The sequence below is a fragment of the Myotis nattereri genome (genome assembly GCF_964212035.1).
Source record: "Myotis nattereri genome assembly, chromosome: 1".
NCBI classification, from domain to species: Eukaryota; Metazoa; Chordata; class Mammalia; order Chiroptera; family Vespertilionidae; genus Myotis; species Myotis nattereri.
Window position 1 is genome coordinate 8,781,852 of NC_138075.1, and position 70,795 is coordinate 8,852,646.

The 70,795-nt window shown below is 50.6% G+C and overlaps 2 protein-coding genes across 2 annotated transcripts in view; both read left to right on the top strand.

Moving 5' to 3' along the window:
- LOC308533539 (uncharacterized protein) overlaps nucleotides 1-6,556 on the top strand; it is a gene marked incomplete at its 3' end in the record, with an annotated part of 16,561 nt that extends 10,005 nt beyond the window's left edge. Inside the window, exons 7-9 of the mRNA XM_081111572.1 lie at nucleotides 1,331-1,402; nucleotides 1,707-1,882; nucleotides 6,519-6,556. Coding sequence (XP_080967698.1) covers nucleotides 1,331-1,402; nucleotides 1,707-1,882; nucleotides 6,519-6,556 — 286 coding nt within the window. The remainder of the gene's footprint in view (nucleotides 1-1,330; nucleotides 1,403-1,706; nucleotides 1,883-6,518) is intronic.
- Nucleotides 6,557-35,477: 28,921 nt separating this feature from the next.
- LOC308533549 (uncharacterized protein) lies at nucleotides 35,478-52,370 on the top strand (the record flags this gene model as incomplete). Its single annotated transcript, XM_081111583.1, has 10 exons — nucleotides 35,478-35,721; nucleotides 38,901-39,007; nucleotides 39,456-39,593; nucleotides 40,229-40,363; nucleotides 40,997-41,131; nucleotides 41,788-42,035; nucleotides 45,371-45,514; nucleotides 47,112-47,183; nucleotides 47,487-47,662; nucleotides 52,333-52,370. The coding sequence occupies exons 1-10, from the start codon at nucleotides 35,643-35,645 to the stop codon at nucleotides 52,368-52,370; spliced, it is 1,272 nt and encodes a 423-aa protein (XP_080967709.1). The 5' UTR covers nucleotides 35,478-35,642.
- Between the last annotated feature and the right edge of the window lie 18,425 nt (nucleotides 52,371-70,795).

A 70,795-nucleotide genomic window follows, 5' to 3' on the forward strand; every position in this document is an offset into this window, starting at 1 on the left:
GGCCCCTTCATCCTCCACCACCAGCCACCCCGCGAGGGAGAGGCGCTTGGTCCCCGGCATTCACGCATTCCCTCTTGGTGAATTCACCTCCTCCCTGAAATGCACGTGAACCCCCAAATCAGCAGCCGTAGCCTTTCATGGGCCTGTCCAGAGTGGGAGATACTGGAGTCGCCGATGGGCACATTGCAGGGGAAGCTGAACAAGACCTTTGGCTCCTGCCTTGTTTCAACTCTCACACTGCAAACCAGTGTCCCTTCTGTGGCCCACTGAGTGCCATGGAGTTCTGTTTTCGTGCTTTTTGGTGGCGATGTCGCTGTTTGAAATGGCCCCTAATGGAGTGCTGCAGGGCTGTCCAGTGTCCCCAAGTGCAAGTCTGCGCTGAGCCTCATGGGGAGTAAAGGAGCGGCATTTGAGACTCACAGGAACCGGCGGGGACAGTTTCAGTGTCCACTAAATGAGTGTTCTCGGTGGTTTGATAGGACATTATACTGTGAACCATGAGAATTAACTGCGTTATTGTTATTCCTCTTTAAAAAAAAAAACACATGAGGAAAGAGGCTCAGCGAGATTCAATAACTTGCTCAAGTTCATGCTCCTTGTCAGTGGCCCAGTCAGGATTCAAATCCAGGTCTTGTCTCAACCCAGAGGCACGGCCACATGAAGCCTTCCTTCCCACAGCCTTGTCTAATATGTATTGGGGGCTACAGACTTAGGTGCCTCCAGGGCCAGGCGGGTCCAGCCGGTGGGGAAGGAGTGTCAGCGTCAGAGCAGACCCTGGTGGGGAACACACACCCTCTGAGGGCTGTCAGCTGGGAGGCAGGCCCGGGCTACCAGGTCATTCCTTTATTAATCTTTTTTTTTAAATCCTTACCCCAGGACAATGTTTCCATCTACCTCGGTAGCTTCATGACTGACGGTCTGAGTAGCTTCATGACTGACGGTCTTAGTAGCTTCATGACTGACGGAGTCTGAGCAGCTGCCTCGACCCAGGGGACTCATTTTCCAGCAAGGAAACCAGGGTCTGAGCTGTCATCGCCCACGGGTTTCCGACCCCGAGTCCCACATGGCTTGGGGCTTGCTCTCTGGAGACGACGTTCAGCCTGATCCTCGGTGCTTCAGCAGGCCGCCTCCACGTGTTAGGGTTCCCGGACCCACATCATGTGTTTTCATCCCCATTTTCCTGACTCAGCAATCACAAGGCCATGAGCATCGTGATGTCTGATTCCCAAGAAAATGCCGGCCCTTCCCGGCCAGGTCCCAGGCTGGGCTGAGTCAATTTACGTCTTTTCTTTTAAAAACCAGATTGCTTCTCTTTCTCCTCTATTTACAGAGAAGAAGGAAAACAAGAGGAGGAGGACACAGTCCTGGACGCCTATGAACCTAAGGATCTTCCTCCCAGGAAGTGAGTTGATTTAATGGCAGTAACTGTAGCACAGAACAGAACGCTTGCTCTTTCACGAGTGGGGAAAACTGTAGCATCTAGAGCAGTGACCAGTTTGTTGGGCCTGCATCTTCCCCTCTATGGCAGGTCCAGAGTGGGGTCTGTGTGAATTCACTGCAAATTATGTTCTACCCCCTGAGCCCCACATACAAAGATCATGGTGCTGGCGAAGAGCTCCGTCCTTCTGAACCCCAGATTTACAGCCACTGGCCCGGATGGAGGGACAGTGAGGGTTGGCGGAGTCCTAAGCCTCTACTTCTAATAGGAAAAAGCGCTGGATCGGAGCCAGAGCCGTTATCAAACTCTTCAAACACAAAAGCAACGGTTCTAGAGAACCAGCGGAGCCGACCCCAGACCGCCCTCCCGGGCCCCTGGAGGCCACGCCATCATGCTCATACCGGATGGAAGAGCGAGACACCCACAGTGTGCCTGTGGGCAAAGGTAGGAGGAGTGCCTTGGCTCCAGGTGGGAAATGAAGGGGAGGACCTCAGGTCTCCCTCGTGGACAGGGCAGCACCAACGAGATGGCGTGCTTGGTGTGCACACGTGTGTAGGCGCCTGAAGGGGGTGTGCTCCCCCCTTAGGTATGTGAACAGCCAAATAGAAAATATAAACCCACGTCAGTGATGTGGGAGTTTCGTCCCAGAACAATTTAGTTCCTTTAGCACGAGAAGCCTCGCCCATCACATACAGGTGGTGGGTCCTGGAATGTCCAGAGAGGATCTCCATACAGTTACTGCAGAGAGAGCTCAAGAGGGTAAGTTTTGGGGTTTCGTTGTATCTGCCAGGCCTGGGATAAGCCATTTCTGGAGGGAGATCCCAGTGCATTTAACACGTAATGGACACGTGCAAGGTCTTCAGCACGGCCTCGGGGGTGAGCTCTCTGTCCCTCTGAAAAGCAGGTGCGGTTCTCTTCTCCCACCTTCCTGGCCTTGAGTCCTCCCACCAGGGGGCGCTGTACCTGGACATTTAGGGCTGGGGTGGGAGTGAGCCAGAGGTTCCGAAATGGGTTTCTAGTTGATGTCCTGCATATGTTTCATTGGATCTAAGAGGCTGGCAGTTGTAAGCTGTATGACTATGTGATCATAAAAAGGAAATGAATGGGTGGTGGCAGTGATGATTTTATCAGAATTGCCACCTCGCCGACCGAGATGGGAGAGATGCTCGAAGCTGCATCCTGATTTCAGAGATGTAAGGTTTGGGGGTGAAAATGTGCATCTTACAATCGATTAAACAAAGCCATTGTCTTAAATGTGGTTTTGTCTTCAAATTCAAGTTTAAATATCATTGTGTACATTATTTCCCTACAAACCTGCCCAACAAGCCTCCTGAGAAAGTAAATTTTATGAAGGATACTAGGGCTTTCTGAGGACCAGGGCCGTGCCTGAGACTCGTGTGCTCTCAGCGGCTGGCGTTACAGTAGCTGACAGGGCCCAGGGCGTGTGCCAAGCCGCCTTCTGAGTGTGACGTGTGCACAAGCCTCTCCAGGTGGCAGTCACCACTTCCAGTCCCGGTGTGTCACTGGAGATGCTAAGATGAGGTGTGCACATGCATGCCCACTGTTTGGGGACTAGTGCTTGCATGCCCAGTCTTTACAGCAGGTGAATTAGGTCAAAAGCTCACGTGCAGGGAAATGATCATGAAGCTTTCATACTGGCTCCTTAAATGTTGTGACATTTCTCACCTCAACTTGTGTTATTGTCTAAGTTGGCTTAATGACTATAATCAGCCTAATGGAGTTGGCAAACCTTTCAGAGAAAAAAATGCTTGACTGATCCAGACTGTCATTGGGGTCCATGAATGAGCAGGTCAGTGGTAAATGTAACAGCAGCCGTGCAATGGTGCTTCCTGGGCTCAGCACCCTTTAGGCAGTTGACCCGCTCTATCTATCGCCTTTGGTTCTAACTGCCGGGTGAGGTCGGCACATTTCCTGTCCCCTGTTCAGAGCTGGGAAAGTGAGGTTTGCCAGGGTTAAGCACTGGCCCTGAGAGTAAGTGTTGGAACTGGGATCCGAACCCGGGTCTGACGGATACGGGGCCTGAACTTTAACTCCTGTGAGCACTGCCTGCACTTCAAGCTGCTTTGGTCCCTGAAGATGCTGAGCCCACCTGGGGCCCCTGCATTGAGTAGTGGGTCCTTATCCTGTGGTGGGAGCTGTGGTCAGCAGGTGGTGCTGTGGGGAAAAGAAGTAACCGAGGTTCCTCTATGGCTGTGGTTCTCAGCCTTCCTAATGCCGCGACCCTTTCATACAGTTCCTCATGTTGTGGTGACCCCCAACCATAAAATTATTTTCGTTGCTACTTCATAACTGTAATTTTGCTACTGTTATGAATCGTGATGTAAATATCTGATATGCACGATGTATTTTCATTGTTACAAATGGAACATAATTAAAGCATAGTGATTAATCACAAAAACAATATGTAACTATGCATGTGTTTTCGGATGGTCTTAGGCGACCCCTGTGAGAGGGTCGTTCAACCCCCAAAGGGGTCGCGACCCACAGGATGAGAACCGCTGCTCTATAGACTTGAATCCTTCATCAGAAATCGGGTGAATCAGTTATGTTCATGTATATGACATGCTCAGAAAGTTAGACCAATTGTCTGCTCTGGTCAGACTGTAATTTAAAGGCCATGAGGGTAGGTTTAGAGTCGAGGATATGTAGGAATCTAAACAGGAATATTTTTTCAAAATATAGTTTTTATTGATTTCAGAGAGGAAGGATAAGGTATATAGAAACATCAATAATGAGAATCATTGATTGGCTGCCTCCTGCATGCCCCCTTCTGGGGATTGAGCTGCATCCTGGGCATGTGCCCTTGGCCGAAATCAAACCTGAGACCCTTGAGTCCGCAGGCCTATGCTCTATCCAGGGAGCGAAACCAGCTAGGACTAAACAGGAATAATTCTTGATGTTGAGGGTGTTTTGGCATGAAAAAGAGGTAGAGCTCTAGCTATTTTGGCAGAGGTAGGTACTCTCATTATTTTCACACTTATTCTCTCTCTCTCTCTCTCTCTCTCTCTCTCTCTCTCTGTCTGTTTCCTCCCCCATTTCCACATTCTCTCTAAATATCAATGGAAAAAATATCCTTCAGTGAGGATTTAAGAAAAAAAGTATTAGTGAAGAGTTGAGGTCGACAGTTTTCTACAGAAACATACCGTTACGTGTTCCAAGTCTTTGAACAGGAGCAGGAGGTAGTGTGTCACCAAGGTGTCAGGAAGCCTGTCATGAAAAGGGATGAGTAAGGCCAGCTGGTGCAGCTCAGTTGGTTGAGCATCGTCCCATGAACCTGGAGGTCACAGTTTGATTCCTGGTCAGGGCACGTGCCTGGGTTGCGGGCTTGATTCCCAGGAGGGGACCTTCGGGAGGCAGCCAATCCATGATAGAGACATCATTGATCTTTCTATTTCTCTCTCCCTTCCTCTCTCTGAAATCAATAAAAACATTTTTAAAAAGGATGAGTACGAAAAGGCAGGTCCTAAATTAATAAACTACTTTTTAAATAATTTAACACATTGAAACTGAAAAATGGTTTAGCACATCAGCTCCTAGAGCAATATAGACTTCTCACGTGCTAAGTAAAGCATTGGCACAAGTGTGCCACTGAATTAACTAAATGGAGTCGGAGCCTAAATGATTCACCGAGTCCTGATTCTGGTTGTGCCGTGGGTATTGTTTCCATCTCTCCTGGGCTGGACAGGATTCTGGTTTGCGGAGTATAGTTAGCGAATGAATGTAGCATCATTTGTTATTATTCAGGTCATTTATTTGCTGTTTTGTGTTGTTTTCTTTTTCCTTCTTCTCTTGGGTTATCTGCGGATAACAATGTAGCCGCTCGGCACAAAAAGGACAAAAGGAAGAAGACAGACAAGTCACCAGCGGCCCGCCCGGCTTGGTGGAAGCGCCTTCAGTGCTGGTCATCCTCGGACATCCCACCCCCTTCTAAATAGGCTCTCCCTTTCCCAGACACTCGAGATTCCTTTCCCTTTACCATCTCCTCACCAAATACCCTCCCTCATTTATGGAGAAAAAAAAAAGGAAAACCACCAATGCCCCTTTCCGAAAGGCCAGCATCCCCTCCTCCTGACCCCACAGCAGCTCCCGAGCCTTCAAACTACCAACGTGCCTCTGAGGACAACGGCCTCCTCTCCCGTCCTCCTGCGGTGCCCGGAGCGGCTGTAGAACGCGGAAAGGGGTTCCCGTGCTGCTTCCATTTGCCCCGTTAGTGACGACGCTGCGCCAGCCCTAAGGGTCACCCCATGTGGAACTCCTGTCTGACGCTCCGGCCACTGGAATGTTGTGAACAAATGCACTTTGGCCTGGGGATGCTCACACTGCAATGACAGACCGACATCCCCGAGGCTGCCACTCTGTGAGGGTGCCCGTTAGGACACGTGTTAGCTACCTCACCTCCATTTAAGCGTGCGTGTGCGTGTGCGTGTGCGGGTGAACAGATACACGCACGCACGCACTCTCTCAGGCTGGGCCTCGTGGTCCGGACTCCCGACTCCCTCTCCCAGAAGCTTGCTGGTCCCAGGAGAAGCCCAGACCAGCCAAACGACAAGACCTTGAGGGCCTGGTGGACCCTGGTGTCAGGCTCACTGTTAAGCCAGAGCGTTGCCAAGTCAGGCCTGGGCCCCACGTCCTTCAGGCCAGGGCGGTCTTCCAGGCAGGTGGCCTCAGGCTTTGCCTCTCTCCAGCTGGCTCCTGGGCCACCTGCTCACTTTCTGTAAACACTGGGTCTGCCCGGCCTGGGCGATGGGGCAAGAAAGCCCTGCCCGCCCCCTCCCAGCAAGTGTCCACAGTGTGCAGAGGGGAGCGTGTGCGAGAGGCACGTGCAGCCTGATGTGAAAGTGGCTGCAGCGCCCCAGTGTCCCCCATCGAGCATGAGACTTTATTATTCCTTGAGTGACTTCCTGGGGTGGAAACCAAATTTAATCTATTACATACATGTGTTCACCCTCGTGAAGTAGATGTGCTTTGAGGTGTCCCCCCAAATATATGTACTACAGGGTGTCCCCCCAAATGTAAATACACTTTCACAGCTGATAACTCCGTTTTCACTCCATTTCAGGGCTCACGGATTTGACGGAATGGGTGAAGCCAGACTAAGCTTTGAACAAAGGAGATGTATCCTCTGGACTTGCTTCTGGGGACACACAAAGGATGAGGTGTCTGCTCCCGAACGGGCCACAGTGCAGGCCTCGAGGCCGCTGCGGACAGAGGATGCGCACACACAGAGCAGCGGCTCTCGGTGTTTGCGATTCCATTGCTTCCTCAGCAGCAGCGCCAGAACTGAGGCGAGCGATGGAGGCGCCGACACCAAGAACCGTTCCTGCGGTGGGTGTGTGTGCGGATCTCTCTTCACAGCTGCCCTGGACTCCTCCCCGTCGTCTGTTGTCTGCCGTCGACTTTTATCTTTTATGTGTCCCCATAAAAAGCCTAGTGCAGAAATTTTCTTTATTCAAAGCTCAGTCTGGCTTCACCCATTTCTTCAAGTGAGTTAAACTTAAAAAGGTGAAAATTCAGTGAATTGTCAGCTGTTAAAGTGTGTGCACATTTTTTTGGAACTCCACCATCCATTCCATTGGGGGTCATTCTCTTCCACCAGAGTCGCACCTGTGTGTACATTTTGGGGGGGACGCCCTATATGTTCAAAAGGCAGCCATTCTATTCCTTCGGGAGTTGATTTATTATTTCTTTTCACTGTGTGCACATTTTTTGGACCACCCTACATTTACATTCCATAGGGAGTCATTCATGTTTATCAGGAGTCTGACCTCTGTGTACCATTCTTGGGGGACACTCCATGTTTATATTCCATAGGGAGTCATTCATGTTTATCGGGAGTCCGACCTGTGTACCATTCTTAGGGTACACTCCATGTTTATATTCCATAAGGAGTCAGTTGTTTGCGTCGGGAGTCTCACCTGCTGCTGTGTGTTTGGCCGGATTCCTGACACATTTTGTTTCCTCTTGCTACTGAAGGTGCTCATCGTGGTTGGTCCTAAACCTGGTGATTGGGGTTTTATAAAGATTTTCTCCGTTAGAGCTAAATTACTGAGAACTATTAACATGGTCAATTGTCTGAGTGCTTTGGGTTGTATATTAAATAGGCATTGCTACTGGAATACAAGGACGGGTTTGTAATAAAATGAGATGTTGTAGAATTGAGTTCTAGTTTTTCTCACCACTTCGTCACTGGCAGCGTTTTGGGGTGTAGGGTCTCTGCGCTCCCTGCTCATCCCCCAGTCTTTCCAGCCCCTGGAATCCACCAGCTCTCTTTGCCACAAGGTCAGAGCATGGGACAGCGATGTTTCCTGTTTACCATGCAAGTGTTTATTTTACGCTATTAGTTGAATCCCATTTTGATATGGGATTTGTATCACAACAGGAGCTCAGCTTAAAGTGATCCATTGGATTTTTCCAAGGCCACTCAACCAGGAAGTGTCAGAAGGAGGAGGGAGGGAGGGAGGCATGTAGCCATCCCCTCCCCTGATCTAATGGTGTTCTGTCCAGCTGCCGCCTGCGTGTCCCCTTCCTTCCTCACCAAACCTCTCCTGGAAGGTGCCTCCTCTCTCCTCCTTCCCATTCTTTCCCGAGGTCCTGCAGCTGTGGGAGCCGCCCAATCAGGGAGCTGCCCTCCCCAGTGCCTGGAGCCAAACTGAGCAGCTGCACCTGCAGGCGTCCCCTGCGCCTTTGGCTTTTGCAGGGCCTGACACTGGCCAGCCACCCCTCAGAGCTCTCAGCCTCTGTCCCCTGATTCTCCCCGTTCTGGGACAGCTCTTCAGGGCTCACACTTGCCAGTCGCTCTGTCACTCACTCATTCCTTCCACAACCACTCATTGAACGCTCCTGTGTGCTCACTCCCGGCTTCCACCGTGGAGGCAGCTCCCTCCAGGCCCCTCTGCAGGGCTGACCCACGCGCTCCCCCAGCACTGACCACTGCTGAGCCTCAGGCCTGAGGTCGGCCGCCTTAGACCTTCTGCCCGGGCTGCAGGCTTCCTCCACTCTCCCTGGCTCCTCTGGGCTCCCTACTTACCCAAGGACACCAGCTGTCAGTCACAGAAGCCAGAAGCCTGTGGTGCAGGCTGGACCCCTCCTCTCTCCACTTCCCACAGGCGATAGCTCCCCTGAACCTGGGATGTGTCTGGAATCTGCCCGCCCATCTTAGCTGACTGTTCTCATCCCAGGTCCCCCCGACACCCCTGTCCCTGGGTCTTGGCAGGGGCTTGCCAACTGGTCTGCCTGCTTCCCACAACTCGGCCCCCTGGCACCTCTCGGCATCCACCCTGGGTGGCCTTCCTTTCTGACCCTCCCCTCCCTCAGCCTCCACACCAGCTACAGCATTTCTTTGCGGTCTAGCCTCTCCATGGGCCACTTCAGGGCGCACCCAGCCGTCTATCACCCCCACCCCTCCAGCCGGAGACAAGCTCGTACACATCCACAGCTTTCATTGCAATCTTCCCGAAGGTTCCAAACACCTCCAGCCCCAGCCTCTCCTGGGAACCTCCAGGTCTGTTCCCAGCTTGGATGTCCCCAGACACCTCCAACTCAAAATGCTCAGCACACGGTTCACCATCCTCCCCCACCAAAGCCTCTGTGCACCTCCTCTCATCACCTCTGTCCCCTTCCCCCAGACCATGCTGGGCATCCCCCTCTCTCTTCCCCGTGTCCTATCCATCACTCCCTCAGCTGCTTCCAACTCTGATGTCTCGCTCACATACCCAGCCAACCCAGGTGGTGGGCCCCCCTGGGCAGTACCATGTGGTCCCGTTGCTGAGGGGGCACCCAAACCATGCCCCGGGGGGCTCCAGGGCCCCACCTCTACCCTGGCCTGGGAGCTGTGTGATATGGGGGGTGGGAAACATCCAAGTGACAGCTCAGGGCCGAGGTCTGCCTGCAGAGAGGGTGGGATCGCCTGTGGCACCAGAGGGGCTCTCTCTGGGAGAACAGCAAAGTGAGAAAATTAGAAAACATCAGACAAACCTTGGGAAGGAAGCATCCAGCCAAATGTTTATCAACCAACCAGAGGGAGAGGAGGGAATATGTTTATCTGTATGCACAACACACATACATACACATGTATATACACATGTATGCACACAGCCCATCGATTCCCTTAGAAAGCTCTCCTTGATTTTGCCAAGCAGGTGTATTGATAGCCCACCAATGCTTGCCCTCAACTGACAGATGAGTGTGGCTCCAACGTTAATGTTGGATGATTTTTTCTTTTATGTTGGCAAGTAAAGCGAGCTGACGGTGTCTGTGAGAACCTCACTCAGTCAGGTAGTCCTTCTCTGAATGGCAGCCCAAGTCCCTCACATTCTTATACTGTATTTGTATTGTAATGCCTACAGACATTTTTTTAAAAACCAGAGATACAATGTACATTTCACAATATTCACCCCAGACATACTTTTAAGTTTAATCTTGACTTTTAACATTTTCTCCATCACTCTTATGTCTAGACACTGAAGAAAACAAATCAAGCCCTGATTAGGTAACATTTGCCAATTTCCTCGGTGTCAATATTTTCACTACAGCTGATTTCAAGCTGCCAACGTGGAGTCCCTACGCACCAAGATGGGACTAGATGTGCGGTGCCGCCTGTTCTATCATATCACCTCCACGCAGGTACAATAGGTATGAATAACCCGAGAGCATAGGTAACAGGAAAACAATTACAAGGGGCAAGTTTGGAGTATTTATTAGCTTTGTTTGTTTAAAATGTTTTCACTTATTTTAAAAAGGGGAATGGGGAGAGAAGGGGAGAGAGACATTGATCACTGGTGACCCACACACAGCCCCACCAGGGATCAAACACGCAGCCCGGGCCTCTGCCTCACTGGGAATGGAACCGGTGACCTTTCAGTGCACAGGACAATCCATGCCCCACCCACTGAGCACACCGGCCGGGGTATTACCTTTGTTTTTTACATACATTATTTAATCCCAAGTTCACATAAGTTAATTTATAGCCATGGCTGAGTCTAACACCTGGCTTGTCAAGTCCCTGGAAACACCACAGGCTCTCATAAGCCAGCACAGGCTGCCTCCAGCACAGCAAGGGGCACTGCCTGGTAGGGTGGGCTGAACGGAAGGAGCCAGCGAGGGTGAGAGTGTGGCCTCTGCCAGCAAATGCACTGGACCCACGGGAGGGGCTGCACAGGACCACGGTCAGAAGCATGGATGGAGGAAGAGACTGGGCGGCTCCCAGGGTCTGCCCGAATGTTCTCCCCCAGGGTCAGTGGGGTGGATGCGAGGGAAGACAGCTGGGTTGTGGCTCGGTGGCCGGCTGGTGAAGGGAGCTGAAGAAGGGGGTTGGGATGCCCTTGCAGCCTAGGGGTCCCCCACACTCCATCCCCTCTCACAGGGCATCTCCATGGTGACCTTTCACCTGCGAGATGGGCAAGGATGAACACCCATAAAGGAGTCAATGAAGGAGGGGTGTGGGGAACAGGCGCTCAATCTCAATTTGAGTGTGATCTGGCACAGAGGAGGGTTGGAAATTTGGCGTTATCTGTTAATTAAAAAATACATTTATACATTTTCCCTAAGCTATTTCTAGGATGATAACCTGTGAAACACTGGCACGTCTTCAAAATACACAGGCACACAAACACACACACACATACTCATGCACCCTCATGCACACATGCGCGCACACCAGCACCCTAGTTCTACCACTTGCCCTGTTGCCCACCCGTCAGCCCCTGTGTCATTCATGGAATCTTTTATGTTTGCAACCAGCCCTTTCACCAGGTCCAGAGAAAGAGGAGTTCCTGTCCCCCAACTGCCCTGAATGCCCGGGGCGGGCGCTGACATTCATTCACTGAGCAGCTACTGTGGGCCAGACCCCTACCAAGCACTCCGTGGGAATAAAGGGATTCACTTCATTTGTTAGATGTGCTGACAAAAAGGGAGACTGACTCCCTCTTCCCAATTAGCACCAGAGAAATCACTGGATGAGAGACAGGCATGGGGTCCAGGGTATAAGACAGAAGGGAGACCCTGTAGAGACCTGGGTGGGGGCAGTGAGGGTGCTGAGTATACGCAGCACTGGAGGAGGGGGGACAGACGGAGATGAACTTTATCACGCCTGCTCTTGGGTCTCCCTTGCACAGCCCTGAACACGGGTCCTCCAGGCCTCTGGGTAGGTATCAGCCCTGGGTCACCTGTCAGGGCACAGGAGGGGAGGTGCCCAGGGAGGCAGGGATGGGCCAGTGCCCCAGGCACCCCCTTCTCCTGCTCCTCACCCCTAGGCTGGGGGCTGCAGCTGGGAGTCCCTTCCTCTCCTGTGGCTTCTCTCCAGGAGCTCAGGAGACAGTGACCCGGTAGGTGGGCAGGGACCGGAGCTCTCCACGCTGCCTGTGAGACACTCACTCCCGGAATCAGGGTGAGGGCAAGGCTGGCCCTTCTGGGGCTGCAAGTCACATGCCCTTCTCTGCGAGTGAGTCTTATTTCCCTCTCACAAGGACACCTGTCATTGCAGCGAGGGCCCACCCATCCAAGACCCAAGGCCTCCTCTGAACTTGATTGCATCTGCAAAGGCCCTATTCCCACAAGACCATGGTCACAATGTCCCATCCGCATGGATTTGGGGACACAGAACACACCTCAGAAGAGGTATCACACGGCACACGGAGCCCCGGGGTGGAGTGGAAACACCAGTCTCAGAAGAGCAAGCTGAGCAGAAATTTCCCATAAATACTGGTAAATGCACAACCAGGCACCAGGACACATTTCCCTGTGGGCATGTTCTCTCCCCCGTGCACGTGTCTCAAGATGCACGCCTGCGACAAGCAGGGCCCCTTCCAAGCAGGGCGTGCAGAGGCCTCTGCACCAGGCTTTCCAGGAAGAAGTGGGGGCGCACTTCTGCATGCACCACCCACCCCTTTACAACTTGGCTGGAGAGGGGATACTTGGCAGCTGCGCGGTTCCCTGCGCTGCCGCCTCCCGCCAGCAGGGGACACCCTGCCCATCAAGGAGCGCCGCGCGCCGCCCGGAAGTCCCGCCCCTGCAGGAAGTCAGCGAGGCGCCTGGGGAAGATGGCGAGGTTCCGGGGCACCGGAGTGTCTGGCCAGAGTAGCTGCTGGCAGCACGGGACCCTGGGGACCTCGAGGCGGACCTGGGCCTGGGGCGGCGGGCGGGGCCCTGGGGCGGCTGACCCTGCGGGGAGGAGCCCGGCAGGCGGCCTCGGAGGGCAGCCCCGCGAGGGACGTGCTCCTGCGGGGAGTCGGTCAGCTCCTGCGGGGAAGATGGGACGTGGGGGCCGCGGGCGCGGGGAGCGGGCTGGGGGCCGGCCCCCTCAGGCCCCGGGTCCTCCGGGCGTCGGCCTCCCCGCTCTGCCTGCACCAGCGGCTCAGGGCGGCGCCTTCCGAGTCGGGGTTTGTTTCTGAGAAAGACGCCCCCTCCCAGGCCGCCCGCCCGCCCTGCAGAGGGCGCTGGAGCCCCCGCCTCCTCTGCCCTGTGTGGCCCCCGCTCAGGGCGCTGCCCCAGGGCTTTCCGGGCCAAGTCCTCCGGTGTCGGACGGGACCCTCCTCAGCCACAGGGTTCAGCTCAGACAGAATGTCCCCGACCCCCGGCAGCAGGTCAGGCGTCCGCTGGACGGGGCACCGGAGGTCATTGTCCGCTTCCCCCGTCAGCCTTCCCCGGGGCGGGAAGGAAGCCAGGAAGGACCCGCTGCAGGGCCTCATCACGGAGCCTCGGGCTCAGAGCGAGGAGCTCTCCGCACGCGGGTCCTGAGGCTCCAGGTCTGGGGTTTCAGCAGCGTCCCCGTGGGGCCCACAGTGGATCACACCCCTGGGGTGCGTCCCTGAGCTGCTCTCGAGTCATTTATCCATCAGACACCTGCAGATCTGCGTGCAAGTCCCATCGGAACCAGTGCGCGAGCTTAACAACTTCAGCAACATGAACGGCATTGCTCGTTTTAAATGCTCCACTGATGATAGTTTATATTGAAGACATCAAATATATTCAAAATTTCAGGTATTTGATGTAGTTAAGTAATTCCCATCGTGTGTTGAAAACATTCAACCTGAGTGTCTATAATAATAAACTAAGAGTAATATGCTAATTAGACCAAGAGACCTTCCGGACAAAGCCAGAGGCTTGGCTGATCTGCACACTGACCCCAAACAGCCCTCAGACCCTCGCCCAGGCTGGCCCTGCCCCCCAAGGGGGCCACCACCCTGATCTGTGACCCACTTCGTGGCAGGCTAGCCAGCCCCCACCTGTGCACCAGGCATCTATACTATCTATACTAATAAAAGGGTAATATGCTAATTAGACCGGAAGATCTTCCAGCTGTCCTTCCGGACAAAGCCATTGTGGTGGGTCTGAGGCAGAGGTGGTTAGGGGTGATCAGGCTGGCGAGGGGTGCAGGCCGGCAGAGGGGGTAGTTGGGAGTGATCAGGCTGGCAAGAGGGGGCAGTTGGGGACGAGAAGGCCAGCAAGGGTTGGGAGGGAGGAGAGGACAGTTGGGGGCAAACAGGCCAGCAGGAAAAGTGGTTAGGGGCGATAAGGCAGGCAGGCAGGTGAGTGATTAGGAGCCAGCGGTCCCAGATTGGAGAGGGTGCAGGACAGGCTGAGGGACCACCTGCCCCCCCCCCCCCCACACACACACACACGCACACACAAGAATTTCATGCACTGGGCAACTAGGTTTATATATAAATAATGTTTATGTCTGCAGAATTCTAATTTTTAAAATATCTTTCTATTGATTTCAGAGAGGAAGGAAGAGGGAGAGAGAAAGAAACACCAATGATGAGAGAGAATCATTGATCGGTTGCCTCCTGCAGGACCCACATTGGGGATTGAGCCCGCAACATGGGCATATGCCCTGACCAGGAATCAAACCTCGAGTCCCTGGTTCGAAGGTCACCTTTCAACCACTGAGTCATGCCGGCTGAGCTAATGTCTCTTTTTTAAGTTATATTTGAGCATAATGTGTGGTCATAGGATGCTCTTCAGGTTGATTTTCGTGAAGGGGCTCCAGGAGGGAGTTTACAGGTTACATTTATTATTTGTTACCCACAGAATATCCCTTGTCTATGGGCGCTGGCCTCTGTGAAGTTGTTCCCTCCTGCCCAACTGCGCCTTTCTCTGGAGTCTTCTAGCATTTAGTGTTTGCCCTTCAGCAATGACGCGTGTATATCACACTCTAACCTGTGTGGTTGAGCTCACCTGCACCCACAGTTGAAGCAGTCCCCCATAACCTGCTTTTCCCCTCCAGATTTGCTCTTCTAGCTCCTGTACCTCAGAATTTAATCTTTTACTTCTAGTGGCCAAGTGGCTGCCCACACCTGCTAGTTCTGTCTTGGGGTCTTCCTTCCCAGGTCCCACAGGAATGCGTTTGGCAGGTCTCCCTTCCCAGCTGCACCTTCCACACGGTTCCATGCCCCCACCTCGTCCTGCTCCTGCCTCCTTCTCCACAATGCGTGTTGTTAGATGTGCAGCGTTGCTGACAGAGATGTATGGTGGTCTTTTTCCAAGGAATCAGAAGGCTGCTGGCCGAGGCAGTCCACCTTGACCTAGAAGGTGAGTGGGTATGCTTACAGGCAGGTCTCAGTGCTGTGGCGGATTGCTCTGTGCTGTATCCACCAGTTTCCGTGGCCCTGTATCATACTCTACACTCAGACTGGATTTTAAAGGGTATGCCCTGTGGGCATGTGTATCCTACCATGTGTATATTGACATGTTGATTTTAAAAGTACTGACTATTTCAACATAAACACTTCAGCTTGTTGAAAAGAAGGATCCCTGAGAGTAACTTGCTGCCACGATTGTCAGGTGTTGCGATGACATTTAGTCTGTTTCATTCGTGCAGGTAGGAGCTCCCTTTCTGGAGGTCGTGGTGAGGAAGTTTGATGACGTCTATAAAAAGGGAAGCGAGGAAAACCAAGATGGCGGCATAGGTAAACACCGGAGATTGCTGCCTCGCACAACCACTTCAAGAATACAACTAAAAGACGGAACGGACATCATCCAGAACCACAGGAAGGCTGGCTGAGTGGAAATTCTACAACTAGAAGGAAAGGGAAAAGCATACCGAGACTCAGAGGAGGTGTGGTGTGGAAGTAAAGTACAGAGGTACAGAGGCACAAGTGGAGAGGGCTGGCCGCTGAGGACATGGTTGTCTTTTTCAATCAGGAGGGAGTCTCAACCTCTGAGCTCCATTTCCGGGCGAGTCTCTGGGGACCCAGACTCATACCGGAGAAACTGGACTGTCTGGCATTAGTCAGAACTCGAGGGCAGCTTTCTCTTGGAGGTGCTTGCAACAATTTCCCGGACACTGAGAAGCGGGGCCTCTGAGGGCAGCCATAGCTGCTTGCTCCGCACTGTTGATCCCCTGGGACCCCGCCCCGCCCAAGCCGTGCCAGGAGGCTTTTGCTTATGAAAGGCGTGGCCCTTTGCAATCTGAAAATTACGTAACAAACTGCAGCTGGCACAAGGCCCCAGGCAACTCGCATTGCTTCACAGCTGGCTCCTGCTAGGTAGCCTCAGGCAGAGGCTAGATTAGCACCTCCTTAGAGATCCAGGATCCAGTGTGCCTGGTGGTCAGAGTGGGACCATCCAGATTGCAGCTCCTCAGATCCATAAAGGACACACTCAGGGGCCAGACTCAGTGAGCACCAAAGCCCCACTGAAGCAAGTCTTGCCCTGGAGGGGTGTCTCCAGCATAGAAGTTCTCCCACTGCAGACACAGCTGATTCTCAACCAATTGGCCTGGAGGTCAATCCCTCCCAGTATTACCTACAACAATCAAGGTTTAACTACAACAAGACTGCGCACAAAGCCCACAAAGGGGTGCACCAAAAGTGTCCACCTCAGGTAATTGGGGAGGCTGAGCCACTGGGCACTATAGAACACCTAGCACAGAAAGCCACTCTATCAACACAGGGAAGCAGCCAAAATGCAGAGACAAAGAAACAGGTCACAAATGACAGAAATGGAGGAAATCAAACTACTAGATATAGAGTTCAAAACCACGCTCTTAAAGTTTTTCAAGAACTTTCTAGAAACTGCCGATAAATTTAGTAAGACCCTCAAACAGTCTGGTGAGACCGCCGATAAATGTAGTGAGACCCTCAAGAAAACTAGTGAGACCCTCGAGGTTATGAAAAAGGACCAACTAGAAATTAAGCATACACTGACTGAAGTAAAGGATATTATGCAGAGTTCCCACAGCAGACCAGAGGCTCACAAGAATCAAGTCAAAAATTTGAAATACGAAGAAGCAAAAAACACCAAACCGGAGAAGCAAAATGAAAAAAAATCCAAAAATACGAAGACAGTGTAAGGAGCCTCTGGGACAGCTTCAAGCGTACCAACATCAGAATTATAGGGGTGCCAGAACAAGAGAGAGAGCAAGATATTGCAAACCTATTTGAAGAAAGAATGACAGAAAACTTCCCCTACCTGGTGAAAGAAATAGACTTACAAGTCCAGGAAGTGCAGAGAACCCCAAACAAAAGGAATCCAAAGAGGACTGACTACACAAAGACATATCATAATTAAAATGCCAAGAGCAAAAGACAAAGAGAGAATCTTAAAAGCAGCAAGAGAAAGAAAATCAGTTACCTACAAGGGAATACCAGTACGACTGTCAGCTGATTTCTCAACAGAAACTTTGCAGGCCAGAAGAGAGTGGAAAGAAGTATTCAAAGTGATGAATGCCAAAAACATACAACCAAGATTACTTTATCCAGCAAAGCTACCATTCAGAATTGAAGGTCAAATAAAAAGCTTCACAGATAAGGAAAAGCTAAAGGAGTTAATCACCACCAAACCAGTAGTATATGAAATGCTGGAAGGTATCCTTTAAGAAGAAGAAGGAGAAGGAGAAGGAGGAGGAGGAGGAGGAGGAGGAGGGGGAGGGGGAGGGGGAGGAGGAGGAGGGGGAGGAGGAGGGGAAGGAGGAGAAGGAGAAGGAGAAAGAAGGAGAAGGTACAAATTATGAACAGCAAATACACATCTATCAACAAGTGAATCTAAAAATCAAGTGAATAAATAATCTGATGAACAGAATAAACTGGTGATTGTAATAGAATCAGGGCCACAGAAAGGGAGTCGACTGACTATCCTTGGGGGGAAGCGGGAAGAGACTGGACAAAAATCATGCATCTATGAATGAGGACAGTGGTGGTTGGGGAGGGCGGAGGGCGGGAGGGGAACCAGGTGGAGGGAAGCTATGGGGGGGGGGGAAGAGGAACATCTGTAATCTGAACAATAAAGATTTAATTTTTTTTAACAAAAAAGGGAAGCAAGGGCAAAGAATATGACAACCTTGTTCACCGTCATTGTCCATTTGTATGACTTTCATGTGGCTCAGTCTCTCCTCGTATTCAACATTTTGGAAAAACTTACTGGGAATTTCACTGAGAAAGATATGGAACTGATCCTATTAATGCTGAGAAATTTGGGCTTTTCATTGAGAAAAGATGATGTTTTGTCCCTAGAAATGATCAAAGAGACCCAGGCCAAAGCCATCGGGGCAGGCGGCAAGTTCCAGGGCAAGACCAGGTACGATTGGTCACTCAGTCTGCCTCCTAAGTGCCTATATCCGCAGAAGCTGACCAGCACAGAGAAATAAGTGATGTAAGTGCTATGTTTCATTTGCTAGTAATCTGTTATCTTCTGCTTCTGTGATTTGATTTTTTAATCTTTAAAACTATAGGCCTGGTGCACGGATTCGGCTCTCCGAAATACCCCAAGGGGTCCCAGATTGTGAGAGGGACCCCACTGGTGCACGATCAAGGCCATGGAGCGTCCATGGGAGGGCTCCAGGGCATTTCGGGCTGTCTGGCCCAGTCGGGATCACCTGGACCCGCGAAGCAAGCTAACCTACCAGTCAGTGCTGCTGCCCTCTGGTGGTCAGTGCGCGTCATAGCGACTGGTCGAACAATTAGGGACAATTAGCATGTTAGGCTTTTATATGTATTGACTAGAGGCCTCATACATGGGATTCGTGTATTGGTGGGGTGGCATGGCCTGCAGGGACCTGCCCAGTGTGGAAGCGCCACTCATCTTGGTCAGTCTAGCGGCACTCCCACTGTGGTAGCACACTGACCACCAGGCAGCAACTCCTACATTGAGCGTCTGCCCCCTGGTGGTCAGTGAGCATCATAGCAACTGGTCAACTGGTCATCGTTCTGGTCATTCTGCCATTCGGTCGCTGGGCTTTTATTATATAGGATGTGAACAAGCCTTGTTTCATTACTAAGAATTAGGATATTTTGTGACTTCAAGAACTGATTTATTTAACACTCATCTATTCAAAACATGTTCACTGAGGAAGGCCATGTGGTTCGGGGCTCAGGTGTCAGCGTACCTGGACTTCTGCTCAGCCCCTGGACAGCAATGTGACCTGAGTCTTCCAAACCTCAGTTTCCCCTTCTAGGAAGCAGGGCTTGGCATGTCTCCTGCCTCGTTTCCTTTTCTGCAGGTCAGAGATAGGGGAGGGCAGGGGAGCCCCTAGGGCTGTGTGAGAAACAGGAAAAGGGTTCATGTGGGACCCACAGGGGAGCAGGGCAGGGGCCGTTGCAAGGACTTGGGCTTTTATCCTGGAGGCACCTGAAGGGTTCTGAGTGGGAAAATGGCACGGGAAGTCTTCTTGCTAAGGGTCCCTTTCGCTACAATGTAGAAGATGGAGGTAGTCAGGCAGGTATACCCCCCTTCAGGGTTTGGAGATGGCGGTGGGAGGATTAGCTCAGTTGCAGTGGGTGTGGGTGTGGGAGTGAGGACTGACCAGGTGGGGTATGGGTGGGACGGGAGGCCAGGGTCAGCCCATGTCCTCAGCTTGGGCCTTCAGGGGACAGGAGGACATGCAGGAGACCCAGGCTCAAAGGGAAGCTGGGCTCTTTTCTGAATCCCGTGATATTCACTGGTAGGAGTTATGATCTGAGCCCCTGAGGAGGTCCTGAGGCCCTGAGGTGGGAAGCCTCAGGGTTAGAAACACGAACATTCAGACATTTGAAAGGAAGAGCGGGAGGAAGGTCACTGGAGACAGGCCACAGTGGTCCAGAGAAGCTTCCTTGTATTGAATGCCCAGAGGTCCGGTTTAAAACACAGAAGTCGGCCTGGCCAACATGGGTCAGTGGTTGAGCCTGGATCTATGAACCAGGAGGTTGTGGTTTGATTCCCGGTCAGGGTACATGCCCGGTTGCAGGCTCCATCCCCAGTGTGGGGCGTGCAAGAGACAGTGAGCAATTATTCTCTCCCATCATTGATGTTTCTCTCCTTCCTCTTTCCTCTTTGAAATCAATAATGTGTGTGTGTGTGTGTGTGTGTGTGTGTGTGTATTTTTGGTTTGTTTTAATCCTCACCCAAGTATATTTTTCTATTGACTTTTTAGAGAGAGTGGAAGAGAAAGGGAAAGACAGAGAGAAACATCAGTGTGAGAGACACACATCAATTGGTTGCCTGTTGCACATGCCCCGACCAGGGCCTGGGCCAGGGAGGAGCCTGCAGCCTAGGTACCCCCTTGACTGGAATTGGACCCAGGACCTTTCAGTCCACAGGCTGACATTCTGTCCACCGAGCCAAACCGACTAGGGCAATAAAAATATGTTTTTTAAAATAAATAAATTTTAAAAAAAAAACAAACAGAAGTCAGCAGAGACTGGAAGTACTCTCCTGGTTGCCTAGGGCTGGCAGGTTGTGGGAATCAGGGCATGGCTTTTAATATGTGTTTGGAGCTTCTTTTTGGTGAGCTATGAAAACGTTCTAAAATTGTGGCGATGGATGCACAACCTTAAATATACTCAGTGTACACTTTGAATGGGTGTTTGGTGGTTCATGAATTATATCATTTAAAAGTCAACATTTGGAGGAATCTCAGAAAGGGGTATGTGGGAAGTCTCTGTACTATTCTTGCAACTTTTCTCTCAGTATGACATTATTTTAGATTAAAAGTTAAAGAAATGAAAAGGCCAGGAGTGGGGGGAAGGAATGGCAACTGTCGTGGAGAGGAGGGGTGACTCAGAGCACAGGGTCAGGAGGGAGGAGCACATGTGGAGGGATCAGTGGGAGGAGTTGCGGGGGGTGGGGGGGAGCAGGAGAGGCAACCAGAGATCTGTGGGTAGTGGTCAAGGCCCTGGTGGAGGTCCGATGCCAGATTTATGTTAAATTACTGCAGAGGCTGGAGTGGGGATGGTCTGCCTGAGACCATGAGGTTTACCAGCAGTGATGGCCACGGGCAGAGTTGGTTTATTTCTTCCCACATTGAAGGTCGGTTATCTAGACAATTTGAAATGATGGCTTTCTCTTTCTTTTGTTTATATTTTTAGGATTCGCTCTATGCTGGAAACGATGTTGGTCCTGAAGAGCGATGACATGCGGAGGACTCTGGGCTTTGACCCTGAGCCTGTAGAGAAACTGAGGAAATTGCAAAGAGCTTTGGGGAGTCACTTTTACTCCCAGTGCTTTGAGTTCCCTGGGGACGTGGACCCACCGTGGACGTCTGGGAGGTAGTTGGGGCTGTGAGTCAGGGGCCCAGCCTGGTCAGCAAGAGTTCCGAGGGATCGAATGGCGACTGCGTTTCTGTGGTGAGACCCTGTGAGTGGCCCGTGTGCAGGGGCGTCCCTGTGAGTTAGGCATCCCCCACACTTAGCCTGTGGTGCTGGACTCGGCTGTGCAGCAGAATCATCAGAGAACTCTTTGATCACTTTGGAAGAGGGCCCACCAGGACCAGAGGCGTTAGCCTAGGAGGAGAGGGGACTTGTCTCTTTAACCTCCACAGGTTTTTACGTGGGGCCACAGCTGAGACCCACTGCCTCTCCAGTCAGGGCGAGGACTCTGTAACTTCCTTTTTATTTTTTAAGAGAATCATTTCATATATATATATAAAAATTTAATTATTATATATAAATTTATAAATTATAATATATAAATTTAATTATTTATCTGTTTGTTTTTCAACATCATTTTTTTAAAATTCTCATTCGAGGGTATTTTCCATTGAATTTTAGAGAGAGTGGAAGAGAGAGGGAAAGATAGAGAGACATATCGATGTGGCAGAAACACACTGCACTCGCCCTGGAGCCTGCCACCGAGGTATGTGCCCTTGCCCGGAATCGAACACAGAACCCTTCAGTCTACAGCAGCGGTTCTCAACCTGTGGGTCTCGACCCCTTGGGAGGTCAAAAGACCTTTTTACAGGGGTCGCCTAAGACCATCCTGCATATCAGATATTTACATTACGATTCGTAAAAGTAGCAACATTACAGTTGTGAAAATAATTTTTTTTTTTTGCTAGCATTTTTTTTTTATTATTATTCGTTAAGGTATTAGAAATGTGTCCTCATCCCCCCCTTTAACCCCCAACCTCCCCCCCACACACAAACTCATGCTCCCATCCCCACGTTGTCCATGTCCATTGGTTTGGCTTATATACATGTATACAAGTCCTTCTGTTGATCTCTTCCCCTTACCCCCGCCCTCCCCTACTTTCCTTCTGGAGATTGATAGCCTGATCGCTGTTTCTCAGTCTTTGGGTCTGTCCTTTTTCATCAGTCTATGTTGTTCTCTATAATCCACAAATGAGTGAGATCATGTGGTATTTATCTTTCTCTGACTGGCTTATTTCACTTAGCATAATGCTCTCCAGTTCCATCCATGCTGTTGCAAAAGGCAAGAGTTCCTTTTTTTTACCGCAGCATAGTATTCCAATGTGTATATGTACCACAGTTTTCTAATCCACTCATCTGCTGATGGGCACTTAGGCTGTTTCCAAATCTTAGCTATGGTGAATTGTGCTGCTATGAACATAGGGGTGCATATATCCTTTCTAATTGGCGTTTCTGGTTTCTTGGGATATATTCCTAGGAGTGGGATCACAGGGTCAAATGGGAGTTCCATTTTTAGTCTTCTGAGGTAGCTCCATACTGTTCTCCACAGTGGCTGCACCAGTCTGCATTCCCACCAGCAGTGCAGAAGGGTTCCTTTTTCTCCACATCCTCTCCAACACTTGTTGTTTGTTGGTTTGTTGATGATAGCCATTCTGACAGGTGTGAGATGATAACGCATTGTCGTTTTGATTTGCATCTCTCGTATAATTAGTGACTTTGAGCAGGTTTTCATATGTCTTTCTGCCTTCTGTATGTCCTCTTTCGAAAAGTGTCTATCTAGGTCCGTTGCCCATTTTTTTATTGGATTGTTTATCTTCCTTTTGTTAAGTTTCATGAGATCCCTGTATATGTTGGAAATTAAACCCTTATCAGCGGTATCATTGGTAAATATGTTCTCCCATGTAGTGGGTCTTCTTGTTGTTTTTTTGATGGTTTCCTTTGCTGTGCAAAAGCTTTTTATTTTGATGTAGTCCCATTTGTTTATTTTCTCTTTAGTTTCCATTGCCCTAGGAGCATTATCAGAGAAGAAATTTCTTCGGCATATGTTTGCGATTTCGCTGCCTGTGGATTCCTCTAGTATTTTTATGGTTTCCCGTCTTACGTTTAAGTCTTTTATCCATTTTGAGTTTATTTTTGTGTATGGTGTGAGTTGGTGATCTAGTTTCATCCTTTTGCATGTATCTGTCCAATTTTCCCAACACCATTTATTGAAAAGACTGTCTTGACTCCATTGTATGCTCTTGCCTCCTTTGTCGAATATTAATTGGGCATAGTGGTTTGGGTCGATTTCTGGGGTCTCTATTCTATTCCATTGATCTATATGTCTGTTCTTGTGCCAGTACCAAGCTGTTTTAAGAACAGTGGCTTTGTAATACAGTTTGATATCTGGTATTGAGATCCCACCTACTTTGTGTTTTCTCAGGATTGCTGCAGCTATTCGGGGTCTTTTTTTATTCCAGATGAATTTTTGGAACGTTTGTTCTAGATTTGTGAAATATGCCGTTGGTAATTTAATGGGGATTGCATTGAATCTATAAATTGCTTTGGGTAGTATGGACATTTTGATGATGTTGATTCTACCAATCCATGAACACGGTATATTCTTCCATCTGTTTATGTCTTCCTCTATCTCTTTTTTCGGTGTCCTGTAGTTTTCAGCATATAAGTCTTTTACCTCCTTAGTTAAGTTTATTCCTAGGTATTTTAATTTTTTTGGTGCAATGGTAAATGGGATTGCTTCTGTAGTTTCACTTTCTGTAAGTTCACTATTGGTGTAAAGAAATGCCATGGATTTCTTAGCATTAATTTTGTATCCTGCTACATTGCCGAATTCATTTATTAAGTCTAATAATTTTTTGATGGAGTCTTTAGGGTTCTGTATGTACAGTATCATGTCATCTGCAAATAAGGACAGTTTTACTTCTTCTTTTCCAATCTGGATGCCTTTTATTTCTTCTTCGTGTCTGATCGCAATGGCTAGTACTTCCAGTACTATGTTGAACAGGAGTGGTGAGAGGGGGCATCCCTGTCTTGTTCCTGTTTTTAGGGGGAATGGTTTTAGTTTTTGCCCATTGATTATGATGTTGGCTGTGGGTTTGTCATATATGGCTTTTATTATGTTGAGGTATGATCCCTCAATTCCTATCTTGCTGAGAGTTTTTATCAAGAAAGGGTGTTGGATTTTGTCAAATGCTTTTTCCGCATCAATTGATATGACTATGTGGTTTTTTTCTCTCAATTTGTTTATGTGATGTATCACGTTTATTGATTTGCGGATATTGTACCATCCTTGCATCCCTGGGATAAATCCTACTTGGTCATGGTGTATGATCTTTTTGATGTACTGCTGGATCCGATTTGCTAGGATTTTGTTGAGGATTTTGGCATCTATGTTCATGAGGGATATTGGCCTATAATTCTCTTTCATTGTATTGTCTTTATCTGGTTTTGGGATTAGGGTGATGTTGGCTTCATAGAATGAGCTGGGAAGTGTTCCTTCCTCTTGGATCTTTCGACATAGTCTGAGGAGGATAGGTTTTAGGTCTTCCTTGAATGTTTGGTAAAACTCCCCTGTGAAGCCATCTGGCCCCGGGCTTTTGTTTGCTGGAAGCTTTTTGATTACTGCTTCGATTTCCTCCATAGTTATTGGCCTATTGAGATTTTTAGATTCTTCCTGGTTAAGTTTTGGAAGGTTGTATTTATCTAGGAATATGTCCATTTCCTCCAGGTTGTCTAGTGTGTTGGAGTAGAGTTGTTCATAGTATTTTCTAACAATCCTTTGTATTTCTATGGGGTCTGTTGTTATTTCTCCTCTTTCATTTCTGATTTTGTTTATTTGGGTCCTCTCTCTTTGTTTCTTGGTGAGCCTGGCTAGAGGTGTATCAATCTTGTTTATCCTTTCAAAGAACCAGCTCTTGGTTTTGTTGATCTTTTGTATTGTTTTTTGGGTCTCTATGTCGTTTATCTCCGCTCTGATCTTTGTTATTTCCTTCCTTCTGCTTACAGTGGGCTTTTTTTTGTTGCTCTCTTTCTAATTCTTCGAGTTGTAGAGTTAGGTCATTTATTCTCATTGTTTCTTGTTTCTTGCAGTAGGCTTGTAGAGCTATGAACTTCCCTCTCAAGACTGCTTTTGCTGTGTCCCATAGGTTTTGGATTGTTGTGTTTTCATTGTCATTCGTTGCCATGATGTTTTTTATTTCTTCTTTGATCTCACTGGTGACCCAGTCGTTGTTTAATAGCATGCTATTTAGTCTCCATGTGTTTGATTTTTTTGGATTGTTTTTGTTGTAGTTGATTTCCAGTTTTATGCCTTTGTGGTCTGAGAAGATACTTGATATGATTTGAATTTTCTTGAATTTGAAGAGACTTTGTCTGTGACCCAATATATGGTCTATCTTTGAAGATGACAAATGTGCACCTGAGGAGAATGTATATTCTGTGGCTTTGGGGTGAAATGTTCTGAAGATGTCAATTAATTCCATCTGATCTAGTGAGTCATTTAGGATTGATGTTTCTTTGCTGAGTTTCTGTTTAGAGGATTTGTCCAGTGGCGATAATGGGGTGTTAAGGTCCCCTACTATGATTGTATTGCTGTCAATCTCTCCCTTGATCTTCTCCAGAAGATTTCTTACGTATTTGGGTGCTCCTATATTGGGTGCATATATATTTACCAGGGTTATTTCTTCTTGTTGGACTGCTCCCTTTAGTATTATGAAGTGGCCTTCTTGATCTCTTTTTATGTCCTTCACTTTGAGATCTAATTTGTCAGATATAAGTATTGCTACCCCGGCTTTTTTTTCACTTCCGTTGGCCTGAAAAACCTTTTTCCATCCCTTCACCATCAGTCTGTGTGCGTCTTTTTTTCTGAGGTGGGTTTCCTGTAGACAGCAGATATATGGGTCATGTTTTCTTATCCACTCATTTACCCTATGCCTTTTGACTGGGGAATTTAATCCATTTACATTTAAAGTTATTATTGATAGAAACTTGTTAGTCGCCATTTTTGTTCTTTACCGCTGCGTTCCTTCTTTGTTTCCTGTTTTTTCTATTTACAGCAGACCCTTTAGCATTTCTTGCATTGCTGGTTTGGTTGTAATAAACTCCCGTAGACCATTTTTGTCTGTGAAGCTCCTGATTTGACCCTCAATTTTGATTGATAGCCTTGCTGGGTATAGTATTCTTGGATTCAGACCCTTCCTTTGCATGACTTTGTATATTTCATTCCATTCCCTTCTTGCCTGATGTGTTTCTGTTGAGAAATCGGTCGCTAGTCTGATGGGGGATCCTTTGTAGGTAACTTTCTGTCTGTCTCTGGCTGCTTTTAAGATTCTTGCTTTGTCGTTGGTGTTTGCCAATTTAATTATTATGTGCCTTGGTGTCGGTCTTTTCGGGTTCATTTTGTTTGGGACTGTGTGAGCTTCTTGGATTTGTGTGAGTTTTTTCCTCCCTATATCAGGGAAATTTTCTGTTACTATTTTTTCAAACAGGTTTTCTATTCCTTGCTCAGTTTCCTCTCCTTCTGGCACCCCTATTATTCGGATGTTGTTTCGTTTAGCATTGTCCCAGAGTTCTCTTAGGCTCTCTTCCTGCTTTTTAATTTTTTTTTCTAGAAGCTGTTCTGTTTGGGTATTTTTTTCTACCTTGTCTTCTAGCTCGCTGATACGGCCCTCTGCTTCTTCTAGTCTACTGTTGATGCTTTCTATTGAGTTCTTTATGGCAGTGATGTCGTTTTTCATTTCTTCTTGGTTTCTCTTCATTTCCTCTTGGTTCTTCTTCATTTCCTCTCGGTTCCTACACATATTGTTGAATTGGTCTTCCATTCTTTTCATCCACCTTATGACCATTACTCTGAATTCTTTCTCTGACAGGTTGTTTGCCTCCATTGCCTCTATTTCATTTACTTCCTTTTCTGATGATGCCTGTTTTTCTTTCATATTTGGGTTGGTTCTTTGTTTCACCATGATTTCTCTTCTCAAGGTGTTTGGTTATGTAGATCTCTCTCTGTTGAGCTGATTCAAAGGCACAAAATACAACACAACAAGGCACAACGTACAAGGCACCAAACTAAATGCATTCACGATATTAATAACCCCAAATAAAGGTGACCCCCCCGAGCGAAGAGAATTAGGGGATAAAGAAGAAAAAAGAGAAAAATATTAGAGAGAAAAATAAAAAACAAAAAGGAGTGCCGAAATGAGATTGGGAAAAGGGAGAGAAAAAAAAACACACAAAAAGACCAAAACAAAAAAAAAAACAAAAAACAACAACAACAACAAAAACAAAAAAAAAATTAAGAGAATGAAATAGAGGTGGGGAAGAGGCTATTTGTATGGGGAGAGCGAGGGATTGGAAATTAGATATATAAGTAGGGTGAAATTTAGACAGTGGGTAGAAAGAAGGAATAGGGAAAATCCAAAGCAGGAATAGGGTAAGAGAAACAGGACAACAAAAGGGGAAAAGTGAGGAAGAGAGTTTTGGCTTAAGGGTAAATGTGAGATAGAAAGAAATGATGCTAAAGGAACAATGAAAATAGAGTGTAGAACACTAATCCCAAAATAAAATAAAGAAAAATAATAAAAAAAAAGTAATAAAAAATAAAATGACCCTTGAAAAAATGGTAAAAGGATAGCAATAATACTGGTTAAAAAATGTAGTAATTAAAAAGGTAAAATCAGGTGATGAAAAAAATAAAAAATAAATAAATAAATAAAATAGGTTCTTAATGAAATGGTGAAAAAAGAATTAAAAAGTATATATATATAAAAATATTCGGAAGTGAAGGTGCTTCAGATCTTCCACTCTTCTTTTTGGCACGCCTCAGTCCTGCCAGGCATTCAGGGGAGTGTTGAACTTCCCTGCGATACACTGTCCCTCCGTGCAGTAAACCACAGACCTGATTTTAAGGCAGGTTGTATTTTTTTACCAGACTGCCTTTATTTGTGATCGCAAAAGAGACAGTTCGTGGCTCTGCCTCTGGGTGGCAGTGTGTCTGGATTTACCTCCGAGGCTCTAAGTCCTCTCTATCAGTAGGGTTTTGTCCTCTATGGTATTTGGAACTGATTTGGGAAAGACCACTGCCCAGAGCTGGTTCCTTGCCACTGTCCGCTGTTTCCCAGGCTCCCCAAAAAGAACTTTCCCCTACAGGCTCTGCGAATGACCCCAACTGGGGAATCCCATGTGCTGGGTTTAATAATCAAATGCACGGATCTAAGGGGAACTGTAACAAGAGCCTGATAGTTGTGCGAATTCGCAAGCCTCCACCTTCCAGGTCTGCGCACAGTCTCCGCGCGCAGTCTCCGCGCGCCCACTCGCCCCTGGCACCAAGCAGCCAGCAGATTGGCAAAGTCCAAGGCTGCTCCTTTACATCCAGTCCAGCTATGGGCTCATTTTTCGCGTTCCCTTCTGCCAGCAGCCCTGTGGGGCCCCTTCCCCACTCGCGGGTCACGCTGGTCCCAACGGCTGCGGACTCTGTGGGGCGCAGATTCCGCCCCGCGCGCGCGAGCTCGGTCCTCCCTCCAACCCGAACTGCAAACCGCACCTTTAGGGGATGTCCAACCTTTCCGTGAGAAGAAGCAGTGCTCGTCTGAGTTCACGCAGTCACGCTGCTTGAGATCCCTTGTTTCCAGGTTAGTAGCTGGTTTCTGGATGCCGGCAACAACCACCCAAGATGGCGCAGTCTCCGCTGCTTAGCTGGCGCACCAGGAGAGGCTTCAGCCGAAGTCTCCAACCGTCCTTTTTTTCCCTGGGGGGTTCTCAGTCTTTCCTAGCTGCAGACAATCTCTCAGCTGAAGATCCTCTACCTATTCGGGCTGAATGTTACCCGTTTCAGCTGCTCACCCTTATCTGCTCCAGGACAAGGCACAGGACACGTCCGCTTATACCTCCGCCATTTTCCTGTTCCTGTGAAAATAATTTTATGGTTGGGTCACAGCATGAGGAACTGTATTTCAAGGGCTAGATGGTTGACAACCACTGGTCTACAGGATGACGCTCTATCCACTGAGCCAAACCAGGTAGGGCTTTAATATATATTTTTATTGGTTTCAGAGAGGAAGGGAGAAGGGAGGGGAGAGAGAGAGAAACATCAGTAAGAGAATCATTGATTGGCTGCCTCCTGCATACTGCACACTGGTGATTAAAGCCCACAACTGGGGCATGTGCCCTGACCTGGAATCAAACCATGACCACCTGGCTCATAGGTTGATGCTCAACCACTGAGCCAGGCCAACTAGGGTCAGGTGCCAGTGAAAATTCTTGTATAAATAAAAAAAAAATGTATTGCTGGTTTAGTTCTCTTCAAGGTATTCTCTGAAAGTATTGGGAAATTTGGTAAGAATTTAGAAGTTAAAATTTGAAAATTACCTTCTAATATCTAATGGAACCCATTATTTCTTTAAATCCTATCCCAGGGATATGCTTACTGATTTGAGAGAGAGCGAGAGAGAGAATCGTTGATGTTAGAGAAAAGCATCAGTTGGTTGCCTCTCATATGCACCTCCACTGGGGGCTGAACGCCCAACCCAGGTATGTGCCCTGACTGGGAATTGAACCCACAGCCTTTCCATGTACACAATGATGACCAAACCAACTGAGCCACCCCAGCCTGGTCATGGAACCAATTTTTAGAAAAGAAAACCTTGTATTACTCCTAGATTTCTGCATATCCAAGGTCCAAAATACAGCTAAGTCAGTGGGTCTTCATGGAACACCTTGATGACTTTGAGTGGGTTAAATGAGATATAATGTATGCAACATGCTCATCTCTGTGCCAGGCGGGCACTCACTCTTTTGTAGTTTCAGCCAGCCTCATCCTGTTTTCTGTGTCATTGTTATGTATTTTCCTTAAAAGAGCTCTGGGTTCATAAATTTTGCATCATTTCTCTGAAATGCTGGCCCTAAAAATTGGGAGCAGAGAGTTTAAAACTTTAGCATACACTTGATATCTCATCAGCATAAGCTCATAAATTCAACCATTATTGGAATCTTGATTTGCATAATGATGATAAGAGAAGTAATTTTCAATATATCAAGATTCTTTTTAAAAAAAATCCTATTGGAGGATATTTTTCCATTGATCTTTAGAGAGAGTGGAAGAGAGAGGGAAAGACAGAGAGAAACATTGATGTCAGAGAAACACATCGATTGGTTGCCTCCAGCAGGTCCAGGACCAGGGAGGAGTCTGCAACCAACGTGCATGTCCTTGACTGGAACTGAGTCTGCTGGTCAACACTCTATCAACTGCACCAAACCTGCCAGGAGAAGATTCTTTAAATTTATATGTTATGTGCTGTGTTCTCCGTTCCGGTAACTACATCTACAAATTTGTTTCCAGTTTAGATTACATTTTGTTTGACATCATTTTAAATCTCATTATGCTTCCCACAAATGAAGACTATTTTATGAGATAGGTTCTATAAGAGAAATTGATTGAGGTAGTTATGAAATAATACCACCTTTAGGTGGGATTTTTCCCCCCATTTTTCTTTTGTTAGGGGCAGGAATAGAATATTAGGGACTAGCTATAATTATAAGAAATATTACTAGTAATGGTGCTCTATTAACCATGATTGCTCTGTTTTGATTAGAGAAAGCACGTTCTAATCTGTTTGAGAGTTGTACACCCTGAGGCATGGGAGCTAACATGGGAATGCAGCTCCCAACGGTCTAGATTAACATCCTTGTTGCCTGTAAGCTGGTCCCTGAGTCATGCAACCCCCAGCCCGAATTGCATGTAAGCACTGTACCTTGCCAACTTTCCCATGCGTGTAATTTCTACTTTCCCATGGAATCTGTGTCTTTCTACCCAAGAGAAGCAGCTGGCTTATGGGGAGAGTAGAGCAGATGTTTGTGGATGACCTGCTGCTCTCCCATTCTGCCCACATTAATGGAATAAATGCCATATATGAGTCAACCCATGTTTCTGCTACATTGGTTCAAGTAGTAACCAGCAGCCTGGACCCATTGGTGGTCTGGTTTCACTTTAAGTAATATTATAACAGTTATTGGAACTGTATAATTAATAAAAATACCCATCAGTACTTTTTTTCTTCAAACCTCAGTCCACATATTGCATTTACTTAAAATTTTTAAAATTTCTTTTAAATTAAGAATGAGTTTTTTATTTAACCCAAGTAAAACCATTACCAGTGTAGAAAATAATTAAAACACTCTTAGTGCATTGATTGACAGCCTAAAGGTTTAAATTCTGTTTTGAGGACACCTGCATATTTGTTCTCTAAATGTCTTTCTTGATTGTGCTAATTTAATACTCCTTGCACAGAAAGTTATGTACAATATCTTTTTGATAAAATCTTTTCCAGTTCGGCCGGTGTAGCTCAGTGATTGAGCGTCAAACTATGAAGTAGAAGGTCATGGTTCCATACCCTGTCAGGGCACATGTGTGGGTTCGGGGCTCGATTCCCATTATGGGGCCTGGAGGAGGCAGCCGATTGATGATTCTCTCATCATTGATGCTTCTATCTCTCCCTCCATCTCCTTTCCCCTCTGAACTCAATAAAGATATATTTTTAAAAGTAAGTAAACAAAGTATTTTCCAAATATACAACTTTACTTTCTTCATTTTTCTTATAAACTACACATTAGTGAATGGTCTGTCAAATTGTGTTTTAGGCAGTTGACTGGTGGAGTTCAGGTGTTCTAATGTATGAACTATTCACAGTCAATGGGGAGAAGAATTTCGGAGGTGAGCTCTCTAGGTAAGACTCCACAAAATAAAATGAATGTGTTGTTACCAAATTAGAATTAAGCAGTTAATTTGAATTGATATAGGATCTATATAGTTATACCTTTTTGTTTCTTTATGCTTTCTATGCCCAGATAGATGTTAAGTTTCATAGGGAGAGTGTCCTAATATTTGTGTGTTCCAAAGCAGTTAGCATGGGGCATAAGCTGCTGGCAGAGCCATTTAGAATGCAGGCCATGGAGCTATTTGGGATGGGTGGCATGGAAACAGTGGAATGTTTGGTGTGGAGTGGGTGGGCGTGGAGTCGGTGGGTGTGGAGTCGGTTGTGTGTGGAGTCGGTGGGTGCGGAGTCGGTGTTTGAAGAGTCGGTGGACGTAGAGTCGGTGAACTTAGAGTCAGTGAACTTACAGTTGGTGAACGTAGAGTCAGTGAGCGCGGAGTCGGTGAGTGCAGAGCCTTTTCATGTATAGGAAGGGACTGTGCCTGCCTCCCCCTTGGGACTGTTGTGAAGAGTGAATGTGCAAGGACAGAGGGCACCTAGTGCAGGGCTGGGGATGGGCAAAGAGACGGTGCCCAGGTGACTCCAGAGTCTGAGCGAACCCTTCCCGCTGCCAGGCTTTAATCAGAACTGTGTCCACTGATGGGAGGTCCACGGCTTCCCTCCTACCAAGAATCTTGGGTTCTGGGTTTGTGGGGAAAATGAACACGAGATGGAAAAGCAGCAGCTACTGCCCACTCCCAGTCGTTAGAACGCATGAGTGGGGCCAGTCTTGGGAAACTGCCCGCCGAAGGAAACGGTCGCATCCCGTTATGTGTGTCCCCAGACTGAAGGCACCTGGGGGAGACTCAGCCCCCTAAGACACCGAGTGGTTCTGGGAGGCTCCTGGGCGGGAGCGGAGATGAGGGGAAAGAGCTGAACGGCTCCCCCATGTGTGCTGGGCCCGGGGACAGGAGTAAGTCCAGCGGACTCCTTCCATAACGGGGCCTGCGAGGGCCCAGCCATGGCGTCCCACACCCAGCATGTGCCTGACCCCCAGAGGCCCATAATATTGTTTGTTGTGCCTTAGCCCTCATTTCCAGGAAACTGCCGAGAGCTCCCGAGAGCTGTTGGTTTTCCAAGAGGACGTGTGTAAACTGTTCAGATAGGAACTGGGTGTTGAACAAAAGCTCACCCATAGCCATTTATTTCCAGGACCCAGATCAGTGAAGTGACTGTGGAATTGAGAGGCCTGGAGTCAGCCCTCTAACCCGGAATAGACTCTTAGCCCCACCCCTTCCTTGTTAAGGAAACAGCTCAGCGAAGTCCCATACCTGTCAGCAGGTGCACTCATCCTATAGACAAGGCTGTACATGTCAGACACTCTCCCACCACGTGTGCAACGGATTGGGGCACTTGTAGGTTTATGTTGTGCCCTTCTCTGACTTCCTGCTACTGGGTTGGGGCTGCTGCCCACGCAGTGACCTGCTGTTGGTGAAGAGTTGCTTGCTAAGCTCAGCGGCTTGAGTGGGCAACACTTAAGGTCCTCAAAACAGACAGGGCCTTCCCGGCCGGGGCCAGTGCCCCGGTTGCGGGCTCCACGCCCAGGGGTGGCCTGTGGGAGGCAGCTGATCAGTGATTCTCTCTCATCATTGTTGTTTCTATCTTTCCCTCTTCCTTCCTCTCTGAGATCAGTCTATATATATATAAAAGCCAAACGACCAGCTGACTGGCCAGTAGCTATGACACGCACTGACCCCCAGAAGGCAGATGCTCAACACAGGAGCTGCTGAGCTGCTGTCACTTGGCAGTTGCAGTTCTCAGGTGATGCACCCAAAACCCGAGAGGAGGAAGCCCAATTCTGGGGTGTGTCACATGAGAACCACCCTCTCGCAATCTGGGACCCCTCAGGGGATGTCGGAGAGCCGGTTTCAACACGATCCCCACAGACCAGGCCTAGGGACCCCACCGGTGCATGAATCCGTGCACTGGGCCTCTAGTAAAAATATATTTATGTCCTATATAATAAAAGCCTAATATGCTAAGTGTCCGGTCATCCATTCAACCAGTCAAAGCAATATGCTAATGATATGGTAAAGCCACTCAACTGCTCACAGTGACGTGCACTGACCACCAGAGGGAAGATGCTCCAATTGGTAGGTGAGCTTGCTGCTGGGGTCTGGCCGATAGGGACTGAGCGAGATGGGCGGGACACATCCTGGAGCCCTCCCGCCGTCCGTCCCCGGTTGGCCAACCTCACACATCTCTCAACTGCCCTGATCATGCACCAGTGGGGTTCCTCAGTCTGGCCTGTGCCCTCTCGAAATGCAGGACCCCTCAGGGGATATCGGAGAGCCGGTTTCGGCCCAATCCCACAGGCCAGGTCGAGGGACCCCACTGGTGCACAAATTTGGACCCCAGGCCTCTAATATATCTACACTAATAAAAGACAAACATGCAAATTGACCATACCTTCACTATGGCTTAAGCCATGCCCACCAGCCAATCAGACCGACTATATGCAAATTAACCCAACCAAGATGGCAGCCGGCAGCCACGGAGCTGGTGCAAGCAAGAGGCTTGGTTACCCCAGTGATAGAGGAAGCCAGGCTTCCCGCCCTCCCTGGCCAGCTTGAGCTCCACTCAAGGCAACACAGTTTCAATTATAGAAGATAAAAAATCCCCAGATACCTGCTTTCAGCCGGCCATGGCCACGGAGGTGAAGTGAGCAGGAGGCTTGAGTTGCCCCTGGCGATGGAGGAAGCCAAGCTTCCTGCCCTCCCTGGCTGGCTCTGAGCTCCACTCAAGGTTACAAAGTTTCAATTATAGAAGGTAAATAAATCCCAGAAAAAAAAGAAAAAAAGGAGAGGCTGGGAGCTTCTGTTGCCAGGGGCTTGGCCAGCCTAAAAACGGCCCTCAGCCCCTCACCCAGACTGGCCAGGCACCCCAGTGGGGAACCCCCACCGAAAAGCGGGTGTGGCCAGCCTGCAAACAGCGTTCAGCCCCTCATCCAGGCTGGCCAGTCACCCCAGCAGGACGCTCACCCTGATCCGGGACACCCTTCATGGCAAACCAGCCGGCCTCCATCTGTGCACCAAGCCTCTATCCTATATAATAAAAGGGTAATATGCAAATTGATGCTAACAGCAGAACGACAGTGAATGACTGGTCACTATGACACACACTGACCACCAGGGGGCAGATGCTCAATGCAAGAGCTGTCCCCTGGTGGTCAGTGCGCTCCCACAGGGGAAGCTCTGCTCAGCCACAAGCCAGGCTGATGGCTGCCAGGACAGCTGTGGTGGTGGGAGCCTCTCCCGCCTCCTCAGCAGCACTAAGGATGTCCGACTGCAGCTTAGGTCTGCTCCCTGCTGGTAAGTGGACATCCCCTGAGGGCTGCCGGGCTGCCAGAGGGATGTCTGACTGCCAGCTTGGGCCCGATCCCCCAGGGAGCGTGGCTAAGCCAGCAGGTCGTTATCTCCTGAGGGGTCCCAGACTGCGAGAGGGCACAGGCCAGGCTGAGGGACTTCCCCCCACTCCCCCCCCCGCCGAGTGCACAAATTTTTGTGCACCGGGCCTCTAGTGTGTGTGTGTGTGTGTGTGTGTGTGTATATATATATATATATATATATATATATATATATATATATATATATAGGAGAAGGCTTGACTGCTCTGTTGCTTTTCTCTAATAATGGATGTGTGTGAGTGACTGTTGCAAAAAGGGTATCTATTGGTGTTTAGGATGTAGGTTGAGCTGTGATTTGGGAGTCCCTTCGGCCTTTCCAAGACATGTTAAACCTGCTAAGGGGCCGCAGAGCAGCCTGTCATCACATTACTTGCTTTAAAGCCTGTGTTGTATGCCACTTGGTTCAGACACCACTCAGAGACGTTGGGTGTCTTCATCACCTAGGCCACTGGGTCAGCATTTCTTTTAGTGGCTGTAGGTCTTCCATCCGGGCCCTGTGTTGGTGTCACTTCTGTGCAGCTGTGTTTTTGGAAGTGAGCAGGTGCATGGAGGCCCTTCATCCTGGGGGAATGAGGGTGGATGCATGGGGCCTGTCCAGAGGGTGGCATGGGGGCATCCTCACCACTCCCCTCTTCCTGCACTAGGATCGTGGACACATCCCCCAGCAGCTCCTTAAGGAGCTGTTGGGGGACAGCATGGCCCTCGAGGCTGAACAGGTCCAGAGGATGAACCAGCCCGACCACCTGAGCTGGGAGATGGAGCAGCAGTCAGAAGGTGGGTAGCAGCCCCTGCTGCCTGGGAGCCAGGCTGGCCGCGGTTTCTCCCTCATCCAGGGAGCTGAGCCCTTGGCTCTGAATCTCATGTGTCAGCCCATCGTCACCCCAAGTGAATAGGATTTTCTTCAAGGGCCATTTGGAACTGTTTTATTGCAATTCTCCCCAAGGAGAACATGCAGGGTCTGGCAGCCTTGAAGTCAGGACATGAACTACAAAGTAAGTGTTGCCAGATTTCTCAGCCCCCATGTGGACAGTCCCAGGAGCTTCCAGATGACAGCACGCTGACGCCCAGAGGATGTCTTAGATCTGTCCGTGGGAGATTGAAAGCTCTGGATGGCAGGAGCCTTCCCCAGTGGTCACTAACCTGCATTAGAACCGGCCTGGGCTGATTTCCTCCGTCCATGTCATCATCAGGCAGATGGGTGCAGTCTGTTCTCTGTCTCCCTGGGCAGGGCCTGCTAAGTGTCTGCTTCTCAAGGGAACCAGGCCTTTTCCCCTCTCTGTTGTGTTTGCCCCCTCACAGCCCCCAGAGGAGGTGTGGGGTTGGCCAGGGGCAGGCAGTGCACCCGGCAAACAAGTAGCCAGTCTCTGTGCTCAACAACATCACGTGCACCTGAGGGTGCCTGCGAAGGTGCACTTAGATCTCTGCAGCGCACAGGAGGGCCTTGGGCTGGTTTGGGGGGTGGGGGAGGTGCTGCTTTTCCAATTCTGATCCACATTCCTAAGCATCATGGAGAGGCTGTTGAGAGCAGCTGGATAGTCCTTCTCTTCAAGGGTCCCCATCAGTTCCAAACCTAAAATCAGTTCATTGAACTATGAATCTGTGTGAGGAGTCGGTTCTCTGTGATTTGGAGTCTCAGCACTCCTGGGACCAAGGGTGGGCACAACAGGGATCTCTGCTCTGGGAGCTCAGGTTCATGGGGAGGACACCGCCCCCTGGTGGAACGCAGGAGTGGTGCGGCTGGCAGGGACCTCTCAGACCTGATGTTTCTGTTAGAGACCAGGGAGGCTGGTGGGTTGGGAAGCCCCCCTGACTCAGGCCCCCTGTGTAGTTTGTGAGCCCCTTCAGGTCAGTGCCCGTGACTACTTCTTGGTGTTCCCACTCCTGCTGCTTCGCTGGCAGCTCATGAGCAAAGCGTGAATGGACTTTTGCGTGGATGGTGTGGTGGCTTCTTGAGTCAGAAAGGCCTGGCTTCAAGTCCTGGCTCCTCCACCTGTTGGCCAGGTGACCTCTTTAAACCTCCGTTTTCTTATCTGCAAAATGGGGTAATGAAGCTGCCTCGCAGGATTGCTGTGGTGTCTCCTGAGAGGAGCCGGTGAAGCCTCACGCCGGGCCTGGCCCCCGGGGCACCAACAAAGGATGGCTGTCCCCATCGCCCTTGTTGGATGAAAAGATCCCCATGGCTCTGGCTCTGGGGGTGCTCGTGAGCGCAGCGCCCAGTAGAGAACCATTGCTTGTTTTCCCAATAAACTGTTGTGTCCTCTCAAGAGCCTCTGAGGCGCTGGCCTTTAGGGAAGAGGAAATGAGGCTGGTCATTAGCTCCACTGCTGCTCTTGGAGATCCTTCACCATCATTTCCCAGGAGCACAGAGCCGGGTGTGAGGCACTGAGTGAGACAGGAGGTGGGCGGGGTGAGTTGCAGGTCAGTGGGGACGCATCTAATGCCACAGAACCATACCCTGAAAAATAGTTCAAACGGTGAACCCAGTGTTGTAGATAGTTCACCCCAATCTTCTTACCATATTTTTTTTTATTGATTTCAGAGAGAAAGGGAGAGGGAGAGAGAGATAGAAACATCAAAGATGAACGAGAAACATTGATCGGCTGCCTCCTGCGCGCCCCATACTAGGCATGGAGCCTGTAACCTGGGCATATGCCCTGACCTAGAATTGAACCATGACCTCCTGGTTCATAGGTTGGCACTCTACCGCTGAGCCACGCTGACTGGGCTCACCCCAATTTTTAAAACTGTTATTTTTAAAGCGAAATCTGAATGAGCACAGGTTGTGACTTAGTGGAGTTTTCGGCTGTTAGTGTCATTGGTAGCCTTGGCAGGATGAAGCCCTTGGTGAGTTTCCATGTGTTGACAGCAGGTGTGTTTGTCTGTGGTGTGCACTGAGCTGGGGTTGGACCACGAAGGTTCATTTGCTCCACTGCTGAGCTGCCTGCTGCTTCGGGTCTTCATTCTGTTCTGGCTTCTTGGGTCTGTGCTGCTGTCCTTGGTGGGAGATGGGAACGTCCAGCTTCAGGTGCTGTGGTGACAACCGGCATCCCCTCTAGGTCCTTCCAGCCCCGAGGGGGTGAATAGGAAGCAGGTGGGGTGCAGCCCTAGGAGCAGTGCAGTGTGATAAGGCTCTGGGTGAGGATGTGGCCCTGGAGGGCCAGGTGAGGGAGCACCCTGACCCCTCATACGTTCATTTACCTAAAGTCACGCACCTGCTTGTGGCAGGAAGGGGCTGAGAACTCCGGTTCTTCTCGGGTCTCTGCTCCCTTTTCTGTTCTGCGTTCAAGCTGTTTAAAAGCAAAGGAGGCAATCTGCCTTCGTCTGTCTTTACCTCATGTTGATCTCGCTTAGACTTTCTCAAGCAATTTAGATATACTGTCTCCTTCTTTTTTCAATGCAATTGTGAAAGCACAAAATGAAATCTGTCCGAAGGCCCTGTCCAGGGATGGTAAGTACTGGACATACTTGCCGCAGAGCCTCTACCACCTGCAGACACACTGGTCAATTATCACCCCCCCACACACACACCCTCAGCTGAGCCACCCAGACCCCCACCACTCTGAGGGCTGGCACAGAAAATGCCATCTCTTTGCCATCTCTGTTAGTCTCTGAAATCCCTGACTTGGTGGCTAGGTTAGAACTTGGTAAAAAGTGGTTCCACCAGTTCTACTATCTTCAGGTTTTCCATTGGCCTCTCCACCGTCACCTTCTTTCTGCTTAGCTCTGGGTTGCCTCCCTACCAGGCACCAGCTGAGGCAGCAGAGGGGCCGTCACCCCCTGGGGAGCTCTCAGGTGCCGACAGCAACAGCACCCTGTGGACAACGGAGGGCACCCAGCCAACCAACCCAGGCTCCTGGACCTAGGGCTTGGGGTGACGGTTGTCTCGGGGCCGAGGGCAGAGAGTGAAAGCCCAGGCCCTGGAATCTGGGCTCTGACTCGACTTTGCTCTTTAGCCTCCAGCCGGATTGCACAGGAGCTGCAGGGGGCCCCCATCGCCCTGCAGGAAAGCAGCATTGAGTATGCGGAGCTGAAGGAGGAGAACCAGCAGCTCCGGAAGGAGGTAATGGTGGGTGGTGTCCTGAACAGACAGGCAAGCAGGTGGCCAGGGGAGCACCCAGGTGTCGGTGAGGATGCGCAGCTGGGAGAAATGCGGGGTGCAGGGCAGCCACAGTGATGGGAGCGGGACACGAGTCCTCCTGCAGCAGAGTCCCGAGGCAGCATGACCTGTCCCTGCAGCAGAGTGAGCGGGCACTATGGACGTCTCTGTGCCCCATGGCCTTCATCTTCCTCTGTGAGATGGGAGTGACGCTGTGCCCCCTGTAGGTGTTGTGAGGATCGTATGAGTTAGTGCAGGTCAAGGGTCCGAGCACACAGTAAGTGCTTCCTGAAAGGAGAGCAGCGCCCTGTTAGAAAGCACAGGCGGCCTGGGAGGGAAGCAGCATGGAAGCCACGCACGTGTGTGCAGGACCTCGGCTGGGCCGCTTCACTGCTGGTCTTTGGCTCTGCAGATGGAAGAGTTGCGGTTGCAGCTATTGCAGGAGAAGGACAGCAACCAGGAGTGGGAGACCTTCACTGCGGAGCTCGTGAAAGAACTAGAGCAGCTGCGCCATGAAGTTGACACCCTGAAGGCAGACAGAGCCCTGCAGGTAGGCCCCCAAGAGCGCATGCCTCCCCTGGCACCCCTGCCTGCAAGGGGGAGCATCCAGGGTCACAGCCACGTCCTGGTCATTGATCAGTGATTCCTGGGTGACCAGTTTCCTCACCCAGCTGCAGCTCAGACCAACAATCCTCAGCTGCAGCAGAGGGATGGGGACAGGTATTGCCTCCCAGGGACACTGGCCATCTTGTTTTGGATTGACAGGACCTGGGGGAGGAGAGGGAAGGTGCTCCTGGCTGTGGTGCGGTGAGGCCAGGGATGCTGCTCAGTGTCCTGCAGCCCCTGGGACAGCCCCGCAGGACAAAGAACGATCCTGCTCCAAATGTCCATGATCACCTGAGAACCCTGGGTGGATTCGCCTGGCACTACAACAAGTGCCAGGGAAGGCAGCCCAGCGCTGGGGCAGTGGCTCAGTGATGCCACCCAGGGGCCAGGCTTCCCTCTTCCCGCTCTGCCAGCGTTGTCAGTGGCTGTTGTATCTACCCAGGAAGTGGGCAGTAAGGTTTTTCCTTGAGAAAAGGCTTGTTGAAGTGTTTCTTGGGGTGACACATTTGGGCTTTGCTTTAAAGTAAAGTTCACTCCGTGAAACGGACTTTCACACGGGCTGGGTCTTTGGTTCTGCAGATGTTGGAGTTGGAGAGGCAACTGCAAATAGAAAAGGACAACAGCCAGAACTTAGAGAACATCAGTAAGGAGCTATTGAAAGACCTAAAGCAGGTGCTCGATGCAGTAGACACCGTAAAGGCAGAGGCCCCACAGGTAGGCCCCCAGAGCGCATGCCTCCCCTGGCGCCCATGCCTGCAAGAGGGAGCATCCAGGGTCACAGCCATGTCCTGGTCATTGATTAGTGATTCCTGGGTGACCAGTTTCCTCACCCAGCTGCAGCTCAGACCACCAATTCTCAGCTCAGCAGGGGGGTGGGGACAGGTATTGCCTCCCAGGGACACTGGCCATCTTGTTTTTGATTGACAGGACTTGGGGGAGGAGAGGGAAGGTGCTCCTGGCTGTGGTGCGGTGAGGCCAGGGATGCTGCTCAGTGTCCTGCAGCCCCTGGGACAGCCCCGCAGGACAAAGAACGATCCTGCTCCAAATGTCCATGATCACCTGAGAACCCTGGGTGGATTCGCCTGGCACTACAACAAGTGCCAGGGAAGGCAGCCCAGCGCTGGGGCAGTGGCTCAGTGATGCCACCCAGGGGCCAGGCTTCCCTCTTCCCGCTCTGCCAGCGTTGTCAGTGGCTGTTGTACCTCCCCAGGAAGTGGGCAGGAAGGTTTTTCCTTGAGAAAAGGCCTGTTAAAATGTCCCATGGGCTGACACGTTTGGGGGTTGCTTTAAAGTAAAGTTCACTCCGTGAAACGGACTTTCACACGGGCTGAGTCTTTGGCTCTGCAGATGTTGGAGTTGGAGGGGCAACTGCAAATAGAAAAGGACAACAGCCAGAACTTAGAGAACATCAGTAAGGAGCTATTGAAAGACCTAAAGCAGGTGCTCGACGCAGTAGACACCCTACAGTCGAAGGCCCCACAGGTAGGCCCCCAGAGTGCATGCCTCCCCTGGCGCCCCTGCCTGCAAGAGGGAGCGTCCAGGATCATAGCCGTGTCCTGGTCATTGATCACTGATTTCTGGGTGACCAGTTTCCTGGCTCAGCTGCAGCTCAGACCAGCATTTCTCACTGTGGCAAGGGGATAGGGATAGGTGTTGCCTCCCAGAGACACTGGCCATCTTGTTTTTGATTGACAGGACTTGAGGGAGGAGAGGGGAGGTGCTCCTGGCTGTGTTGGGTGGATGGTTGTTCTGTAAATATCAGGGTAAATTGGTTGGTAATGTTGTTCAGATATTCTATGTCCTTACTAATTTTCTATTACTCATTTCTTCAATAGGCTTTTCAAAGTAGGCAAAGAGGGCACCCAATGAGCTTATGCAGAGAAAGGGCATAATTTGCCCAAAAAAGGTCACATGTGTAGCACCTTGTGATAGTCCGTCTATTCTGTGGGCCTTCCCAGTGCAGTTCCTTAAGTACTGGTAGAACTGCCCTCAGCACAGCTGGGTTTTCCTGCCCTGGGGGTCCCTGCTATTTTGGTGCCTTGCTCTTGGCCCCTCACTGCATGTGGGGGTGCGGGGATGCAGAGTCTGTGACTCCCTGGACCGGCACCGGTGAGGCATCATCACCTTTTCCCTCCCAGCAGCTGGACCCTTCCCTTCTGGCCTCCAAGAACCAGCAGGCGGCCAAGGAGAGGGAGTGGGAGGACCTGTACGAGCTGCTGGAGCAGCTGATTCAAGTCCACGAGGCCCTGCGGCAGGACCACACATGCCTGGGGGCGCTCCATGACCAGCTGTCTGGGCAGTACCAGGCCCTCGTGGAGGAGCACAGTCGCCACAAGACCCTGCTGCGCCGTTCCCTGGAAATGGCGAGCAAGGCGTTCAGGCGTAGGTGGGTGCCGGCAACGGTCGGGGTGACTAGCGAGCTCTCCAGGCTCCCGTCCCCCTTTGCTCTGGCCCCTCGTGGTTCCCCTGGATCTGCTGCTTCACAGGAAGAGAAGTGAATGGAACGTCCCCCTCAGCGATGTGGGGTGGGTGCAGCTGGAGGCTGAGGGGCAGGAGGGTCCCTGAGGGGAGATGGGTGTGCCCAGCTGATCCCGGCTCAGGGAAACCATGTGTCAGCATTGGGGTCCCTGCTCCCCTGGGGACTCGTGCCCCCTCTTCCTCCTCCTCTTTCTCTTCCCTCCAACCAAGAACAAGGAGGGACGTTCACCACAGCTGCCGATTTACAGGGACGTGCCTTGCCAGCTTCCAGGCCTTTTCTTCCCTGTCAAAGTCTCAGAGTCTGTGCTTGTGTGTGTGTGTGTGTGTGTGTGTGTGTTTAACTTTTAATTTTGGAAACTTTTGGAATGTATGGAAATGTACAGAATTGTGTAGTGAGAGCCCCATGTACTCATCCCTGACGTCAGTACTGGAATAGTCTGCCAATCTCATGTCATCTTTACCTCTGACTCTCCACCTCCATACTCCTTTTTTAAGGTAAAATCGACGTACATTGAAATGCACAAATCTCAACTTTACGCTTCTGCCCGATCAGGGCTTTGTGTGTGTGTAGTCAGCCAACGTCGCCCAAGCTCCTGCTCCGGCAGATCCCAATTGATCCAGGTCCGGGGCAGGTGCAGCAGCATTCAGAGCCTGGGGGAGGTGTGATGTGCACGGGATTCCAACTCAGGGGTGACGGGAGGGATGTGGCTAAAGAGAGGCTCCCACACGTGGAGCAGCACAGGAGAGAGCTGTCTATCGTCCACTCCCTGTGCTTGTGAGACATCCCTGCTCACAGTATTTTCCTTGATTCCTCCTCAACAAGACGCTGAGCAAATGTGGGGTCTTCAGTAGTGGAAGCAGCTGAGGTGCGGGGAGTTTCCATCACAGGGTCCCGGGAGGACACTGAGCCAGCAGAGCCTGCTGAGGGCGCCCGCTGCTGCCGTGAGCGTGGGGGCCATGACATTCGTTTAAACGCTCACCCAGTGCTTCCTGTCCACTCTCTGGGGCCTCCCACCCCCTTTATCCTCTCAGGTCCCCATCCTTCAGGGGTGCCGAGACGTCTGCTCCTATCAGACTCTGTTCCTTCCAGCCAGAATGAGCATCTCCTGCCTCTTGGCATCCCCCTCTCTGCCTCCTCCTGCACCCATCCCACATTCACGTGATGCTTAGTGAGCATCTAGGGGGCGCGTGGTGCTGTGTGTAGATGTGGTGGGAATGCACCCAGCTGACTAATGATGGGAAACTCCTGAGGTGCCCACCCCTCACCAGGCACCTACCAGCTTTATCCTTCAGGCCCTATCTATACTAATAAACGGGTAATATGCTAATTAGTCTGACCAGACATGTCCTTCCTGACAAAGCTGGGACTTGGACAAAGCTGCCAGGGGTCCCAGGTGGGGGTTCAGGGCACCCGCGGCTGGCCTAGGCGAAGCTGCTGGAGGTCCTGGGCGCCTATGGCTGGCCAGAGGGAGGGAAACCCGGATCCCGGGTGCAGGGACTGAGGCAGAGGCAGTTAGGGGCGATCAGGCAAGCAGGCAGAGGTGGTTAGGGATGATCGGGCAAGCAGGCAGAGGTGGTTAGGGGTGATCAGGCAGGCAGGCAGGCAGGCATTGGTGGTTAGGGGTGATCAGGCAGGCAGGCAGGCAGAAGAGTTAGGAGCCAGTGGTCCCAGATTGTGAGAGGAGTGCCCGGATTGGAGAGGGTGCAGGCTGGGCTGAGGGACCCATCCTCCTGTGCACAAAATTCGTGCACAAGGCCTTTAGTGATTTATTATAACAGTGACGTGATATTCTTAATGTCTGCTCACACAGGGAAGGTTTGTGCAAGTGGCATCTGACTGGCTCTGAAGGAGGAGTTCATTGTCGCTCTGCTGGTAGCTCCTCGCTTGATAGACCTCCTGTGTCACTCAGTGATTTTGCTGGTTGCACGGGGAGCTGGAGCCCATGGTCTGTCTGCAGCAGGGCTGCAGGGTGGGAGGTGGAGGTGCCTGGAGCACGATTCATTTCACTTGACACCTGACTGGAACCCTCACTCCTTCGCTCCCTGGCACACGTTTCCTGGGTGTCAAGCTTCGTCCCAGAGCCTCAGGGGAGTGAGGCTCATAGTCTCTGCCCTGCAGGAGGGTGGTTACCAACAGTTGGAATGTGCTTGATCCGTGTGCTTTTCCAAGACACAACAGGGAAGCAGGAGTTGGGAACCCTAATGGTCCATGGCCACTTGGCAAAGCTGTATGGCTTTTCCCAGAATTGTTTATCTGGAGGAGAACGATCACCACCCTGAAAGCCAGGCAGGTCCCCTCCCCCACTGGCCACTTCCCACGTCGGGGCAGCCTCCGCCCGTGGCTAACGGCCACAGGAGGCCTGTCTTTCAGCAGCCGCCACAGCAGGTTTCTGAGTCTGACTCCCCCCGAGTCTTGGCTCCTGGCAGATGGTACAAGTACAGCTGATGGGAGTGGTAGAGTGGAGGTGGAGGGCTGCAGATGGAGGCTGCAAACCCTGGAACCCTGGGTGGTCTCTGTCAGCCTGTCTCTGGGTGTGGAGACGTCAGGAAGGGGGTCTGGACAGGGATTTGCCTGCGTGGGGAAGAGCGAAAGGGGATGAGTCACGAGGAGCTGCCCAGTCACCTGACCGGGAGGTTCCAGCAGGCCGGAGGGACAGCCAGGGGCTGGTCAGGGGCTCCCCCTTGTTCTCTGCAGCCTCCAGAGAGGCTGTGCCGGACCCTGTAAGCACTGCGAGGGGAAGAAAATAAAAGCCCTGAGTGAGGGGGAGGGGAAGGGCTGGACTTGGGGGTGCCTGGAGGAGCAGGGCGTGTGGGTGTGCCCGTGCCTGTGTGCCACTGGCCCCTGGCAGCTGCTTGGGCCCCAGCAGACCGGCCTCTGGCCCCATCTGCCTGGCTCAGCCCAGGGAGACTCTGTTCCTGAGCTGGGCGGAGGGCTCCCCTGGCCGTGGGGAGGGGGCCAGCTGTCCCATGGGTGGAATTCCCTGAATCTGTGCTGGTTTCTGTTAGAAGGGCAGGGAGTTCAGAAAACAGTGTTGGTGTTCCCAGCGGGCTAAGGGAGAGAGGCTGCTTACCCAGGGACTGGAAGGGACCCTGGAGAAGGGTCGGGTGGGAGGAGGGACTCGGCTCCAGGCTGGAGGGGACCTGTGTCCATCCCCGCCGCCCTCAGCTCTGCAGAGAGAAGCCGCTCCCGGAGGCTGTGCAGCCTCCTGTGTGTGGATGCCTAGCGGGTGTTTCCCTCCTCAGGGAGCACGACCAGCGCCTACACGAGGAATCCCTGCAGGAGCTGGGGAAGCTCCTGAACACCCAGAGGGAGGCTCTGAAACAGGAGCAGGAGGCGAACGCCCTGGCCGCCCAGGAGGAGGAGAGGCTGCGGCAGGAGCTTGACAGGTAACCGCCTCCGCCCCCTGCACTGGCCTCTGCCAGGTTTCATTCGGAGCAACTCACTCAGCACCCACTGAGCCGAGCTCAAGCGAGTCTCCTGGTGATGGTGTATTTTTACCAGCCCTGTCATGGTCACAGCTGGACGGTCACAAGGTAAAGGCACGCAGCTGGTGGCCGGGAGGGGAGGACTGGCGACACTGGGATGCTGCAGTGTCTAGGCTTGGTGACGTCCCCTGCACCTTGATGATGGTGATGATTGTATCGGGCGAGGGCCCCTTCATCCTCCACCGCCAGCCACCCCGCGAGGGAGAGGCGCTCGGTCCCCGGCATTCACGCATTCCCTCTTGGTGAATTCACCTCCTCCCTGAAATGCACGTGAACCCCCAAATCGGCAGCCGTAGCCTTTCATGGGCCTGTCCAGAGTGGGAGATACTGGAGTCGCCGATGGGCACATTGCAGGGGAAGCTGAACAAGACCGTTGGCTCCTGCCTTGTTCCAGCTCTCACACTGCAAACCAGTGTCCCTTCTGTGGCCCACTGAGTGCCATGGAGTTCTGTTTTCGTGCTTTTTGGTGGCGATGTCGCTGTTTGAAATGGCCCCTAAGTGGAGTGCTGCAGGGCTGTCCAGTGTCCCCAAGTGCAAGTCTGCGCTGAGCCTCATGGGGAATAAAGGAGCGGCATTTGAGACTCACAGGAACCGGCGGGGACAGTTTCAGTGTCCACTAAATGAGTGTTCTCGGTGGTTTGATAGGACATTATACTGTGAACCATGAGAATTAACTGCGTTATTGTTATTCCTCTTTAAAAAAAAAAAAACAGATGAGGAAAGAGGCTCAGAGAGATTCAATAACTTGCTCAAGTTCGTGCTCCTAGTCAGTGGCCCAGTCAGGATTCAAATCCAGGTCTTGTCTCAACCCAGAGGCACGGCCACATGAAGCCTTCCTTCCCACAGCCTTGTTCTAATATGTATTGGGGGCTACAGACTCAGGTGCCTCCAGGGCCAGGCAGGTCCAGCCGGTGGGGAAGGAGTGTCAGCGTCCGAGCAGACCCTGGTGGGGAACACACACCCTCTGAGGGCTGTCAGCTGGGAGGCAGGCCCGGGCTGCAAGGTCATTCCTTTTTTAATCTTTTTTTTTAATCCTTACCCCAGGACAATGTTTCCATCTACCTCGGTAGCTTCATGACTGACGGTCTGAGTAGCTTCATGACTGACAGTCTGAGTAGCTTCATGACTGACGGAGTCTGAGCAGCTGCCTCGACCCAGGGAACTCATTTTCCAGCAAGGAAACCAGGGTCTGAGCTGTCATCGCCCACGGGTTTCCGACCCCGAGTCCCACATAGTTTGGGGCTTGCTCTCTGGAGACGACGTTCAGCCTGATCCTCGGTGCTTCAGCAGGCCGCCTCCACGTGTTAGGGTTCCCGGACCCACATCACGAGCTTTCATCCCCATTTTCCTGACTCAGCAATCACAAGGCCATGAGCATCGTGATGTCTGATTCCCAAGAAAATGCCGGCCCTTCCCGGCCAGGTCCCAGGCTGGGCTGAGTCAATTTACGTGTTTTCTTTTAAAAACCAGATTGCTTCTCTTTCTCCTCTATTTACAGAGAAGAAGGAAAACAAGAGGAGGAGGACACAGTCCTGGACGCCTATGAACCTAAGGATCCTGCTCCCAGGAAGTGAGTTGATTTAATGGCAGTAACTGTAGCACAGAACAGAACGCTTGCTCTCTCACGAGTGGGGAAAGCCGTAGAATCTATAGCAGTGACCAGTTTGTTGGGCCCGCATCTTCCCCTCTATGGCAGGTCCAGAGTGGGGTCTGTGTGAATTCACTGCAAATTGTGTTCTACCCCCTGAGCCCCACATACAAAGATGATGGTGCTGGCGAAGAGCTCCGTCCTTCTGATCCCCAGATTTACAGCCACTGGCCCGGAGGAGGGACAGTGAGGGTTGGCGGAGTCCTAAGCCTCTACTTCTAATAGGAAAAAGCGCTGGATCGGAGCCAGAGCCGTCATCAAACTCTTCAAACACAAAAGCAACGGTTCTAGAGAACCAGCGGAGCCGACCCCAGACCGCCCTCCCGGGACCCTGGAGGCCACGCCATCATGCTCATACCGGATGAAAGAGCGAGACACCCACAGTGTGCCTGTGGGCAAAGGTAGGAGGAGTGCCTTGGCTCCAGGTGGGAAATGAAGGGGAGGACCTCAGGTCTCCCTCGTGGACAGGGCAGCACCAACGAGATGGCGTGCTGGGTGTGCACACGTGTGTAGGCGCCTGAAGGGGGTGTGCTCCCCACTTAGGTATGTGAACAGCCAAATAGAAAATATAAACCCACGTCAGTGTTGTGGGAGTTTCGTCCCAGAACAATTTAGTTCCTTTAGCACGAGAAGCCTCGCCCATCACATACAGGTGGTGGGTCCTGGAATGTCCAGAGCGGATCTCCATAGAGTAACTACAGAGAGAGCCCAAGAGGGTAAGTTTTGGGGTTTCGTTGTATCTGCCAGGCCTGGGATAAGCCATTTCTGGAGGGAGATCCCTGTGCATTTAATACGTAATGGACACGTGCAAGGTCTTCAGCACGGCCTCGGGGGCTGAGCTCTCTGTCCCTCTGAAAAGCAGGTGCAGTTCTCTTCTCCCACCTTCCTGGCCTTGAGTCCTCCCACCAGGGGGCGCTGTACCTGGACAATTAGGGCTGGGGTGGGAGTGAGCCAGAGGTTCTGAAATGGGTTTCTAGTTGATGTCCTGCATATGTTTCATCGGATCTAAGAGGCTGGCCATTGTAAGCTGTATGATTATGTGCTCATAGAAAGGAAATGAACGGGTGGTGGCAGTGATGATTTTGTCGGAATTGCCACCTCGCCGACCGAGATGGGAGAGATGCTCGAAGCTGCATCCTGATTTCAGAGATGTAAGGTTTGGGGGTGAAAATGTGCATCTTACAATCGATTAAACAAAGCCATCGTCTTAAATGTGGTTTCGTCTTCAAATTCAAGTTTAAATATCATTGTCTACATTATTTACCTACAAACCTGCCCAACAAGCCTCCTGAGAAAGTAAATTTTATGAAGGACACTAGGGCTTTCTGAGGACCAGGGCCGTGCCTGAGACTCGTGTGCTCTCAGCGGCTGGCATTACAGTAGCTGACAGGGCCCAGGGCCTGTGCCAAGCCGCCTTCTGAGTGTGACGTGTGCACAAGCCTCTCCAGGTGGCAGTCACCACTTCCAGTCCCGGTGTGTCACTGGAGATGCTAAAATGAGGTGTGCACACGCATGCCCACTGTTTGGGGACTAGTGCTTGCATGCCCAGTCTTTACAGCAGGTGAATTAGGTCAAAAGCTCACGTGCAGGGAAATGATCATGAAGCTTTCATACTGGCTCCTTAAATGTTGTGACTTTTACCACCTCAACTTGTGTTATTGTCTAAGTTGACTTAATGACTATAATCAGCCTAATGGAGTTGGCAAACCTTTCAGAGAAAAAAGTGCTTGACTGATCCAGACTGTCGTTGGGGTCCATGAATGGGCAGGTCAGTGGTAAATGTGAGTAACGGCAGCCGTGCAATGGTGCTTCCTGGGCTCAGCACCCTTTAGGCAGTTGACCCGCTCTATCTATCGCCTTTGGTTCTAACTGCCAGGTGAGGTCGGCACCATTCCTGTCCCCTGTTCAGAGCTGGGAAAGTGAGGTTTGCCAGGATTAAGCACTGGCCCAGAGAGTAAGTGTTGGAACTGGGATCTGAACCCGGGTCTGACGGATACGGGGCCTGAACTTTAACCCCTGTGAGCACTGCCTGCACTTCAAGCTGCTTTGGTCCCTGAAGATGCTGAGCCCGCCTGGGGTCCTAGCATTGAGTAATGGGTCCTTATCCTGTGGTGGGAGCTGTGGTCAGCAGGTGGCGCTGTGGGGAAAGAAGTAACCTAGGTTCCTCTTTGGCTGTGGTTCTCAACCTTCCTAATGCCGTGACCCTTTCATACAGTTCCTCATGTTGTGGTGACCCCCAACCATAAAATTATTTTCGTTGCTACTTCATAACTGTAGTTTTGCTACTGTTATGAATCGTGATGTAAATATCTGATATCCAGGATGTATTTTCATTGTTATAAATGGAACATAATTAAAGCATAGTGATTAATCACAAAAACAATATGTAACTATGCATGTGTTTTCCGATGGTCTTAGGCGACCCCTGTGAGAGGGTCGTTCAACCCCGAAAGGGGTCGTGACCCACAGGATGAGAACCGCTGCTCTATAGACTTGAATCCTTAATCAGAAATCGGGTGAATCAGTTATGTTCATGTACATGACATGCTCAGAAAGTTAGACCAATTGTCTGCTCTGGTCAGACTGTAATTGAAAGGCCATGAGGGTAGGTTTAGAGTCGAGGATATGTAGGAATCTAAACAGGAATATTTTTTCAAAATATATTTTTTATTGATTTCAGAGAGGAAGGATAAGGTAGATAGAAACATCAATAATGAGAATCATTGATTGGCTGCCTCCTGCACGCCCCCTACTGGGGATTGAGCAGCATCCTGGGCATGTGCCCTTGGCCGAAATCAAACCTGAGACCCTTGAGTCCGCAGGCCTATGCTCTATCCAGGGAGCGAAACCAGCTAGGACTAAACAGGAATAATTCTTGATGTTGAGGGTGTTTTGGCATCCAAAGGAGGTAGAGCTCTAGCTATTTTGGCAGAGGTAGGTACTCTCATTATTTTCACACTTATCCTCTCTCTCTCTCTCTCTCTCTCTCTCTCTCTCTCTCTGTCTCTCTCTCTCTCTCTGTGTGTCTCCTCCCCCATTTCCACATTCTCTCTAAAGATCAATGGAAAAAAATCCTCCAGTGAGGATTTAAGAAAAAAAGTATTAGTGAAGAGTTGAGGTCGACAGTTTTACTACAGAAACATACCGTTACATGTTCCAAGGTCTTTGAACAGGAGCAGGAGGTAGTGTGTGTCACCAAGGTGTCAGGAAGCCTGTCATGAAAAGGGATGAGTAAGCCCAGCTGGTGCAGCTCAGTTGGTTGAGCATCGTCCCATGAACCTGGAGGTCACGGTTTGATTCCTGGTCAGGGCACGTGCCTGGGTTGTGGGCTTGATTCCCAGGAGGGGACCTTTGGGAGGCAGCCAATCCATGATAGAAACATCATTGATCTTTCTATTTCTCTCTCCCTTCCTCTCTCTGAAATCAATAAAAACATTTTTAAAAAGGATGAATATGAAAAGGCAGGTCCTAAATTAATAAACTACTTTTTAAATAATTTAACACATTGAAACTGAAAAATGGTTTAACACATCAGCTCCTAGAGCAATATAGACTTCTCACGTGCTAAGTAAAGCATTGGCACAAGGGTGCCACTAAATTAACTAAATGGAGTCGGAGCCTAAATGATTCACCGAGTCCTGATTCTGGTTGTGCCGTGGGTATTGTTTCCATCTCTCCTGGGCTGGACAGGATTCTGGTTTCCCAAGTATGGTTAGCGAATGTAGCATCATTTGTTATTATTCAGTTCATTTATTTGCTGTTTTGTGTTGTTTTCTTTTTCCTTCTTCTCTTGGGTTATCTGCGGATGACAATGTAGCCGCTCGGCCCAAAAAGAGCAAAAGGAAGAAGACAGACAAGTCACCAGCGGCCCCCCCGGCTTGGTGGAAGCGCCTTCAGTGCTGGTCATCCTCGGACATCCCACCCCCTTCTAAATAGGCTCTCCCTTTCCCAGACACTCGAGATTCCTTTCCCTTTACCAGCTCCTCACCAAATACCCTCCCTCATTTATGGAGAAAAAAAAAAGGAAAGCCACCAATGACCCGTACGGAAAGGCCAGAGGACCCATAGTGGCCCCTCCTCCTGACCCCACAGCAGCTCCCGAGCCTTCAAACTACCAACGTGCCTCTGAGGACAACGGCCTCCTCTCCCGTCCGCCTGCGGTGCCCGGAGCGGCTGTAGAACTCGGAAAGGGGTTCCCGTGCTGCTTCCATTGGTCCCGTTAGTGACAACACTGCGCCCGCCCTAAGGGTCACCCCATGTGGAACTCCTGTCTGACGCTCCAGCCACTGGAATCTTGTGAACAAATGCACTTTGGCCTGGGGATGCTCACACTGCAATGACAGACCGACATCCCCGAGGCTGCCACTCTGTGAGCGTGCCCCTTAGGACACGTGTTAGCTACCTCACCTCCATTTAAGCGTGCGGTGCGTGTGCGTGTGCGGGTGAGCAGATACACGCACGCACGCACTCTCTCAGGCTGGGCCTCGTGGTCCGGACTCCCGACTCCCTCTCCCAGAAGCCTGGTGGTCCCAGGAGAAGCCCAGACCAGCCAAACGACAAGACCTTGAGGTCCTGGTGGACCCTGGTGTCAGGCTCACTGTTAAGCCAGAGCGTTGCCAAGTCAGGCCTGGGCCCCACGTCCTTCAGGCCAGGGCGGCCTTCCAGGCAGGTGGCCTCAGGCTTTGCCTCTCTCCAGCTGGCTCCTGGGCCACCTGCTCACTTTCTGTAAACACTGGGTCTGCCCGGCCGGGGCTATGGGGCAAGAAAAGCCCTGCCCGCCCCCTCCCAGCAAGTGTCCACAGTGTGCAGAGGGGAGCGTGTGCGAGAGGCACGTGCAGCCTGATGTGAAAGTGGCTGCAGCGCCCCAGTGTCCCCCATCGAGCATGAGACTTTATTATTCCTTGAGTGACTTCCTGGGGTGGAAACCAAATTTAATCTATTACATACATGTGTTCACCCTCGTGAAGTAGATGTGCTTTGAGGTGTCCCCCCAAATATATGTACTACAGGGTGTCCCCCCAAATGTAAATACACTTTCACAGCTGATAACTCCGTTTTCACTCCATTTCAGGGCTCACGGATTTGACGGAATGGGTGAAGCCAGACTAAGCTTTGAACAAAGGAGATGTATCCTCTGGACTTGCTTCTGGGGACACACAAAGGATGAGGTGTCTGGTCCCGAACGGGCCACAGTGCAGGCATCGAGGCCGCTGCGGACAGAGGATGCGCACACAGAGCAGCGGCTCTCGGTGTTTGCGATTCCATTGCTTCCTCAGCAGCAGCGCCAGAACTGAGGCGAGCGATGGAGGTGCCAACACCAAGAACCGTTCCTGCGGTGGGTGTGTGTGCATATCTCTCTCCACAGCTGCCCTGGACTCCTCACCATCGTCTGTTGTCTGCCGTCGACTTTTATCTTTTATGTGTCCCCATAAAAAGCCTAGTGCAGAAATTTTCTTTGTTCAAAGCTCAGTCTGGCTTCACCCATTTCTTCAAGTGAGTTAAACTTAAAAAGGTGAAAATTCAGTGAATTGACAGCTGTTAAAGTGTGTGCACATTTTTTTGGAACTCTACCATCCGTTCCATTGGGGGTCATTCTCTTCCACCAGAGTCGCACCTGTGTGTACATTTGGGGGGGACGCCCTATATGTTCAAAAGGCAGCCATTCTATTCCTTCGGGAACTGATTTATTATTTCTTTTCACTGTGCGCACATTTTTTGGACCACCCTACATTTACATTCCATAGGGAGCCATTCACGTTTATCGGGAGTCTGACCTCTGTGTACCATTCTTGGGGGACACACCATGTTTATATTCCATAGGGAGTCATTCATGTTTATCGGGAGTCTGACCTCTGTGTACCATTCTTGGGGGACACACCATGTTTATATTCCATAGGGAGTCATTCATGTTTGTTGGGAGTCTAACCTCTGTGTACCATTCTTGGGGGACACTCCATGTTTATATACCATAGGGAGTCATTCATGTTTATCGGGAGTCTGACCTGTGTACCATTCTTGGGGAACACTCCATGTTTATATACCATAGGGAGTCATTCATGTTTATCGGGAGTCTGACCTGTGTACCATTCTTGGGGGACACTCCATATTTATATTCCATATGGAGTCATTCATGTTTAGCGGGAGTCTGACCTGTGTACCATTCTTGGGGGACACTCCATGTTTATATTCCATAAGGAGTTATTCATGTTTATCAGGAGTCTGACCTGTGTACCATTCTTGGGGGACACTCCATATTTATATTCCATAGGGAGTCATTCATTTTATCGGGAGTCTGACCTGTGTACCATTCTTGGGGGACACTCCATGTTTATATTCCATAGGGAGTCATTCATGTTTATCGGGAGTCTGAACTGTGTACCATTCTTGGGGAACACTCCATGTTTATATTCCATAGGGAGTCATTCATGTTTATCGGGAGTCTAACCTGTATACCATTCTTGGGGGACACTCCATGTTTATATTCCATAAGGAGTCATTCATGTTTATCGGGAGTCTGACCTGTGTACCATTCTTGGGGAACCCTCCATGTTTATATTCCATAAGGATTCATTCATGTTTATCGGGAGTCTAACCTCTGTGTACCATTCTTGGGGGCCACTATGTTTGTGTTCCATAAGGAGTCAGTTGTTTGCGTCGGGAGTCTCACCTGCTGCTGTGTGTGTTTGGCCGGATTCCTGACACATTTTGTTTCCTCTTGCTACTGAAGGTGCTCATCGTGGGATGTACTAAACCTGGTGATTGGGGTTTTATAAAGATTTTCTCCGTTTGAGCTAAAGTACTGAGAAATGTTAACGTGGTCAATTGTCTAAGTGCTTTGGGTTGTATGTTGAATAGCCATTGATTCTGGAATACAAGGACGGGTTTGTAATAAAATGAGATGATGTAGAATTGAGTTCTAGTTTTTCTCACCACTTCGTCACTGGCAGCGTTTTGGGGTGTAGGGTCTCTGGGCTCCCTGCTCAGCCCCCCAGTCTCCCCAGCCCCTGGAATCCACCAGGTCCCTTTGCCACAAGGTCAGAGCATGGGAAAGCGAGATTTCCTGTTTACCATGCAAGTGTTTATTTTACACTATTAGTTGAATCCCATTTTGATATGGGATTTGTATCACAACAGGAGCTCAGCTTAAAGTGATCCATTGGATTTTTCCAAGGCCACTCTACCAGGAAGTGTCAGAAGGAGGAGGGAGGGAGGGAGGCATGTAGCCATCCCCTCCCCTGATCTAATGGTGTTCTGCCCATATGCCGCCTGCGTGTCCCCTTCCTTCCTCACCAAACCTCTCCTGGAAGGTGCCTCCTCTTGCCTCCTTCCCATTCTTTCCTGAGGTCCTGCAGTGGTGGGAGCCGCCCACTCAGCGAGCTGCCCTCCCCAGTGCCTGGAGCCAAACTGAGCAGCTGCACCTGCAGGCCTCCCCTGCGCCTTTGGCTTTTGCAGGGTCTGACACTGGCCAGCCACCCCTCAGAGCTCTCAGCCTCTGTCCCCTGATTCTCTCCCGTCGGGGACAGCTCTTCAGGGCTCACACTTGCCAGTCGCTCTGTCACTCACTCATTCCTTCCACAGCCACTCACTGAACGCGCCTGTGTGCTCACTCCCGGCTTCCACCGTGGAGGCAGCTCCCTCCAGGCCCCTCTGCAGGGTGACCCATGGGCTCCCCCAGCACTGACCACTGCTGAGCCTCAGGCCTGAGGTCGGCTGCCTTAGACCTTCTGCCGGGGATGCAGGCTTCCTCCACTCTCCCTGGCTCCTCTGGGCTCCCTACTTACCCAAGGACACCAGCTGTCAGTCACAGAAGCCAAAAGCCTGTGGTGCAGGCTGGACCCCTCCTCTCTCCACTTCCCACAGGTGATGGCGCCCCTGAACCTGGGAATGGGTCTGGAATCTGCCCGCCCATCTTAGCTGACTGTTCCCATCCCAGGTCCCCCCCACACCCCTGTCCCTGGGTCTTGGCAAGGGCTTGCCAACTGGTCTGCCTGCCTCCCACAACTCGGCCCCATGGCACCTCTCGGCATCCACCCCGGGTGGCCTTCCTTTCTGACCCTCCCCTCCCTCAGCCTCCACACCAGCTACAGCATTTCTTTGCGGTCTAGCTTCTCCATGGCTCACTTCAAGGTGCACCCAACCCTCTATCACCCCCCACCCCTCCAGCCCGAGACAAGCTCGTACACATCCACAGCTTTCATTGCAATCTTCCCGAAGGCTCCAAACACCTCCAGCCCCAGCCTCTCCTGGGAACCTCCAGGTCTGTTCCCAGCTTGGATGTCCCAAGACACCTCCAACTCAAAATGCTCAGCACACAGTTCACCATCCTCCCCCACCAAAGCCTCTGTGCGCCTCCTCTCATCCCCTCTGTCCCCTTCCCCCAGACCATGCTGGGCATCCCCCTCTCTCTTCCCCGTTCCTATCCATCACTCCCTCAGCTGCTTCCAACTCTGATGTCTCGCTCACATACCCAGCCAACCCAGGTGGTGGCCCCCCCTAGGCAGTACCATGGGGTCCCGTTGCTGACGGGGCACCCAAACCATACCCGTGGAGCTCCAAGGCCCCACCCCTACCCTGGCCTGGGAGCTGTGTGATATGGGGGGTGGGAAACATCCAAGTGACAGCTCAGGGCCGAGGTCTGCCTGCAGAGAGGGTGGGATCGCCTGTGGCACCAGAGGGGCTCTCCCTGGGAGAACAGCAAAGTGAGAAAATTAGAACCCGTCGGACAAACCTTGGGAAGGAAGCATCCAGCCAAATGTTTATCAACCAACCAGAGGGAGAGGAGGGACTATGTTTATCTGTATGCACAACACACATACATACACATGTATATACACATGTATGCACACAGCCCATCGATTCCCTTAGAAAGCTCTCATTGATTTTGCCAAACAGGTGTATTGATAGCCCACCTATGCTTGCCCTCGACTGACAGATGAGTGTGGCTCCAACGTGAATGTTGGATGATGTTTTCTTTTATGTTGGCAGGTAAAGTGAGCTGACGGTGTCTGTGAGAACCTCACTCAATCAGGGAGTCCTTCTCTGAATGGCAGCCCAAGTCCCTCAGATTCTTATAATGTATTTGTATTGTAATGCCTACAGACATTTTTTTAAAAACCAGAGATACAATGTACATATCACAATATTCACCCAAGACATACTTTTAAGTTTAATCTTGACTTTTAACATTTTCTCCATCACTCTTATGTCTAGACACTGAAGAAAACAAATCAAGCCCTGATTTGGTAACATTTGCCAATTTCCTCAGTGTCAATATTTTCACTACAGCTGATTTCAAGCTGCCAACCTGTTGTCCCTACGCACCAAGATGGGACTATAGGTGCGGTGCCACCTGTTCTATCATGTCACCTACACGCAGGTACAATAGGTATGAATAACCCAAGAGCATTGGTAACAAGAAAACAATTGCAAGGGGCAAGTTTGCAGTATTTATTAAGTTTATTTTTGAATATGTTTTTACTTATTTTAGAAAGAGGAATGGGGAAAGAGATCAATGTGAGAGAGAAATTGATCAGTTGCCTCCAGAACACACCTCTACCAGGGACCAAACCCACAACCTGGGCTTGTGCCCTGACTGGGAATGGAACTGGTGACCTATTGGTGCACAAGACAGTACCCAACCCACTGAGAGACACCGGCCAGGGTATTACCTTTGTTTTTAATATAAATTATTTAATCACAGGTTCACATAAGTTAACTTATAGCCATGGCTGAGTTTAACACCTGGCTTGTCAAGTCCCTGGAAACACTGATCAGTGGGCTCTCACAAGCCAGCACAGGCTGCCTCCAGCACAGCAAGGGCACTGCCTGGTAGGCTGGGCTGAAAGGAAGGGGCCTGTGTGGGTTAGAGGGAGCCCATGCCTGCGCCTGCACTGGACCCACGGGAGCGGCTGCACGGGTCCACGGTCAGAAGGATGGAAGTAGAGACTGGGCGCTCAGAAACAAACTGATCAAGGTCCAGAGAGGTCATGTGATGGGCTTGGGGTCATGCAAGCCAGTCCCAGGGCCAGGACCTGCTGCGCAATACAGTGGCCACCAGGCCAGTGGCAGCCACTCCAGCCCCCTTGGCAATGGCAGCTGCTGACATCATCTTGGCAGCTTTGGAGGAGGCAGCGATGCCTGCGCTGGTGAAGCCCATGGCGCCCAGCACCACGGGCGCAGCACCCACGGCCAACACTGCAGGAAGAAGCGTTTGAGGTTGGCCCCATGGGACAGGCTCCTTCAGGTCTCCCTGTCATCTTCCTGGGACATGACCTTGGGGTCTGCTCTGCTCTTGTGAGAGTCACAGGGCAGGGACAGGCACTAAACACGAGGGAAGGCCGTAGGTGTGACACAGCTAGTGGACTGGATCCCAGAACTCTTCAGGCTTCTGTTTCGCTGACACCTGGGAGGCTCACAGCCCTCCTGGGCCCGAGTTGCCCTTGTGGAAACTAAATTAAGTCAAAATAACCAGTGGCCTTCAGGCTTCCCCTTTGGCAGAAAAAAGTGTTCCCCCCGCATCCCCCATCACAGGGTCAGCAGAAGATGACATCAGAGCTGCTCTTCTGAAGAGGTGATGGGGTGAGGGCCCCTGCCCTCTGCCCCTCAGAGCCCTGCAACAGTGTGGGGTGCCCCCCCCATCTTATAGCTCCAGAGCAGTGCAGTCACAGAACATTCAACAATGAACATGTTCTGTATCTGCTCCATCCAGTACTGTAGCCACATGGCTTTTGAGCATCGAGGTATGGCAAGTGTGACAAATGTTTCTATTTAATTCTGGCCACTGTATTGAAGGACACTGCTCTACAGCATAGCTAACCCCTGGGCTCATTGGAGGAGCTACCCAGGTGCCCAAAGCAGCTCCTGGGAACCAGACACAGCTCCGCTCCCACATTCCCGACAGCCCTGCCTTCTGGGAGGAAGCCTGGACTCAGACAGATGGAGTGGCTCGCCCAGGACCACAGGTGTACACTGGGAGAAGCTGAGCTGGGACTTGGGTGTGTTCATGGCTTCCCTTTGGTTCCTGCATTCTAAGGTTCACCTCTGGTACTCCACCTCTGTCCCCTGCCCACTCACCCTTGCCCACCCACACCATGGGGCTTCAGGGCATCCTGGGCTGGGTCACGGGAGGTGGCTTGACATCCTTCCCAGACAGACTCACCTCCTCCTGTCACGGCTGCACCAAGCTTGACCAGAAATAAGAATGCATGTGAGTGCAGCACGCTGGCCTCCCCTGCCCTTCCTGCTGCCGCCCACAGTGGCAAGGGGGCTCTGGAGCCGGGATCAGAGGAGAGAGCAGCCCCTGCCTGTGCTTCCACAGGTCGGAGTTACTGAGCATGAGGAGTGGGGAGGATGCCCAGAGCTCTGAGGGGCTCCAGACCAGGAAGGGCAACACCTTGAAAAGACTCCACCCGCTTTTGGGAGGGACACAATATAACCCCCATCGCTGTCTCTCATTTATCCCATGTCTTCCGTGCCCTCCTCACCCATGTAGATTCCACACGTACCCACCACACGTGCCCCTTGCAGACCCTTAACTCTCTCCCCTCCTCTTCCTCTCTTGGGCTGCACTCCACCAAGTTTCCTGTTCTCTTCACTCGCCCCACTCTGAGAACACCCAGAATTTACAACTTCTCCCCAATCTTCAAATCTGTAGATGGCCTGGTTCCCTATTTCCTATTTAACTCAGAAAACGAAGGCAGCCAGAAGAGAGCTTCTGTAGACTCCCTTCCTTCACCAAGTCTGCCCGTCATCCCTCTTGCCCTCCTGCTTCTGTGCTGAGCAGCTCAGGCTCCTGGCCACCTGGGCCCTGGGCCCTGCTCTCTCCAATTCTAGGACGTGCTCCTACAGTGTTCTACCAAATAGGAAACTTTGTTCATGTAATTAATTGCACAGGTAGCTATTAATAGTGATGATGGCAAATGAAAATGAAATCTCATAGAATGTCTCTCTCGATCTTTGTTGTTTCAGGTAACTACTGTTGAATCTAAAAATTAATTCAGTAATGAGTCCTCCAAACTAGCAAAAAACAGTTTCAAAGTGAACTCAACTACACTTGGGTGAGTAAACGGGCTTTTTTCTAGGCTTTTAGAAAAGTCAATTCAATTCTGAATCCTTACTTTTTAATAACATGGGGCTTATGACTCACGTTACTACCTCAGTTAAGCAGACTACGATACCCCCCTGAACATATGTGGAGAGGGAGGGAATTGTGAGTGCAAAAGAGTAGGAAATAAGGCAAGTGCTGCAAAAATCTAATTCTCCTGCGCCATCAACGTCTCCTGTTCAGGACCATTCCCAAGAGCATCCAACCAGGCTCTACCACCCGCCACCTGAGAAACAAAGGCATCCTCTCCCTCTGTACCACATCTTCTAGTTGCCACCTCACTTTGATGCACTTCCTATAGCAAAGCTGCTTGAAATCATGTTCTACATTGAGAGGGAGGCAGTTGCACAGTGTTAGGCACCTGGACATAAGGCCATGTGAGGATGGAGACAAACTGGGGTGATGCATCCAGGATGTCTGGCAGCCACCAGAGGCGAGAAGAGGCATGGGACAGGTCCTCCCCTTGAGCCTTCAGAAGAAGCATGACCCTGTGGACACCTTGATTTGGGACTTCCAGCCTCCAGAACTGTGGGAGAGTCCATTTCTGTTGTTTTAAGCCACTTGGTGTGTTTATGATGGGCTAGGAGCATTTCCTCACCTGGCCTTCAGGAACCATCCTTTCTCACTTCTTGTCCTACCACACCTGCCTCCCCTTCCTTCCCCTCCTCACTCCTCTCCCTCATCTCTGATGGTGGCATGTCCAGGGCTCAGTCCTGAGACCTCTTCTCTGCTTTGGCTCCAGCCCTTGGGTGCCTCACCCAGCCCATGCCATTCAGGACCACCTGCATTCTGATGACATACAAATTGATATGTCCAGCCCAGACCTACTCCCAGAGCCCTCATGGTTGGGCCCCTTCATTCCTTTCTCCATGTGAAGTTACAGCAAAATCTGAGCTAGTTATGGTTTTAGGAAGTTGGTTGTCTAGGCAGTGGGCTCTCCCCAGACACTCATCTGCCGGTGCCTTGATCTTGGGCGTCCCACCCTCCAGAACTGTGAGAACTAAGTTTGTGTTGTTTATGAGCCAACAGTCTGGGGCATTTTGTTATAGCAGCCCTAAGTGACGATGACAGCACACAACGAACAGAGTGGAAAGGCAATCTACAGAATGGGAGGAAATATTCCCAAACCATATATCTGATAAGGAGTTCATATTCAGAATATATAATGAATTCCATTCTTTTTCTTAATCTTTTTTTTAATCCTTACCCAGGACAATGTTTCCATTGACTTTTAGAGAGAGTGAAAGGGAGGGAAAGAGAGGGAGAGAGAGAGAGAAACATGGATGCGATAGAGTCACATCGTTTGGATATCAACAGCACACACCCCAACTCCACTGTGGAGCAAACCCGCAACCCAGGTCTGTTTCCTTGACTGAGATTTGAAGTCATGACCCTTCTGTACATGGGCTGATGCTGTAACTACTGAGCCACACCTGCCAGGGCCTTTTGTTAATGCTTTCTCCCCACCCTCTGAGAAGCTAGATACCTGAATGTTAATGTGAAACAATTTTTTTAAATATTGATGAACTAATTAATTTAAATCGAACCGCACCCGGCTAGCTCAGTCGGTAGAGCATGAGACTCTTAATTTAAATCGAAAAAGACAGATGATGTGGGCCAAACAGAGCACATCTGCTTTTAAATTGAGTCCATGAGCCTCTGCTCACGTGAGCTTTCTGGTCTAAATCTTCCCCCTGAGACCCAGTTGAACTGTTAAGACGACGATGATGATGATTTCAGTGGATTTACCTAATAGTCCCGAGTCTCATATTTTATTTGCCTCAGGAGTGAAATTAGAAAGCGGCTTGGAATTGTGGGGAAGAGCTGGGCACAGACCCACAGATTTAGAGCAAACATGTTCTGACTCCATGTATTCAAAAGTATTTCAGTCGAAGAGCCCTTTGTTCCACGTCGGCAGGTCTGCCAAAGCCTTGCGTGGGAAGGATCCTCACAGGGTGCTCTGCTGAAGAGGTGTCCGACCTGCCCTTCCTGTCTCCCCCAGCCCAGAGTGGCAGCTGGGCTAGTCTCATAGAACCCCAACGGACACAGTTTGAAAACCGCTGATTTTGTTGAACCCTCATTTACACACGGGAAAAGCGGAGGCCCAGAGAGGTTGAGGTTTTGAGTAAGGTGCACACCTGTGTCGGAGGCTGGGAGTGCTCCTCAGCCCCTGGCCGTGTGACTCTCCACCCCCAGAGCCAACTTCTGGAACCAGCTGGTGAAGGGGGAGCAGAAGGAGCTGCGCACCCAGAGCAAAGAGGTGCAGACGTCCCTAGAGAATCTGCAGCAGGAAGTGGGGCTCTGGCAGGACCGGTAGGAAGGGGCGAAGGAGGACCTGCAGCGGGAAGTGAGGCTCTGGCAGGCCCGGTACGAAGGGGCGAGGGAGGACCTGCAGCGGGAAGTGAGGCTCTGGCAGGCCTGGTATGAAGAGGCGAAGGAGGACCTGCAGCGGGATGTGAGGCTCTGGCAGGCCTGGTATGAAGAGGCGAAGGAGGACCTGCAGCAGGAAGTGAGGCTCTGGCAGGCCCGGTATGAAGGGGCGAGGGAGGACCGGCAGCGGGAAGTGAGGCTCTGGCAGGCCCGGTACGAAGGGGCGAGGGAGGACCTGCAGCGGGAAGTGAGGCTCTGGCAGGCCTGGTATGAAGAGGCGAAGGAGGACCTGCAGCAGGAAGTGAGGCTCTGGCAGGCCCGGTATGAAGGGGCGAGGGAGGACCGGCAGCGGGAAGTGAGGCTCTGGCAGGCCCGGTACGAAGGGGCGAGGGAGGACCTGCAGCGGGATGTGAGGCTCTGGCAGGCCTGGTATGAAGAGGCGAGGGAGGACCTGCAGCGGGATGTGAGGCTCTGGCAGGCCTGGTATGAAGAGGCGAGGGACAACCTGCATAACTTCGAAATCTTGCTGAAGAAGCTGAACAGCCAGTGGGAGGTGAGGCCTGGGCTGAAGGGCTCAGGACACTGGGCCTGTGCCCTGGGCGACAGCCTTGGCTCAGCCAGGGGGGAATGGGTCATCATTGGCGTCTGTGCTCAAAGACTGTGTGTGAATGTCACTTTGAGCGCGTGCCTTTTTTTCTTCTTTCGGGAACAGATTCCCAGCAGTGGAATCATAGGGGCGCATGGCATGTGAGACATTGCTGACCTGTGTTCTAGGCGTTCGTCTGTGTGAAGAAGAACTGGGAAGAGGAGAAATATAAACTCAGGAGCAGGATTTTGACGTTGGCCAAGACGAACAGTTGGCTTCTAAATGAGAATGAAGACAAAGCTTGGCACCTGTAAAGGGTGTGGGCTGCCCTGTCCACGAAGGGGTCCTGGCTTCCAGCCCCGCGCCTGGGCCTCGACATTCTGGGCAGAGCCCCCTGGCACACTGGTGTCCCAAGGGCAAGGGGTCAGACCATCTTCCCAGGAAGGAAACCAGGGTCTGAGCTCTCAAGGCCCACGGGTTTCTGACCCCGAGTTTCACATGGCTTGGGGCTTGCTCTCCTGAGACGACGTTCAGCTTGATCCTCGGTGCTTCAGCAGGTCTCCTCCAGGTGTTAGGGTTCCCGGACCCACGTCACGTGCTTTCATCCCCATGTTCCCCACTCGACAATCACAAGGCCATGAGCACCGTGATGTCTGAATCCCAGGAAAATGCCGGCCCTTCTGGGCCAGGTCCCAGCTGGTCCAATGAGTCAATTTATGTGTTTTATTTAAAAACCAGATTGCTTTTCTTTCTCCTCTATTTACAGAGAAGAAGGAAATTTCTTACCAACAGTAAAAGAAGAGGAGGAAACAGTCGTGGATTCCTCCGAGCCCCAGGATACTGCTCCCAGGAAGTGAGCTGATTTAATGGCAGTAACTTAAACACAGAGCAGAAAGCTTGCTCTTTCACCAGTGAGGAAAGCTGTAGCCATCTACCTCGGTAGCTTCATGACTGACAGAGTCTGAGTAGCACCACGATCCAGGGGACCGTTTTCCAGCAAGGAGACCAGGGTCTGAGCTGTCATCGCCCACGGGTTTCCGACCCCGAGTTTCACATGGCTTGGGGCTTGCTCTCCTGAGACGATGTTCAGCCTGATCCTTGGTGCTTCAGCAGGTCTCCTCCAGGTGTTAGGGTTTCCTGGACCCATGTCTCGTGCTTTCATCCCCATGTTCCCCACTCGACAATCATAAGGCCGTGAGCACCGTGATGTCTGAATCCCAGGAAAATGCTGGCCCTTCGGAGCCAGGTCCCAGGCTGGTCCAATGAGTCAATTTACGGGTTTTATTTTAAACATCAGCTTGCGGCGGGCCGCCTGCGGGTCCGCCTGCCCACATGGACCACGCTTCATCGACTTAGGATCCGGTCCGGTCCGACCGTTACTGCCGATAACGGAAAGCCTTGGGCGGGCTGCCCATTGGGCACCGTGCCAGAAGTGGGAACTGGAAATGGTGTTCGGTGCCGCCCGGGTTGGCTCCAGCAGTGGCGGTTGCAGTGGAGTCCCTCGCGGCGGCAGGGCGCGGGGGCGCGCGCTGTGCTGGATCAGGTGGTGCTGGGGGGCGAGGCGCTGCGGTGTCCGGTGCCCAGCACAGGCTGCCAACGGCCTGGGAGGTGCAGGGGAGCGACCGCTGCGCCTAAATGCGGGCGTGCGCTCCTGGGTGCGCGTCCTGTGCGCCCAGCCCCGGCTTGCGGCTTTGTGGCGACGCCTCTGGCACAAGGAGCCCAGCGGCGGCGGTGGTGGCGGTGTTACTGGGTGGCCTCGCAGCAGAAGCGGTTTGTCCCAGTGAAAGGAGACCATGTGATTGGCAAAGTGACGGCTAAATCGGGAGATAGATTTAAAGTCGATGTTGGAGGGAGCGAGCCAGCGTCTTTGTCTTACTTGGCGTTTGGAGGTGCAACTGAAAGAAACAGACCAAATGTGCAGGTGGGAGGGCTCATTTATGGACAATTTGTGGTTGCTAATAAAGATATGGAACCAGACATGGTTTGTATTGACAGCTGTGGACGAGCCAACCGAATGGGTGTGATTGGGCAGGATGGTCTACTTTTTAAAGTGACTTTGGGCTGAATTAGAAAGCTGCTAGCTCCAGACTGTGAAATCCCACAGCAAGTGGAAAACTCTACCCACTGGAAATAGTGTTTGGAATGAATGGAAGAATATGGGTGAAGGCAAAAACCATTCAGCAGACCTTAATTTTGGCAAACATTTTAGAAGCTTGTGAACATATGACAGCAGATCAAAGAAAACAGATCTTCTCCAGGTTGGCAGAAAGTTGATCTACGTGGATTTTTTTATAGTTGAGCCAAGAGACTGGATTCCCTGGGGAAAAATTTTTCAGGTGAACCTCTCCCCATTAATCTTCAGAAGATAAGATATTATCTTATGTGAGTCTTCAAATATTTTTATAAACAAGTCACTGGTTGCCACTCATGTTCTTGTGGTTGAAAAAAATCACAAAATAGTACTATTTTTTCTTTTATAATAAAGTTTACTAAAAGTTAGTATTATGATTTACTTGGTGTTAATTTCCTTAGTTTTGCTGGAAGTAAGCATTGAAATAACACTTATTTTCTGATAATAGTAAAACATGTTCATCAAAGAAAATGTAGAATACATAAAAAGTATGAAGCAGCAAACAAAAATCACTTGTAATCCTATTCGGTAGTGTTGAGTATGTAATAGCTATCAAAACAATTATCATATGTTTACAAATCAAGTATTGTTCCAAGTGTTATGTTTAGATTGACTCATTTATTCTTAGTAACTGCAAAAGACAACTTCCTAGTGCAGGAAACTGAGGCTTAACTTGGCCAACATTCTCAACCAGTACATGTGAAAATATGTTTTTCAAAATGGAATTATAGAATTATATTTTATATACTCGTCTGTAATATACTTTGTCCACTTCAAACATTTAAATATATTTCTTTCATGATTGCTATTAAAAATTCTATAGTTGTGCCCTAACCGGTTTGGCTCAGTGGATAGAGCGTCAGCCTGCAGACTCAAGGGTCCCAGGTTTGATTCCGGTCAAGCGCATGTACCTTGGTTGCGGGCACATCCCCAGTAGGGAGTGTGCAGGAAGCAGCTGATCGATGTTTCTAACTCTCTATTCTCCCTTCCTCTCTGTAAAAAAATCAATAAAATATATATATTTTTTAAAATAAAAAATAAATAAAAACCAGATTGCTTTTCTTTTTCCTCTATTTACAGAGAAGAAGGAAATTTCTTACCAACAGTAAAAGAAGAGGAGGAAACAGTCGTGGATTCCTCCGAGTCCAAGGATACTGCTCCCAGGAAGTGAGTTGATTTAATGGTAGTAACTTAAACATAGAGCAGAAAGCTTGCTCTTTCACCAGTGAGGAAAGCTGTAGCCATCTACCTCGGTAGCTTCATGACTGACAGAGTCTGAGTAGCTGCCTCGATCCAGGGGACTCATTTTTCAGCAAGGAAACCAGGGTCTGAGCTGTCAAGGCCCACGGGTTTCTGACCCTGAGTTTCACATGGCTTGGGGCTTGCTCTCCTGAGACGTTCAGCCTGATCCTTGGTGCTTCAGCAGGTCTCCTCCAGGTGTTAGGTTTCCTGGACCCATGTCACGTGATTTTATCCCCATGTTCCCCACTCCACAATCATAAGGCCGTGAGCACCATGATGTCTGAATCCCAGGAAAATGCTGGCCCTTCTGGGCCAGGTCTCAGGCTGGGCTGAATCAATTTACGTGTTTTATTTTAAAAACCAGATTGCTCTTCTTTCTCCTCTATTTACAGAGAAGAAGGAAATTTCTTACCAACAGAAAAAGAAGAGAGGGAAACAGTCGTGGATTCCTCCGAGTCCCAGGATACTGCTCCCAGGAAGTGAGTTGATTTAATGGCAGTAACTTAAACATAGAACAGAAAGCTTGCTCTTTCACGAGTGGGGAAAGCTGTAGCATTTGCGCAGTGACCAGTTTGCTGGGCCCGCACCTTCCCCTCTATGGCAGGTCCGCTGTGCGCAGGTCTCCCAGCACTGAAAGAATTTAGAGTTTCTTTCGGGCCCGCCGTCCATACTCAGGGTTATCCTCTGAGGGACGGCGAAGGCCAGCTGCCATGTCCTGTTGAAGGGGCAGAGAGTCTGCATTAGAGCCACTGAAACAGGACTATCAGGCTGTGTCTCCAGGTTTCAGGACCTAGAACGCCATGTTTCTGTTTTGGGAAGGAAGCGTGGGCTGGACCCCTGGGCCGGCACCCATGGTCTTCAGTCACAGAAACCTGTTGGTCTTCCCTACCTTCCTCTGGAGTCTCTACACCCCAGGGTGGTTCACAAACACGTTCCCTTCTGCAGAGCAGCAGCCCCGGTGGAGGGCCGGCTTGGTCCCGGTGGCTGCCGGCCTCCTCCGTGCAGCAGGGCTTCCCTGACGCGGGCCTGAGCCCCAGGCGCTGGGCCTTCAGCGTGTCCAGTCCCAGCCCAGCCTTGAGGTCATATCACCATGAATCCTGCAAGGGCTCTCTGTTGGCATCACCGAAGCACAGAATTTCCCACCTTCCGCCTGACCCTTCGGTTGACAGGGAAATGAGGCATCGATGAGGAAATGAGTTGGTGAGAGCGCGGTGCCGTTCTGTGGCAGGGCCAGGACTAGAACCCACGTGTGGTTCTTCTTGTTCTATTCGAATGCCTCCGTTTCCGGTTAGCTGCAGCGTATTACCCTTTAAATTCACTGTTTCCATTTTTATGTTTTTTAACCTCACTGGAGGATATTTTTTCCATTGATATTTGGAGAGCGTAGAAGGGAAGTGGGGGCGGGGAGAGAAACATCAATGTGAGAGACACATCGATTGGTTGGCGTCCTGTACACACCGGCCAGGGCCAGGGATGAACCTGATTGCTGTATTTGAAGTTCCATTTCCCGAGAGGCTAGTGTGAGTTTCTGCCACAATGAACGCTTCAACCATCTCTGGGTCTGTGTGAATTCACTGCAAATTGTGTTCTACCCCCTGAGCCCCACATACGAAGATCATGGTGCTGGCGAACAGCTCCATCCTTCTGAACCCAACATTTACAGCCACTGGCCCAGATGGAGGGACAGTGCGGGTTGGCGGAGTCCTAAGCCTCTACTTCTAATAGGAAAAAGCGCTGGATCGGAGCCAGAGCTTTCATCAAATTCTTCAAACGCAAAAACAACGGTTCTAGAGAGCCAGCGAAGCCGACCCCAGACAGCCCTCCTGGGTCCCTGGAGGCCACGCCATCATGCTCATACCGGATGGAAGAGCGAGACGCCCCCAGCAGACCACCTCCAGAAGGTAGGAGGGGTGACCGGGCTGCAGGCAGGAAATGAAGGGGAGGACCTCAGGTCTCCCAGGTGGACAGTGCAGCACCAACGAGATGGCGTGCTGGGTGTGCACACGTGTGCAGGTGCCTGAAGGGGGTGTGCTCCCCACTTAGGTATGTGAACAGCCATATAGAAAATATAAACCCACGTCAGTGTTGTGGCAGTTTCGTCCCAGAACAATTTAGTTCCTTTAGCACGAGAAGCCTCGCCCATCACATACAGGTGGTGGGTCTTGGAATGTCCAGAGCGGATCTCCATACAGTTACCGCAGAGAGAGCCCAAGAGGGTAAGTTTTGGGGTTTCGTTGTATCTGCCAGGCCTGGGATAAGCCATTTCTGGGGGGAGATCCCGGTGCATTTAACACGTAATGGACACGTGCAAGGTCTTCAGCACCGCCTCGGGGGCTGAGCTCTCTGTCCCTCTGAAAAGCAGGTGTGGTTCTCTTCTCCCACCTTCCTGGCCTTGAGTCCTCCCACCGGGGGGGAGGGGGGGGCGCTGTACCTGGACATTTAGGGCTGGGTCGGAGTGAGTCACAGGTTCAGAAATGGGTTTCTAGTTGCAAGTGCCGCGTATATTTCATCAGGTGTGATAAGCTGTCAGTTATAAGCTGTATGATTATGTGCTCATAGAAAGGAAATGAATGGGTGGTGGCAGTGACGATTTTGTCAGAATTGCCACCTCGCCAACAGTGATGCGAGAGATGCTCAAAGCTGCATCCTGATTTCAGAGATGTAAGGTTTGGGGGTGAAATGTGCATCTTACAATCGATTAAACAAAGCCATTGTCTTAAATGTGGTTTCGTCTTCAAATTCAAGTTTAAATATCATTGTGTACATTATTTACCTACAAACCTGCCCAACAAGCCTCCTGAGAAAGTAAATTTTATGAAGGACACTAGGGCTTTCTGAGGACCAGGGCCTGCCTGAGACTCGTATGCTCTCAGCGGCTGGCGTCACAGTAGCTGACAGGGCCCAGGGCCTGTGCCAAGCCGCCTTCTGAGTGTGACGTGTGCACAAGCCTCTCCAGGTGGCAGTCACCATTTCCAGTCCCGGTGTGTCACTGGAGATGCTAAAATGAGGTGTGCACACGCATGCCCACTGTTGGGGGACTAGTGCTTGCATGCCCAGTCTTTACAGCAGGTGAATTAGGTCAAAAGCTCACGTGCAGGGAAATGATCATGAAGCTTTCATACTGGCTCCTTAAATGTTGTGACATTTACCACCTCAACTTGTGTTATTGTCTAAGTTTACTTAATGACTATAATCAGCCTAATGGAGTTGGCAAACCTTTCAGAGAAAAAAATGCTTGACTGATCCAGACTGTCGTTGGGGTCCATGAATGGGCAGGTCAGTGGTAAATGTGAGTAAGGGCAGCCGTGCAATGGTGCTTCCTGGGCTCAGCACCCTTTAGGCAGTTGACCCGCTCTATCTATCGCCTTTGGTTCTAACTGCCGGGTAAGGTCGGCACCATTCCTGTCCCTGTTCAGAGCTGGGAAAGTGAGGTTTGCCAGGGTTAAGCACTGGCCCTGAGAGTAAGTGTTGGAACTGGGATCCGAACCCGGGTCTGACGGATACGGGGCCTGAACTTTAACCCCTGTGAGCACTGCCTGCACTTCAAGCTGCTTTGGTCCCTGAAGATGCTGAGCCCGCCTGGGGTCCCAGCATTGAGTAGTGGGTCCTTATCCTGTGGTGGGAGCTGTGGTCAGCAGGTGGCGCTGTGGGGAAAGAAGTAACCTAGGTTCCTCTATGGCTGTGGTTCTCAACCTTCCTAATGCCGCGACCCTTTCATACAGTTCCTCATGTTGTGGTGACCCCGACCATTAAATTATTTTCGTTGCTACTTCATAACTGTAATTTTGCTACTGTTATGAATCGTCATGTAAATATCTGATATGCACGATGTATTTTCATTGTTACAAATGGAACATAATTAAAGCATAGTGATGAATCACAAAAACAATATGTAACTATGCATGTGTTTTCCGATGGTCTTAGGCGACCCCTGTGAGAGGGTCGTTCAACCCCCAAAGGGGTCGTGACCCACAGAATGAGAACCGCTGCTCTATGGACTTGAATCCTTAATCAGAAATCGGGTGAATCAGTTATGTTCATGTACATGACATGCTCAGAAAGTTAGACCAAGTGTCTGCTCTGGTCAGACTGTAATTTAAAGGCCATGAGGGTAGGTTTAGAGTCGAGGATATGTAGGAATCTAAACAGGAATATTTTTTCAAAATATAGTTTTTATTGATTTCAGAGAGGAAGGATAAGGTATATAGAAACATCAATAATGAGAATCATTGATTGGCTGCCTCCTGCACGCCCCCTCCTGGGGATTGAGCCGCATCCTGGGCATGTGCCCTTGGCCGAAATCAAACCTGAGACCCTTGAGTCCGCAGGCCTATGCTCTATCCAGGGAGCGAAACCAGCTAGGACTAAACAGGAATAATTCCTGATGTTGAGGGTGTTTTGGCATCCAAAAGAGGTAGAGCTCTAGCTATTTTGGCAGAGGTAGGTACTCTCATTATTTTCACACTTATCCACTCTCTCTCTCTCTCTGTCTCCTCCCCCATTTCCACATTCTCTCTAAAGATCAATGGAAAAAATATCCTCCAGCGAGGATTTAAGAAAAATGTATTAGTGAAGAGTTGAGGTCGACAGTTTTACTACAGAAACATACCGTTACATGTTCCAAGTCTTTGAACAGGAGCAGGAGGTAGTGTGTGTCACCAAGGTGTCAGGAAGCCTGTCATGAAAAGGGATGAGTAAGCCCAGCTGGTGCAGCTCAGTTGGTTGAGCATCGTCCCATGAACCTGGAGGTCACGATTTGATTCCTGGTCAGGGCATGTGCCTGGCTTGTGGGCTTGATTCCCAGGAGGGGACCTTCGGGAGGCAGCCAATCCATGATAGAAACATCATTGATCTTTCTATTTCTCTCTCCCTTCCTCTCTCTGAAATCAATAAAAACATTTTTAAAAAGGATGAGTACGAAAAGGCAGGTCCTAAATTAATAAACTACTTTTTAAATAATTTAACACATTGAAACTGAAAAATGGTTTAACACATCAGCTCCTAGAGCAATATAGACTTCTCACATGCTAAGTAAAGCATTGGCACAAGGGTGCCACTGAATTAACTAAATGGAGTCGGAGCCTAAATGATTCACCGAGTCC